The 72,089-nt window shown below is 41.8% G+C and overlaps 2 protein-coding genes across 2 annotated transcripts; one reads left to right on the forward strand and one right to left on the reverse strand.

Annotated features, from left to right (window-relative positions):
* Positions 1 to 5,054: 5,054 nt before the first annotated feature.
* Positions 5,055 to 9,437, forward strand: myl13 (myosin, light chain 13; the record flags this gene model as incomplete). Its single annotated transcript, XM_084458000.1, has 6 exons — positions 5,055 to 5,153; positions 6,859 to 6,886; positions 7,966 to 8,115; positions 8,646 to 8,819; positions 9,004 to 9,081; positions 9,409 to 9,437. 6 exons carry the CDS (start codon positions 5,055 to 5,057, stop codon positions 9,435 to 9,437), a joined length of 558 nt encoding a protein of 185 aa, XP_084314126.1.
* A 5,765-nt stretch (positions 9,438 to 15,202) lies between these two features.
* Positions 15,203 to 46,947, reverse strand: LOC311325116 (corticotropin-releasing factor receptor 2; the record flags this gene model as incomplete). The annotated part of the gene is made up of 12 exons (XM_084457774.1): positions 15,203 to 15,343; positions 16,001 to 16,042; positions 16,821 to 16,956; positions 17,685 to 17,770; positions 17,935 to 18,007; positions 18,183 to 18,243; positions 21,368 to 21,521; positions 21,671 to 21,788; positions 22,301 to 22,407; positions 23,021 to 23,106; positions 46,626 to 46,745; positions 46,830 to 46,947. The coding sequence occupies 12 exons, from the start codon at positions 46,945 to 46,947 to the stop codon at positions 15,203 to 15,205; spliced, it is 1,242 nt and encodes a 413-aa protein (XP_084313900.1).
* Between the last annotated feature and the right edge of the window lie 25,142 nt (positions 46,948 to 72,089).

Here is a 72,089-nt window from a genome sequence, read left to right on the forward strand (position 1 = left end):
TGATTTTGAATAGCAATTACGGTTTCCTCAATTAGAGCCCTCAGGCGGAGGAACCTCAGCGCAGTAAGGATACATCTGATTACTGGGATTTGTCAGGAAGAGGCTGCCATGGATAATTCATTTTAAAAGGTTATCTTTAAGACGCCAGGGTGATTTCACGTTGCGATCCAACAGTGCTGAGCAACAGTGCTGGGTATTGTGTATTTGGTGCTTCAATTCACAATCTGTACCAAATGTATGGTTTTCATTAGGTTAATTGCAGCAGTTATATCCTGAAATTATCACCAATTGATTGTACTGGCTGTCAAATACTGAAATGAGAAAAAACAATTTCTCATATTTATTTCTCATACAGAAAGGATGTATTCTCATCATTATCTTTTTACACTGAGATAGAAGTGATGCTGAGACATAATGTTAAAAGTGAGAAAAATTTTGAATGAACTAGAGGAACATCCAAAATCTGTCCATCATAATGACCCATGACCCAGCAACCACAGCAGGGCGCTGTGGCTCAGTTATTTCTGATTTAGGATACACTGTAAGTGCCATATTAATTTGAAGAAGTTATTATAAAATGCTCTTACATGTATTTCAAACTTAAGGCACAGGGCTGCACTGAAAGCCAGGACAGTTTGTCCTGCATCAACCTGAATGTTCCTCCTGAATGAAACATCTTTTTTCAGGTTTCAAATTGTCACTAAGGAATGGACTCTTTTTGAGGGGGGCCATGAGGGGAGCACAGATACAATCTGATTGGAGTTGAGATCTTATCATTGTTGGGCTGCTATTCATCCCTAAATATTCATGTATGGAGTGAAGATACACTACAGTATATGGACAAAGGTATTGGGACACCTACACAGGAGCCTACACCTACAGGAGCTTTTATAACATCCCAGTCATAAAATGTGTCTGTGTCTGGGGGAATTTAATCCAGAGGAGCATTTGTGAGGTCAGACACTGTTGTCGGACGAGAAGGCCTAGCTCGCAATGTCCGTTCTAGTTCATCCCAAAGGTGTTCGGGTGAGGTGAGGTCAGGGCTCTGTGTGGACCAGTCAAGTTCTTCCACACCAGCCTGACCCAACCAGGCCTTTATGGACCTTGCTTTGTGCACTGGGGCACAGTCCTGCTGGAACAGAAAAGGGCCTTCCCCAATCTGTTCCCACAAAGTTGAAAACATATTTGTCCAAAATGTACATGTTTCAGGTTACCAAGACATTTTGGACAATTCTATGCTTCCAACTTTGTGGAAACAGTTTGGGGAAGGCCCTTTTCTGTTCCAGCATGACTGTGCCCCAGTGCACAAAGCAAGGTCCATAAGGTCCCACAGACACAGTCCAAAATATTGTAGAAAGCCTTCCCAGAGGAATGGAAGCTCATATTAGTACCAATGAATTTAGAATGGGATGTCATAAAAGCTCCTGTAGGTGTAATGTGTAGGTGTCCCAATACCTTTGTCCATATAGTGTATATGCCATATACAGTGAGCATATGTATAAGTAAATGTAGTTTAGGCTACTTGGAGAGAAAAAAGAACTTCAAAAAGTTTTCATAGACAAAGAGCTAGGTTTAGAGTAACTCCTGTTTATGTCCAAGCCTGAGTTGTAATTTCACTTCAACTTCAAACTTGTTATGATATTCTACATATCAGGTGACGTTCAACTTTTGACACTCGGCTGGAGAATTACGCGAGATACAGTAATTCAAATTGTTTATTGGACCATGAGTCAGTTGGTTTTTGTGAACACTTAAACCCCCAGTTGGAAAGGCATTCATCTAAGAAGCAAATGAAAACAAATTACAATAAAAACATATTAACATTATTGTCTAACCCTTAGAGAACGGTGCAGCTGTTGCATTACTGATGCAATTAGTAAAGCCTCATGTCATGCATCTCGCTAGACTAACTACATTGTCATTACAAAATTATGACATGAATTTAAATTAGGCTTATAGGTGCTCTTGGGTGAAATGAGTTCCTTTCACAAGACCTCCTGAACCCCATCTGGTTACCCATCATAGAATCTCACTACAGTAATTGCAGGGCCGCAGGCCAGAGGCCCATGCCTGAGACAGGTAGCACGTAAACTAACTTGTGGTAGTGGCCTATCCAGAGATTATCCCTCTGAAATGAATGGGAGACATTCTGTTTCAATAACTTTTGATTGTAATTGAATCACACCAGTAAGCCCCAATTAAAGATAGTCCTGTCGCTCTACATTTAATGTGAGTCTGGAAGCTGCCCTGTTACAGCTGCACTGAAGGTCACTTGGTGGCACCGATAACAATTGGCATTGTCAAATGGTTGGAGCGCTCCCAAGGTTCATACCAGGCAGACAACAGGCGGGAGACCGAAATAGCAAACTGGACAGGTCCTACATGTTTTACAAGCCTCCTGGGGTGGTCATGACACAGTTTGTTGCTGTAGCCTGCCATTGCCAATGACAAGCACCTGATAGAATCCTGGCTGGGCAAGTTCGCTATTCGCTATGCAGGGCTTGATCCATTTATACTCTGACTGACACCACAGTCTTTCCATCTCTCTCTTAATGTAGGTTTACTGTAGTGGGGACTCTGTGTTTGCAGGGAGTAGCCTAATGCTGGATGATACTGCAATGCGGCATTCTTATTATCATGTAATTAGTAATCTGACCATGTTCATGCAAAAAATATCAGGGTGGACCGCTTGTGTTCCAACCAATAGGTCCCTGACTGCTGAATAGCTTTTGAGTAACTGATTTGGGTGGGTGACTATTCTGCTGGAACTTGATCAAACCCAGGACCCGATCTGGCTCTTTGCAAATAGGATTACATTGCTAATTACTTTTCCAATTGATCGGGCTGGTGGAGATAACACCATTAGCCTATAGACAGAGACAGAAAACTGTCTCAGTCGAGCCTTCACGGCTGAGATGTAGGCTAAACCTTGCTGAACCATTATTTGAGAGGAAAGGAAATCTCTCATCTCATTTAGTATTTATATTCACTTACGTGCTCACTCCTCATTACGAACCGGAAATATCTGGGCTCATGCAGTATTTACCTGCCAAAAGCCAGGACAATTTAAAGACAATCTGGAAGGAGGCATTCGTAAGTCGAGAAATGACTTTTGAGAGAACCTGATTTAGTCCACTACAGATCTGATATTTCATTGCATTTCATGTACGCCAATATACATACAATTATGTGCCACATGTATTTTATTGAAAAGAGGCATTTTTATAAAATTCCATGGCACAACCTTTATTTGCGGTGGCAGATGAACTCTCCTCAGTAAGTCTACCTGTATATTGTTGTCTTGATGCTTTTCACATGACATAGGAGATATGCCCATAGTTTATCAGTAACTGTATACCTTATTTAAAATACAATCACCTAGCAGCTGGCAGGTGCACATCCTTGCACCTACCACAGACAATAGGACAGCACTGTTACACTCTTTGACTAGTGACCCAACAGACAGACGGGATAGGTTCACGGTTCAGATGATGACAATTAACATTTCATATTAAATATAGAGACCTTTATTGGGCACAATTGAGCTAGATAATAACTACAGGACCTTGCATGGTTTTTAATCACCACACGGAAAGTGACACACACAATTACACCTGAATGTAACACTTCACACATCACACATGCAACTTCAGGGGTCAACGGTGGAATTCGTCCTCTGCATTTTTTCCATTCAAGCTGACCTCCTCCAGGAGCAGTGGGCAACCAGGTCAGTAGCATCTGGCGACCAAGTCCAAGTGCTCAGTCCAAGTCCTGTTCAGGGAAAGGACTGAAGAGCATCTGTTCTTCTGAATGTTTTTCGTATTGGGTTCTTGGGAGGAAACCCTTGCGAATACAATCTAGATTACAATTCTGTGTGTTTATTGAATCTCTGGTGAAAATTAACATCATACTTTCTGCTGCTCATCCTAATCAATTTTATGCTGCAGTGAATCCTGCATTATTATTATTTCATTGTCCCCAGTGATGTTTCCTATTTGTTGTTGGTGTAACTCCTAACTGATTGTTCCCTTCCCTGTGGATTGATTGGCAAATTACAGACCTGCTGTGCCTAAAACCACTTTCACCAATTTCTACAGTATTCCCGGCAGTCTATACGCCACTATGAATGATCCAGGCCAAGAGCAATTATGATGTTTTCAGCCACAGTCTGACAGGGATAGAACATTCAAATCCCTCTTCCCTCTGCTTTTTAATATGCTGCAAATCCTTCCACATCTGAACATCTGTCGCATAAATATATGGTATCACAAAGACTCATCACATATCATGTTATCTACGGATATACGCTACATTTGTTTACCTATCTATCTATCTATCTATCTTTCTATCTATCTATCTATCTATCTATCTATCTATCTATCTATCTATCTATCTATCTATCTATCTATCTATCCATCCACTCTCTCTCTCTCTCTCTCTCTCTCTCTCTCTCTCTCTCTCTCTCTCTCTCTCTCTCTCTCTCTCTCTCTCTCTATCTATCTATCTATCTATCTATCTATCTATCTATCTATCTATCTATCTATCTATCTAATGTCCATGAAGACAATGGCTACTAATTAGGCCCATTATTCAATATTCAATTAGAGTGAAGATGAATTGCAGTTTTTTAAATATGCCATATTGTGCCCATTTCAGGATATTCATATCCCGTTCTTTATTGATGATCTCGCTCAATTCCTGTTCTGAATGAACACATTGAATGAAAAAGGCTCCATTATTGTTAAAATGGAAATAGCTGGATTCAAAGGACCTGCAGGCTTGCGTTTTGATAGCCAAACTAGTCGCCATGACACCTTGATGATGTACATTAACACCCCCTCTGTCTTAAATAGAACTACAAAGCATAGCCTTTTATAGTGCTCCTCCTATTGTTGGCAGCGCGATGGTTCGGGGGGGTGGGGGGGTGGAGATGACACCTGGGGGGACAGAGAATAAAGGGCCCCTTCCTCCCCCAGGCTCCTCTACCCAGACTGACCAGATCCATCTCTGCAGTGTCATTACTCCCCTGTGTGTCTCCTGCAAGTACCTCCACAATGGCCCCCAAGAAGAAGGAAGAGCCCAAGCCAGCCCCCCCCAAGGCCCCAGAGCCCGAGCCTGTAAAGATCCCAGAGTTTGACCCCAAAGAAATCCAGGTACTGTACAAAACTCTTGTCTTCATGTTGGTTTTCAGTGGTATAGGATGAATGAGCCCCTTACACATGCCCCTCTCTCTCTGTCTCTCTCTCTGTGGGAAGGGCATCGCGGTCGGGCTTGATCAGCAGGCATCATTGGAAATTATCTAGGCACACTGGTTTGATTTTCAGAGGCAAAAAAACTTTATATCTCAATGTTTTTGTTTACATAGAGTTTGTCCCTTCCAATCATGTCCCTTTCAATCATATATTTCAATCATATATATATAATCAAATTGTCACACTTGAGGGCATCTGGCCATCTGGTCTTTTGCTGTTTGGGTTTTAAGAACATCAGAGACACCGTGTGACGTGAGCTGAGCAGTGCATGCAACTTGCAGTCCTTCTATTCTACTGTGTTTAAATGGGCTATAGTACCAGTAGCATGACAGCTTGCTGTGAATCCATGAGAACTACAGATGCTCGATATTCAGTGATTCACACACACATTCGGTGCATTAAAGGAGTAGTAGATAATCTTTACACATCCAAGACAAACTTGTAAATGTTAAAGTTACTTGAAACTATAGTGTCCGGAGGCACATGCTAACACAAGACATACTGGAAACTCTTACAGTATGCTTTCCTGGCCACTTCTGGATGGGTAAATGTTTGCCTGGTTACAGGAGTAGCCACATTACAATGCAGAGAGGTTAAAACCACACAATATGATTTTCATTATGTCTATGAATAGCAGACCACCCACACAACTATTTCTGCTCTGTGCAGACAAAAAGGGGGAAACCAAGGTTGAGAAAATATGGAGAGAAAAATACATTTGGTTCTTACCAAGGCCATATATCTTTAAACATACTCTAAAAACAATGTTTTGAACATGATTCAGCTTCATGGTAGGGCTGGTTCACTAGATATCCAAAGACCAGACAGTGATTTATGTCGGTTTCTGAAACAAATCCAGCACATACAGTTCTATAGAAAGCCACCAGGAAGCCAAGTGTTTAAGCAGATGGCTTTATTCAGTCATAATTACATTAGCAATGGATGACCACGGATAGAATTTTCTTACAACTTTTCCTTAGATTTGGGTGTTTTTTCTGATGGCCATGAACAAATGTTCTCCAATACAGTAGTTTGTGTTAAACCTTACAGTAAGTCCAGTTCCCATTAATGGGACATTCAACTACTGTCTGAGATATTTTTACCATGTTGATAAAGCAAACATAATTTCTAACACCCCTTGGGGACTTAACGCCAATGCTGCCATCTTGTGTTAAAACAAAATCAACTCTGGTATCATATGTAGACAGAACAACCATTTGGATGATGATATGTGTGAGATGGGGTGGCTGACTGAAGGTCGTCCATAAACAGACTGAGCAGCCTTGGCTGGGATACTTAGCATAGCAGTGTAACTGGAGAACCTGATAGAAGGGCATGACATGTGGAAGGGTGGACACTAACACGGTCGGGGGGCGACCTTAACAGTTGACCTACTGTTTTAAGTCATTAGCACTATTGTTAGTCGCAGTTAGTCATGAACCTGTACTTTCCAATGTCATTAGCACTGTTGTTAGTCGCAGTTAGTCATGAACCGGTATTTTCCAAAGTCATTAGCACTATTGTTACTGTACTGTTATTTTAAAATAATGAATGAACCTCAATCCATGATGGCAAAAAAATAAATAAATAATGTTTTTCTTTCCAGCTTGAGTTTACCGCTGAGCAGATTGAGGGTAAGATTGGAGCTTTTTTTTTCTTTTTAAAATTGTTGGTCTGTCAGTTGTGAGCTGGCTGAGATTGTGTTTTAGCCCAGAAAAATGCTAACATCACAAGACATCCGTTCACATTTGAGATTAGGCTCCACTTGATTCAATCAATCAATCAAAGATTGAGGCAACACAATGTGCTTTACAGAGAACAAGGGAGGTGGGCATACATCCCACCCCCTACATTTTCCAGAGGGAAGCAAAAAAACAGTATCACCCAGGGGCCAGAAAAGTGAGCTGTAAAAATTCTTCCCTGACCTCTCTCAATGCGATCGAGCAAGCTCCTGGAGTATGTTTGTCTAACAGCTAAGAACATTTATAAAGCAATAAATTACATTCAATGACATTTTCAGAGTAAGAGAGGCTAAAAAAATCATAGGGGAGACATGGCAAACACTGATGTATGTCTGTGTGTGCGTGATTGATTGGTTTGCTTGACATCCTTTGAGAACAAATTAACCAACAACAACCAACCAATTAGAAAGAGATGTTGAGTGATACACTGTCATAGTAGGTTTTATCAGTCATGGGGCGGCTGTAGCTCAGTTGGTAGAGATGGTCGTTCAATGATCGAAGGGTCAGTGGTTCAAATCCCAGCTCTGACTGTCCACATATTGCAAATTGCTCCCAATGAGCAGGTTAGCACCTTGCATGGCAGCTACCACCATTAGTGTGTGAATGGGTGAATGAGAGGCCATTGTAAAGTGCTTTGAGTGCCACTAGGTGGAAAAGCGCTATATAAGTGCAGTCCATTCACAATCAATGGATTGTATTGTTACAAGCACATGAAAGAGTGCCATGTTGGAAAGTGGGAAGCATTAGAGAAATGAGCATTCTCTATTGAAACAGCAGGCCAGGCAATCATGGTTTAATTTCCCCCCGCTAAGAAAGCAGTCTCATACTGTTACTCTGCCAGAGATTATGGCATTTTCAGCTTCCCTTCAAAGTGATGAATCCATTCTGTGAGATTGCACGAAGAGCCCCTGCTAGAGTGCACCGTGTAAAAGCAAGATACATAAATTATATCTCAGCAGTTCTCTCCACAGACTTCAAGGATGCCTTCCAGCTGTTCGACAGGACGCCAACCAACGAGATGAAAATCACCTATGCACAGTGCGGGGATCTGATTAGGGCCCTGGGCCAGAACCCCACCAACGCTGAAGTCATGTATGTCCTGGGAAAGCCCAAGCCTGAGGGTAAGTAGCTGTGGGGCAGCTATGTGGCTCAGGAGGTAGAGAAGACTGTCTAATGACCACAGGGTCAGCGGTTCGATTCCTGGCTCCTCCTGTTCGCATGTCAAAGTGTCCTTGAGCATGATACTGAAACACAAACTGCTCCCAATGAGCGGGCGAACGCCTTCCATGGCAGCTGCCGCCATTGGTGTGTGTGTGTGTGTGTGTGTGTGTGTGTGTGTGTGTGTGTGAGAATGAGAGGCCATTGTAATGTGCTTTGTCTGGTAAGGTCGAAAAGCACTATACGTGCAGTCAGTACCATTATTGACTGTACACCTTCCATGGCAGCTGCCGCCATTGGTGTGTGTGTGTGTGTGTGTGTGTGTGTGAGAATGAGAGGCCATTGTAATGTGCTTTGTCTGGTAAGGTCGAAAAGCACTATACGTGCAGTCAGTACCATTATTGACTGTTCGCAACGTACGTATCCACAAATAAATGTGTTTATTGTTAGGCTGTATACTGTAAGTGACATTTGTTGATCTTGTCATACACAGAAATGCAGGTCAAGATGCTGGACTTTGACCAATTCCTGCCAATGCACCAACACATCTGCAAGGCCAAGAACCGCGGGACATTTGAGGACTTTGTTGAGGGTCTGAGAGTGTTTGACAAAGAGGGCAACGGCACAGTCATGGGCGCTGAGCTCAGGCACGTCCTGGCAACACTCGGTAAGACCTACACCTCCCAAAGCTCCCTCTAGAGGCCTTCACAACATACAAAACTGTTGTGCAGAGATTCAAAATTGACACTTGATATTAAGCCTATGGAAATGGGAAATAAGTCAGACACATGGAAATTAATTTATCGGTTAATTAATTGGTTAATTAATTGGTCTCCCATGGTTGGTTACAGGAGAGAAGCTGAAGGAGGCTGAGGTGGAGCAACTTATGCAAAACCAGGAGGACGCTAATGGCTGCATAAACTATGAAGGTGAGCATACAGTACAAATAGTCCACTGCTTAAAGGTGATATAGACTTTTTTTTTTTTTTTTTACTGTAGACAAATCATTAAAACATTTTAATTTTTTTATTCCACACCTTTATAAAAGCTCTGTGGATGTTTTTCTTTTCTTTTGAAATTATGATTCTTCTACATAAAAATGGTATCAATATCACCTTTAATCTATGTAGTTCTGCCAAAACCTGCCAAATTATATCTCTCCATTCAGTTCAACTGTTTATAGTGCCAGCTACATGGCCTATTTAACTTTCATGTTCTCCACAAACATTGTTTCTTTCATTTTCTTTCTTTTGCAGCTTTTGTAAAGTACATCATGGCATCTTAAAGAGGTAGGCTACTGTATAGCACATTACACTGTCAACTCAGTTAACATGTGACCAAATTCACCCTTGAACGTGAATGGAAAGAGTGTGTAAACTAACCAGCGTTCTTTTTTTTTATTTCAATAGAACCCCAAGATACCGGAATGTTGAAGACAGAAAATTGTTCTTGTGTCACACCGTCTCCTCTCCTGCGTCCCAGGTTCCATCAATATAAAAGGATTTGGATCACCTGTTCATTGTTTTTCTACTGTCGCCCTTCTTGTTGACTCACCACATCACCACTGTTCATTTTGTGGATATGGTAATTAAACTGATTCATTTTCGTGATCTTTTGTAAAGCTTCATTTCTACTATTCTACTAACATGAGCGGCTGTGGCTGATGAGGTATAGCGGGTCGTCGGCGGTTCAAATCCCGGCTTCTCCTGTCCAAATGTCAAAGTGTCCTTGGGCAAGACATTGAACCCCAAATTGCTCCCAATGAGCAGGCTAGCAGCACCTTGCATGGCAGCTGCCACCAGTAGTGTGTGTGTGTGTGTGTGTGTGTGTGTGTGTGTGTGTGTGTGTGTGTGTGTGTGTGTGTGTGTGTGTGTGTGTGTGTGTGTGTGTTTGTGTGTGTGTGTGTGTGTGAGCTTTGGATAAAAGTGCTATATAATTGCAGTCCATTTACCATTATGTAGGTTATTCAAGCTATTCTCACCAGGACGTCGCTAAACTTTAGGCAACCAATAGAGGGCGATACAGTATATGGCCTTCAACTATCACAAGGACAAGCCAAGGCAGTAGAACCATTAAAACACCATGATGTTGCCCAGTAGTGGACACAAGATGGCAGGCATGTATTAGACACTGTGGAGATATTATGGACGAATAATTCATTGTTTACAAAATTTCAGATATGGGATTGTTAGTTAATATTTTGCCAACATATCTGATGGAAATATAATCATATTAGCCTACTTTGTAAACATTGACACTGAACCGGCTTTACAGACATTGTTAGATAGAATACTATCCTACCTATTTTATAGATTATGCAGTCTGAAATTGATTGAAATGAAAACCTTCATGCACAGTGCCCTCAACATGGGCCCCACCCTAGACATGATTAGTGGAATCAATCAATGAGTCTTCCAGGGACTTTTGCTAAGTAGCCCAACTATAATTTTGGGTTCAACAAAAGTAATATTTGATCTAATTGCAGTAAGTGAGTTAATAATTATTGAGACATTGAAACGTTTTCCCCAATTGTTTGCCAGTACATTTCATCCGTGTGACTGCAGGCTGCTACCATCCAATGATTTACTAATCTGATTTCTAGGCAAATGGGCAGGACGTCCATTGTACTTAATGTAGAGGAGTGGCGTGTTACTAAGCCCAAATTCCCAAAGGTTAACCCCAGGGGAAACGTCCTGCATGTTTGCCTTTGTTCATGTTGTGCGTAGGCGTACGTAGCCCGACTGGTTTTTATTTTTACATCGCTGCTGATATCAGTCTAGCCTAATAATTTAGTCGCTTTAGTGGACTGAAAAGGACAACTGAAACAGCACAGCTTTAGCCTGGATGATACAGTACACATAATCTAATGCAGAACAGATGTGAAAAGGCAACATTAATCCCATGCTGCTTCAAATAGTCCAGCTATTTAACTGCCTGTGAATGAGCACTGTTGATATTCTGTGACAGTAGTCGGACGCGCCGCGCAGTCCAGCGTCAACTACGTCTCCTATGCCATATGCGGCTGCCTATTTATGTATTTAATTGAATCAGCTTTTATGTATCCAGGTTAGCGAATGGCTTCGTGGCAGCATGTGTTATATGTTAACAAGGAAATTATCCTGATTGAGAAATCCCTATTTTTACATTGTTGTAATGCCGTTGTATAATGCGATAATATACTCACTGACATTTAATACTGCGCGAACTGTGTCACTGTAATGGCCTAATTGAGCTACTTGTATCATTTATCATGGCTGATGAAATTACGTCAGTTAGCTCGAGGGTTAGATCTGGACCTAGCCGAGGATAGGCCTACATATAGGCTACAGAAAATAGCCTACACAGCGGTTCCACAATCTGCCTTTTATTATGACTGTCAAGCATGAAACATTAAACCATTAATTGTCAAAATAAGCCTTGTTCGGAGATTCAGTTAATTGGTAGGGGATGAACAACTCATCCAAAGTGCCGTGGGGTCTGGGCTGCATTTTCTGCTCCACTTCACTCCAACTCATAACTAGGAAACTAAATCCACATGCATATTACATAACTTGGCAGGAGCTCTTCCACTCCGATGACCCCTATCTATGAGTACTGCATCTAAGACTACTGCATGGCACACTGTCCAAGTGAAGACTGTATACTTCAGCACGCAAATAAACATCTGGTTCAATCATTAATGCTATGGCATTTGCGTAGGCAAGAGATAGGGAAGACATTGGATAAGATCCCCATTTACATGATCCATTGCAAATTAATTACATTTGTATAATGCCATTGAGTCAACACTTATTATTCAAGATGTTTGGAAACAACATGCTCTAAGATATAGTTTTCAGTCTTACAAACCACAGAGTACAGTAAAATATTTATTTGAAATCACATGTACAGTAGGCTATATAAATACAATAAATCACAGTCAGTATACATTTACAAAGATATAGTAGCCTTCCTCTGTCCACAACAAACTCCTAAGGCAACATGGGTGTTTGAACACATACAGCCTCCATTAAAATACACTGAAAGTACATCAAGTTTAATTAAGTTATCAAATCCTGACATTGTTGTCACATAGGCCTAATGATGTACATTTCAGAATAAAGAACCTGTACATAGGCCTAATGATGTACATTTCAGAATAAAGAACCTGTACAAAATAAGGAAAACTTATTTTAAGGATTTGGTCAACAAAGTGCAGTGGCAACAGGTAAACTTACACAGGTAAAATGTTTCAGTTCTTTGGTGAATTAGAACAGATCACTCATTAGCTATAGGTATTCACAATTGTCACTAAAGTCAATAGCTACAGTATGTTTACGTTTGCGTAATGTAATACACCATTTAAGCACAGCACATGTGCAGTGCTTAAAATGCACAAGACGTGATTGTGATACAGAGCAAAAACACATTTAAATATTTACCTCCGCCCCAGTAACAGCGCAGGGCGAGATGTCATGTTTTCGGTGGCGTTTGTGCGTGCGTGTGTGTGTTTGTCTGTTATCAGGATTACGTAATAACTACTGGACCGACTAACTTAACTTGGTGTAGCATAGTCCCTGCCATTCATTTTTTGGACTATGTTTACGCAAAAACTACCAAACCGATTTTTATAAAACTCGGTGGAGGGGTGTATCATGGGCCACCATAGAACCCATTAAAGTTTGGAGCAGATTCAAATCATGGGCCAGATCCACAAATGTAGGTGTGCGTTTTCCTATCCTCTCCTGCCAGATCCACAAATGAAAACAAAACTTAGAATGGAGCCAGCTCCCTGTGTTAGGGTGCTAGAGACACAGGGTTTGGACTGGGGTGTGTGGGGGGAGAGCCTGGAGTGCACCGCACTGCCCTCCGCTGGCTGTTTAAAGAGCACAAAGACATCATGTCAGAATAAATAAATACTGTACAAATTAATATTACTGTACAGTTGTACAACATGATATTGCACAGTACATGTTCTAGTATTGTCTTTGAACGATTTGAAAGAGCTTTTTAGTCGTCAACTAAAAGGACCTGAGAAAACATTCTAAGTGGTTGCACCTCCTAAAAGTTACTACTGTATGTAGTTAGGTTTTATTATTACCTCTGCCCCTAAGACAATGCAGGGCGAGAGGTAATGTTTTCTGTGGCGTGTGTTTATTTATTGGTTTGTTTATTTTTTGGTGCATTTGTTAGCAGGATTACCCAAAAACAATTGTCATGAAAATCTGCAGACTTAGAACTCATACAATTTTGGAGCAGATTCGAATCACAGGGCAGATCCAAGAATTAAAACAAAACATTGAGTGAAGCCAGCTCCGTGTGGGTGGCGCTAGACACCCAGCTCCCTGTGTGGGTGGCGCTAGACATATGGGGTTTGGATTGGGGTGTGCGGGGGAGAGACCAGAGTGCATCGAGCCGTCCCCCACTTAAGGGGGGCGCCCATTCACCTCCATTCATCTTTTGGACAAAAATTCCAATTCATTGTCAATGGGGGGATTGACATGGCCATATCTCGACGTGGGAAGGTCACAGTGACACAGGGTTCGGACTGGTGTAAAGCTCTCAACCTAACAAATGCAGCAATATCAAACATGGCCTGCTCGCATGCACATGTGTGTACACAGAACCGCAAAATGCATTCATGGGCAGAGGTATGTGCTCTCCTGGCACAATTTGTAGTTTGTTGTTGTATTTTTTTTTTACAATGTTTCTCAAATGATATCAGAAATGTTTGATTCTCTAGCATGGTCTCCAGATTAAGATATTCACCCACCATTTACATAAAATAGCTGTACAGTCGTTAATAACCAGGTAGAATTTGGCAACAATTTAACTGAATGCACAATTACAATATCTGACTAGAAGCCACTGAGGTGTTATGTGTATTTCACCACAGCAAACAACAGATGTGACGAACCTTCCATAGAGCATTCTCACTTGATTTTGACAGAGCCTCTACATGATTATGCTAATTCAAAGTGGTACAGGAGAAAATGGTTCAAAATCTTATGATTTTGCTTTGCAGGAGTAGCCAAAATATGGGCACATTTCATCCCAACTGTACAGTATGTAAAATGAAACATCTCTTAAAAATGCAAAACATTTGACAAGATCCAATTAGTGGGTAAACACATATTTCTTCCAGCAACACCTATTTAGCATATGCCTACTTATCTCTCAGAGTTGCTTGCTGTTGCCCAAATGGCCCTGTCTGTTGAAATGCCTGGAACCTATCATTACCCTAATGAGGGCAGGGCGGAGGGATACCAGCCAAACAGGCCAGTCATTATCAGAGCTGCCTGTGCTTGGCATGTTGGTCTGGCAAGGGATACGTAGTATGCAGACTTAGGGAGTCTACATGGAAAACAAAGTACACTTAAGAGTATGATAATTAAAAAAAAAAAAAAATTGAATCTAATTGAAAAAAATAACACAGTTGGATAACTCTTAGAGGGACATTTTGGTGGTGCAAAAGGTAGCATCCTTGTCAGACCAAGCTACTGTAGGACAATATCATATAAAATGCAGAGCTAATTTTCAAATTACTTCAGAAAGCAACAGACATGGTGCAGTATGCAGTTGCAAGGAGGGTCTGCACTACATAATACTAGTCGTGCTTAATTACAGTATCCATGTCTTCTCATGGATATTAACATTCAAAGGTTATGCCACAAGAACATAAAAATAATGTTTTTTATAAATCTTTTTTTCACCATGTCAGTGGGGTCATATAAAGTTCAAACATGTTAAACTATTTAAGCTTAACCTTACACAATGATGTGAAAAAAAAACTTTCTGAACGCAGTGTCAGTAATCATTTGAGGCTAGATTTCCCATTTGGAGAAGAGCCCATCTGTTCTTCCAAACAGAAGTGAACAATCCTGACTCTTCAGATCAGAGACAGATGTACTATTCTAATCTGGAACTCATAATGCGCTCTTCCTTGGAGCAATCTGTTTCAGGATGCAGTCAGAGAATAAATAATGTGATGTTTATGGAGGTGTCTCTGTAGTCCTTTCCCTTGACGGTGAATCAGCGACCCTTCTTAAGGTGATGTGACAACTACCATGCTCACACAGCTGTGGTCTGTTTGATACTGTGGAAGCTGATTCTGGTGGGGGAAGTGGGGATGGACATGGCCCGTGCCACTCGCGCTCTAAGGGCATGGTTGTCCTGCCAACGATGCCACCTTTTCCTGGCGGCAGAGCGCACCTTTTTAAAAGACAAGGAGAAATGATCAATTATCCATCCTTGAGACACATAATTAGCCTTATCAAGAGATACGAAAAAGCCTCTAGTTTATCATTAAAGGGGAGGAATGACTTGGATCTACAGTTAGTAAATGACTATCTAAAAAAATTCCTGAAAAAAACGTAACTGTTTATTAGATACTGGTTATCCAGAGTTAGCAATACCATAGGCTTCAATCAAATTGTTTTTCTCTCACAAGAGAGATTGCAATGACAGCATGAGATTGCTTGCTTATACGGTAAGCTTTCACACTAATGGACTGACTTTAAGTGGCATGTATGAATGTCACAGCTTGGATTTTATCATTAAGCACATCAAAATTGCCCATAATCCCATTCAACACTCCATAATTGGACTGTGATGTTTAAACCTCTTTAATTGAATGCTTTTTCTTCTATGACCAGTCAATCTCCATGAAATTGCATTATAAATTCATTCAACCTGTCAAAAAATCATACACCACTTGATAGTAAATTGCCATGAAAAAGGTAATCAAATACTAGTCCAGAAATACATACTTTGCTGGATAACTTGTTTTGGCTACATGCCAAAATTAAATGGCAAAATTAAATGCCAAACAATGTTAATGGAGTAAGCAGCTCATCACTGTGGACTCACCTCGCCATTTAGAAAGCAGTAAAACACAGAAACAAAGAACCCCTGTAAAACAAGTTATAGATGACTGTTACTGTGGCATACAGCACATTCACTCTCATAGGAGTGGTCAGTTGTTTAAAACAGGTACCGCATTGCTTTCAATTCTCTAGGAGAATCAACAAATACCAAATAATACCGCAAGACAAACACAGATGCAACATTTATTCCGGTTTATTCTGGTTGGCCGAAAAAGTGTGAAAATGTCTGTAGCATCTAGTCACACATACTGTATAAGATATGCCTGGATATATAGCCTGGGTGACACCTCACCCAGGCTCGGGGTGGTAAAAGGATAGCCCCTCAGCCCTGAGCCTGGGGGGGTCGTGAAACATCTACACCCAAACGAAGAAGAAGACACATATAAGAAATGGCTGCCAACACAGCAAGAGCTGATTAGATTCAGTTTGGTTCTCGGTTCATTTCCTTTATGTGATACAGAGCCCATATCCTCTGTGCCAATCATCATCCAGAGCATCAGTAAAATGTATTGTGGAATCCCTTATCCACCCACTCAGTCACAGGCTATGGAGGTGCTACAGTATATATATACAGGGCCCACAGTATTGAGCTCATGCCCACACAGGCCTTTACTGTATCTCCTGACAGGGCATCGGACAGTGAAGCAGTGAAGGATAGATTTAATAAGCCTGGTGCTCTGGTACAAATCCTTATCCCCGACACAAGCTACAGAACCTCGAGAGAAAAGCCAGCAAAGGCTCCGAATAAAAACAATGGCACTTTTTTTAACGATGGGCAGTTCTTGGTAAAGAAATGACCTTACCTGAAATGATTGTAGAAAGGAATTAAAATAAATAAAAACAATTTGAGAGATGTCGTCCTCCCCGGGATTCACAAAGAAGAGCATGTAGGTGATTCCCAGCAGAGGTAGTAAGACTAGAGTAGCTTTCACCGCTTTCCTGGGAGAAGGGAAAGAACAGAGCTCACATTTTCACAAAATACTTCCAAGTTTGGTTTTAGTGGCAAGTAAACATGAGATATAGAACAACTATATCAACAACTTTGGTTGGATTTGTGGTTCTAACTATGGAGATATGTATATCCCCATTTTAGCATTCAAGTAATCCACCATGAACTCCTAAATGAAATGACGATGTTGCAGCATTTCCAGGAAGATGTGATGCCATCCTATATGATACGATACACAACCAGAGGTTAACGATACAGTATATGGGGACGCTGCATTCTGAACTAACATGATCACCCTGAAAAAAGAATATCCATGGACTCGTCTTGAAATTACTGTTATGTACAGTAATGTTGCCTACAAGCTGAGTACATCAAGATAATTCCATAATAACTGTCTTGACTGACTCCAATGATCATGTTTGCTGATGCAGGAAATTAAATTAAAGTCAAAACAATGTTTTGAAGTAAGTAAGTTGGTTAACGATAAGTCTACTCCCACCAACTGTTTATGAATGCAACGAGAGAGCAACAATATTATTGGTTCAGATACTGAAATTATGATCATTCAGTTGTAAATGTCCCACATATGTTGATGTGACCAGATATGAAGGGTTTCGTAAGCAAATGTCACTATGACAATTCTTCAATTTTGAACACTGTCTTAAAAGGTCAACCGAGAGGGCAATGGTTAAAGTACCACAGCTCAGGGGCAGCTTACCGGTACTGTATGGTTTCTGATGTGGTAGATGCTCTCAGCTTGGTCATAAGTATTCTTACTATGTTGAAGAGGAAAACGAAGTTTATCTAGCAGAGAACACAGAAAAGAAACCTCAAATTAATGTCTCATTATAATGTGTTGTACATGTTTTGGTGAATATCATGAATTCGGTGAATTTCATAAGGGAAAACAAAGCCTATGGAATGAAGCATTTCTACAGTAAGTGGAGCTGAATAAACTGAAAACTTACTAGGAGCACAAGAATAACTGGCCCTTGATAAATGTAGTCAATATACTTTCCAGGTTCTTTCCCAAACCAGCATCTGTTGACAGACAATACAGGTTACAGGTACTCTATCAGTTAAGTATTTCATGATCATAAATACTTTACAGTCTGTGTGTTTACAGTCTGTGTGTGTATTCAAAATGACATTAGATGATAATAAAGAGGCAAATATGTTGGACTTACGTACATTTAAACTAAGTTCTTAAACTTACTGTTCATTTTCATTGTAGAGCTTCCCAATGGCCCAAGCTATAATTATTGGACATGGAATACCTAAAGAAGACAAAAAGAAGAGGAAATTACATATAGTGATGTCATGGACATGGCTAACGGGACCACCCTGTTGTGAGGGTTTATCTTGCCTAAAGCCTTATCACATTCATAGGCCCCCCAAGTTGGCTTAGTGGATTTGTCTTTCATCACGGGAGACCTGTGTTCAATTATTACTTCAAACAGATGCGACAACCAGGTATGGCCAAAGTTGTTCAGTAGCTGTGACTTGTGTGAGAGAAAAAGTCAGTGAAGGCAATGATGGCTCTCAGTTCCCATTCAGCCTTTATAAGCCATTCCAGAGATACATGTAAATGAAATCCACATCCACTGTGGATTCTAAATCAAATAATTATTCATTCATACACTGCACTGTAACTTGTATTCCTGTATTTCATTTTTTCCTGCAATTTGTTTTAAATGTAATTTTTTTTACATTATTGTTTTATATGACCTTGTATGTGATCTGATTCTACTTTGATCTGGCTGAGTTCTCTTGTGGTCCCGGGTGTTTGACATATTTAAACTGGTCCACTTCCTACTTCTCCTGATGGATGGCAATTAGTGACCTCTAAGGACTAATCTGAGAAAGGGCACTAATTAAATGACTCTCATTATAGGTTGGAGTGGATCTACTTGAGATCCATGTTTTAGCAGATAAGATGTGCATTTTTCTCTCTGTAGGAACCAGTACAGTAGGTCAAAACTATCTACTAATCTAATTTATTTTCCACTCAGAGGCACGGTCACTAATATTCGTTCAGGTGTCCAAATACTAAACACAATAAACAGAAGCAGTCTATTTCAATAGAAGCCATCTATTTCACTAGAAAGCGTGACAAGACTTGATTTGTACAGTAGGCTATATTTCCACTGTTCACCTAACGCATGACAGCGATTCATCATTCTTTAGATTCATTACTGTACCTCCCCCCTAGCGACAGCGCAGGATGAGAGGTAATGCTTTCGGTGGCATGCGTTTGTTCATGTGTTTGTTTGTTTGTTTGTTTAGCAGGATTACGCAAAAAAAAACAACTGCACAGATTTTCACGAAACTCAGTGGAAGGGTGTAGCATGTGTCTACTAACAACCCATTCAATTCTGGAAAGATCCAAATCACCGGGCGAGCCAGAAAAAACACAGCCAGGCTGTCCATTCACCTCCATTCATTTTTTGGACTAGGATAACGCAAAAACTACCAGACCACTTTTCGTAAAACTTGGTGGAGGGGTGTAGCATGAGTCATTTTAGAACCCATTCAACTTTGGTGTGCACAGAGCCATGAAATGCATTCAGGGGCGGAGATCTGTGCTCTCTAAGCAACATTTCTAGTTCGTCATGTTACAGACGTCATACTAAGGTGAATTAACCATGTGTGCCTCAAAAATAAATTTAAATACAGTAACATCACAACCACTGACTCTAACGTACACCTTTGCTGGAGGATATGGGCCATATTGTGCCAGGCTATTCACCTGCTTAGAAAACTGACCTCACAGAACTGCTAAATTCTCTGCTGGATATCTTGTAACTCAAACTTGGAAATGTGCATGGAGTTCTGAGTAGATTTTTTTGTTAATCAAAAACACATGCATAAAAGTAACATTTCAACCATAACCCAAATTAGAAGGAAAGATAGTAGTGTTACAGGAAAAAAAGGGTAAAATAGAATTGTCCCTTACTCATATGGAGTTTTTCCATAACCATGGACCTGTTCGGCTCTACTCAAGATTACTTATTTCAATTCAACTCACTTGGGATTTTTTCTAGTGTTCTACGGCAGCAGCAACTCCCCCCCCCCAACTGAAAATATAATAGCAAAATAGCAACCCCGCGTGACTTCATCTATCATCTATAGAGGTTGCCCTTCCTCTCCACTCGCTATACAAGATAGAGTGAGTAAGCCTCTGACTGAAGTGTCTCTACTGACTGTAACATACTTTCACTGACACTTCCTCAAGGTGAGCATGAGTAATACCGTGGTGATGAGGGCCATTCATTTTGTTCATATAAACCCCCGTAATTGGTTTCCTTTTTCTTTAATGCCTTGAAGGGACTGAAGTGCCACTGTATTATATTGTATAATATGATACTTAAAAGTGAGGAAACCTGTTTCCTTATATTGTAGAACAATTAAGGAACTTATTTGTGAGAAGAATTTTAACAGCAGCACAGATAAATTCATTAATCTAATCTGAGAACAATTTCACCATAAAAGTAGAACTCAGTCAAAAGGGATAATGTCAACCAAGCACCAAAGATTAAGTCAAATTAACGTATGTTTCTACAGTAAGTTAACAGGGCATCATATTTTAGAGTACAGAGCAATATTCGCCACTGTACATTAAGTGCACTCGCCCGTGCATGTACAATAGTAGTGCAGTGCAGCATATAGAGTAGGCTACTGTCACTTTTGTTGTGAGTTGGGGGCAAGTCTAGTAAATTAATTCGTAGTAGAGTTTTTTTTTTTCCTATGCACTGATAATCACTATCACTTTCTCCATACTGCTCTCCATTAAACAAGACATTTCCTGCTGAGGATCAAAAAATTATCACTCAACCATACAACCAGACCAATCTGCCGTGTGTCCAAACGGCCTTGAGTTAATGAGTATGAGAAGTATGAGAAGTGTAGTTATATTATGAATACAAATACATTTTCCATGGTATATTCACATAGCTTTTGTTTAAGAGATAACACCTCCATATGTTGTAAGACATGATGGTGAAGATAAGGAAATTAGCGATTTGATACAACATAATTATTCATTTGCATGATTGTTATGGGATCACATTGCAACTTTGACCTTAAATTTGGCTTATTTTACCCATCAAAACAGTAAGGTAATTTATTAATTTATAAAGAGGCGTGCTGGCAAGTAACAAACCTGACCAAACACATCTGATTGAGGCTTATTTTAGGATGCCATGGCATCATAAGCAACAGAATTAAATGTATGCTCTAAACATTAACACGTACTGTAACTTCATCTATAGTATGTACTTGACCCAGGTGTGTGAACAGTTCAATCTTAATGTGTGGTCTGTGTCAATAGTTTTGCAGTTCAAATATGTTCTTAGGAAACCACTGGTTAGTCATTTATCATTGACAGATGTATTCACTCACACCATCCAATGAAAAGGAAGACCCATTTCCTGAGCTTGTCCGTTGAATAAGTCATGACAATGGCTGTGTGAAGGTAGCATCCTTCAACAAACATCCAGAAGAAATTTGTCACCACAAAGTAGTTATATATTGTTGTGATAAGCCGACACCAAGGCTGAAAAAAGATTCGGGGGAGGGGGGTAGGAATGAAAAAACACGTTAGTTCAAGACAACAGTTTCTAAAGCAAATTTGGAATTTGATTAGATTAGCATGTTAGCATCCATACAGTATGTACATGACACATTATATGTAACTAATTGTACCTCATTGCTCTCATGAATATTGTGGTCAATCAGCTGAAGCAAAAACCACATAACATTCCTTAAAATGAATGTGGTGATCAAGTTCCAGTGGATTATATTCCGAAGGCATCTGATGCTCCTAGAAATTATATGAAGAAAAATATAGATTTTTTAGTATATCATGTCTGCCACATTTTGACACTTATTGGGCTTTATTTTGAACTGATGGATAATGTACGTATGCAGGGGCAGGGATCCTGAGGGGGTCAGGGGGGACATGCCCCCCCCCCCAATATTTGAGATCATTTAAATTGTCCCCCAATATTTAGATTGGGGTAGTGGCATTCAAATGACCATACAGCCGCGTAGGAAGATGTCCCCCCCAAAAAAATACTCTTGCAAAATGTCAATGTACTGTAAATGTCCCCCCCCCCCCAAAGTTGGATACAGATCCCCGCCACTGTACGTATGTATGGCTATTCTATAACTAAAACACATTTGTCATAAGGATATAAAGTAACAGTAATCTCCACTGAAGGAGATCCTTATTTGACATTAAACAGAGTGATAAGATCAACCAAATTGCGTACATTTCACTCAGGTCACATGCACTCGAGATGCATTAAGAACATATAATAACTATGTACTTGCCTTAAGCATAAGAAGAGAATAAAGGCCACAACGAGAGCTCCCACAGAAATACAGTGACCTAGGTAATTGATGATCAGCGCAATCTTATAATGCATTGGATATTTTCTCTGAAAGACATGATCAAAATTAATTATTGAATATATGAATGGATTTTGGAACTGGTATGTGAAAATGACTAGAAAACCTACAACAAAATAAAGACTCAAGGATTTGTACTGTACAAGCTACAGGTACCATGAACAGTACAGTACTATACAATGAAATGCTCAAATAAAGCAGCCATTGTGGTATTGCATATGATAACATGGGATGTTTTATATAACAGTAGCTACACTATGAATAGGGGTTCCAAAAATAAACCTAATCAGTGGAAATGGTGTGTAAGGAAATTAGGCCAAAACCAATTGAATGCAATATGAGAATTGTGCTAATGGAAACATGAATCAAGTGCTTACTTGGAAAAATGCATCAGCATTTTAATCAGTCAAGCAGCAAATGTCAACCAGAATGTCAGACAGTTTCTATGAAAGGATTCATCAAGTTCCATTATGCAGTCAAATACATTAAGCTACACCAACTACAGTCAGTAGCTGCCTGGTAGCTATGGACAAACGGTTTACAATATGAATAATAGTACAGCATTGTTTTCAGAAAGTTAGGCCTACTTGCTACATAACACATGCAAATCATGACATTTTTCTATGTGTAAAAACATACAACCTTCTCCTCCAGAATGGGTTCACAGCTGGAGTAATTGCTCTTCATTGCCCATGTTCCATTATCCATGCATTCTCTGTATGCATTTCCTGCAAAACAAAGACAGTAGGGATTGGTTACAAAGACAGTAGGGATTGGAATAAAACTGTAATGGGCAATAAGTACAGAACTGTAATACAATGATTCATCATTGGTTTCTTCAATAAGCTAGATATCTATGAATGTCTCTTAACATTGGTGTTACTTAAGGGCTTCTCTGTTAGACGGATGTACTTACAATTGGTCTATTGCCCATCAGAGCACAAATTATGATTTTTTTCTTCTACATGCATCTCTTTTTGGTGGTGCCACTTAAAGGTAGGGTAGGCGATTTTACAGAGACCAGGAAGAGTAAGCTAGATTTTGAAAGGCCCCAAAAATGATTGGACGGACTTCAAGATTCCTTTTATTTGTCACGTATAATGTAGTGTACAGTCACAGTGAAATGTTGATGCCGGCTCCAAGATTATGCTCCAGATAAACACACACTCAATTCCAAGTTACAAATGTACAAATTGATTGGACAGACTTATTACACAAATTGATTGGGCAGACTTCTACAGACTTCCACAGATGTTTATTTATTTATTTATTTCAATGTTGGAGCATTTTATTCATCGATAGCAGCTGGGATGAAAACAGAATTACAGTTGCTACGCAGCACTGAGCCAAGGCTGGGCGAAACAGATTTTGTGGAGGAAGAGGAAGAAGGAGGAAGAGGAGGAGACAAATGGCATGAGGTTCTCTGCCTGGAACCTAATTATTTAAAACTTAAATTAAAAATATGTATGTATGTATGTACTGTATGTACTGTATGTATCTATCTGCCCCATGCACGACAAACTGCCTGGGGCTCAATACATTTTTTGGTTCATCTTGCTTTTCGCAGAGTAACTGCGGCTGTGCTCAATCACTGGCCAATCAATCAATTTAGCCTGATGTAGTTGGGCAGGTTTGGCAACAGCGACGTCTCTGATTCATTTAGCTTGCACTCTTGCACTATAGGATTGTGGGTAGTGTTTTTTTCCAAATAAGAGCAATAGTTTGAGGGGGACAGAATGTGGACAGAATTCAAAATACTGTCAAAAATTCAGTTTTAGAGATATAATTCAGAAAAAAATTCACCCTACATCCACCATGTCATGAAAATGTTGTCATTTTCATGAACTTCATGAACAGGAGATTTATTGAGTGAGAATTTGCAGTAGCTGCACACAGTACTATTTACAGTAAAACCTCTTGATGTGCTGTGGACGCATTTGCTACACTGAAGATGCAAATAGGTTTAAGAAGATAGGTTTAATAGGTTCTACAGTTTTTGAGAAAAACTGAGTGATGGACTTCATAATTTCTGCCAGCTCTAAGTATAGGCCTATGAACATTTCTACTCACTTGGGCCCATACGCGCAGTTTGACTTTTTGATCAGGGGGGGCAGTCAGTCCCAGCCCCCCCCCCCCCCCCCCCCATCAAATAGGGATTATAGTGGTAAAAATACGTGCCCTGCACGGACATTGGAATGCGCATATTCTGTTACAGCTGCATGATTGACCCACAACATTTAAAAACATAGTGCTTATTATTTCCAATATCCACGTTTCGTTCAACTGCGCCTCCGCTGCGCCGTCCATTAGCACAAAAATGTTTCAATTTAGCCCAGGCCTACTTCAAACAATATTTTCCAATAAATTCTTCCAAAAACTAAAACGGAATGTATGCTACGCCTTTCATGCTTCAATGTCGGGATGTGTCATTATAAACAGCGTATTAGAATCCAGCAATTGCCTCTTCACATGTAGCCTATCTGCATGTATATCAAAGAATAATCACCAAAAGAATAATAGTGCGTGCATAATCAATTTGACAACTGGACAATGGATACGTTGCACAGATGTGCAGTATCCAACAGTTCGTTCATGGCTAGCAATGGTAGGCCTACAGCTATGGGATTAGCTCATGTTTGGGTTGCTGTCAAAGCTGCCACTCTTATGTTGCTATAGCCGAAATTATCAGAACAATATGAACATTCAGTTGAAAGTTTTCCATCCACCCATAACTGGATGAGGAATCAGCACAATCAATTCTCACGCAAGCAGGAGCCGTTCAGTGCATTTCTCTGATCCGGTCGCAACCCAGTCTCTAGAATACATGTTTTGGACGCGTTGCAGACAGTTTGCGCATCTGGCCACCAGGGGGGGCAGTGCCCCCCCTTGCCCCAGCCAATCTGCGCGCCTGCTTGGGCCTACATTTTGGTGGTGGTTGCAAAGTGATAGCACATACGGCTGATTTGTTATGATTTTTTTTAAGCTTTAAACTTTATACTGGTTGCTGTAGCACCACCATCAGGGCTTTTGGCATAGGACTGGACCGTGCAAAGTTTGGTGATCTTTCATGCATGAGAAGTCAGACTTCCTAGGAAGAAGATTCAGAAACTGAATATTGGCAAATCCAAAAGGGACTGGCAGCTGAGCTGCCCGGTCCCTAATTTCAAAAACGATAACAAAATGTGCTTCTGAGCCATCCTAACTCACCTTTAAAGTTTTTTTTATTTTTTTATTTTTGTATCAGTATAATTTCTGCATCTCATTGTGGCCTTTTCATTAAATGGGAACTTTGCTAAATATAATTTTTTTATGTTTTCCATATATCCACATGCATACATGATGTCAAAATTACTTGGGTGGGTAAGAACTTAATCGCTGTTTCTGAAACCCCAAAATGTGATGTGATTATACATAATCAACATCAACATAAATGAATGAATGAATTGTGTTCTTTGTAATCTATACTGTAGAAACATTTTTGTCTGAATGCAGAGATCACTAGGCATTTGAACGAGCAGAGCACATGTTCCCTTGAGATAAGGCAAAAAAAACAATCACATTTAAAAACACATTGAGCCTCTGTTACCAATCTGCCTGAACATGTTAACTGATCAGCTGCCAGAGGTTTTTCACACAGCACCTCTGAAAAACATCCTCTATGCTATGAGACTATGAGTCATTAGACTTGACAATGTACATTAACTCAGAATAAGTCAGTGTTTTGAGAGAAGACTCTTTCACAGGATTAGTTTCAATGTGCATAACCAGAATAGCTAGTTCAGGCGTCTGCAACCTGCGTCTCCGAGGCCCTCTCTTTAGCCCCTCTCCTGTGGCTCCCTGCTTCTCCAACGCTGTAAAGAAAAATTGGTTGAGGTCACATTCCTGCTCCTGCTCGATTATGGTGATTTATTATCCATGCACGCCTCTGCACAACACCTGCACCGGCTGGACACTGTACCACAGTGCCCTGAGGTTTATCACAGGGTGCAAAGCTCTGACCCACCACTGCACTCTTTACGCCAAAGTCCGGTGGCCCTCACTGGCTCTGTGCAGACTAACTCACTGGTATATTTTCATTTATAAGTCCATTATCGGCCTGTTTCCCCCCTACCTATGCAGGTACATCACACTGCAAACCAGCACTTACTGTACTCCCTACGTTCAAACGACCCACTCCTGTTGTCTGTCCCCAGGGCTCGTACAGAGCTTGGCCAGCAGGCATTCATGTTCTCTGCCCCTACAGCCCGGAACCTCCTGCAGGCAGATCTGAAGCTTAAGGAGCTGATCCCACTCAATGCTTTTAAAAACACAGTGAAGGGCTTGGAGACGGATTCCATTGGAGCCTGTAGCTGCTTCCCTGGCTAGGTTTTTGTCCCCCCTGAAAGCCTTTTCTCCATGTAGGCTATGACTCTAGCTTTATGTGATTGGCCGTTACTACGTGGTATTGTAATCATAGTGCACTTCCAATGTATGATGCTTTTTGCTACAGTGTATATCATGTTGTAATCCTTTGCCTGTGTTTTTATTTTTATTTTTTTTACTTTTACTGTATTGTCTGACTTGATGTTCTTGTTTTTTTTTATTGCGGCCACTCTAGGGCTCCTTCGCAAAAGAGATTTCTATCTGAACAGGATTTCCCCTAGTTAAATAAAGGTTTAAATACATTAAATTAAATACAATGACAAAAATTATATGGAACTAAATGACCATTTATAAAATAAATGGTCATGTTGGCATTCAAGTTAGGTCAATAGCTAGATAGCAGCAGACAGGATAATCCAGCACAAAATGGTGCATAAAAATGCAGGAAATGAAGTATTTGATGCTCAAATATTATTATTTTCCTGAGCCACCGACCCCTCCCTTAATATGTGTATGTATGTGTGTGTGTATGTGTGTGTGTGTGTGTGTGTGTGTGTGTGTGTGTGTCCCGCCCCCCTCTCCCCTGCCCGGGTGCGTACTACCAAGCCTGACAACAAAGGGGAAAGATCATTATAAGGCTCAAATATGTTTTGTGGCTCCAATCAGATGTTGTATTTATTTATTTATTTTTATAGTAAAGGTTGCTGACCCCTGAGCTAGTTCAATGCCAGGACTACAAATTGTCCTGATGCTAAGTAATTCCTTGTGTGATGCCACACGTTTTTTTGCGGAGCAAGTCTTGTCAGTGTAGATGAAGGATGGTGAGCAGGCTGAGGCTTGTGCCTGTGAGCTATAACACTGAGGCGATACTAATTTGAGGCACTGGCGCAGGGAAATGGTTCACATTTCAGAATAACCATCTGTTCACCCATTTTATTTGGATTTCCATTTGAATTTGCACTGGCATGCAGTACTGTATGTCATTGCCATGCTGATGAAGGCTGTTCCAGAGCCAATACTGAGTTTAGGTAGGGGAAAGTGGGCAATTTAATTTTCTTTAATTGAGCAGCAAGATATTCACCTCCAATACCTCAGTGCTGTCAACTCTGCAGTGTCAATATGAAGATCCTTCCTTCATTGACCCCTGGCTCAAACCATTGTTCAAAAAGTTTAGCTGGAGCAGTTGACAAACACAACGTGGCAATTAGAAAAGGACCCAGATATGCAGTCCAGTGACAGGTGGCAAACATGTCCTCCATCTAGATAATCAGGTAGTTAATCGTGTTCTGAATTACTTTTTTCAGGACAATTATTCTGGACTATAATTAGGCCTACCCATCTGTCATTCCAATTATTATACCATGAGGTCAGACTGATTTATTGTCATTAAATAAACCACGAGAGGCCATGGGTTACAGTGATTTTAGAACAGCTAGGAGGCGTTGTTAGAAATGCCGCAAATCGTTATATTCGTTTATGACAAAAAGCCATTGACAAGTGCAGGATCAGAGTGCACTCGGTGCGATGTTCAGAAAGTGTTGAAACACTGTAGCAAAGGGCATCCTAGTATTCCAACACAAAACATTTGCAATGTAGTACTATCAGATGAGTTTGTGAGGCTGCTGCTATATATACTAATAATGCTGCCACATTAGCTACACAAGTATAGAAAGCTAGGTAACAGTAAATGCATTTGAATGAATGTTCAGATGTTCAAAACTAAAAATTACTTGTTATGCGGTCACATGTGTGTGGTTATAGAGTATTTTACAAGGGCTTCCAGCCAATCAGAATCAAGGACCGGAACTACCCGTTGCATAATTGACAGTGACTCTGTTTCAGAGTTCCAAAAAGGGACCAGCCCTGGTACATGGATTCACAGATTTTTGTGGCACAGCAACATTTCACTATAACTGTGCACGCACAGTACGCGTGATAAATAAAGAAATCTTGAATATTGGTGTATATCTGATCAGAAATACAGCTAACCAGTATTCCTAAAAGGTATACTCTGGGAGAAATAAACCATTTTGAAAGAGTTTTTTTCTTTTGAGTTGTGTGGGAAATTGCACTCAGTCTGGGTATTGTTACAGAACACTATGTTTGGGCATGGTTCAGGTCACAGTAGTTTTTAGGCCTTTTCTATCTTGGGTCACTGAGCACAACACTATCAGCATTTGCCCCTTTGGAACAACGCATTTGGTGACTACTGTTGAGTTCATAGACTTCTCTTACATACTTTGACCCACACGTGTCCTTGCCACTGTCACTTCCGTGTGGTTCATATGCCCTGTGAGCTTCCATGTTCGGCTGGCTTACCACTCCTTAGGTCACGGTCTGAGTCAGTGGTCTGATCTGGACAGAGCTGAGCAAGCGCTGTGCCCTGATCCATCACTTCAAGTAGTGACATAAGGTCACCTTGCCTTGGACATACTGTACCCCCTTTTTCACTGGTTAGTCCCAAGCTTATTAGGGCACCTCACAATCTGCACTTGAGGCAGAGAATGAAATAACCTTGACTGTGCTAATCTCTGAGACATGCTAGGAATTATAGACGCTTCAGTGGCTTAAGAACAAACAGTCACAGGCACTGTGCCTGGGATCACTCCCTAAGAGAAATGCTCTGATCAAATGAGCAGAAAATAATCATAGAGGACTGTATGGCTAAATTAAATATGATGATTAGGGATATGAGGATAGAAGTAAGCCTGCATCAGCATGGGAAAAATGCTAAGTGCTCTGTATTAATACTATGGGGCGAATTCACTAAAGCAAATTGCGCCCGCTAATTGCACCATAATATTGCGCGTCAGTTGCGCCCGCTATGTGCTCCGTTTTAAAAACCTATTCACTAAAGACATTGCGCTAATAATATCCCAGCGCAAACACGCCCATTCGGTGTTTGCGGCTGAGTGCAATTTGCTGCTGATATAGGAAATGACTATAAATACAGCGCATGCAGCGCATACAACTCGTATGCATATCATTGGACGATGGCAGACAGAAAAAGAAAGATACGATTTTCAGACAGCGAACTTGAAGGCCTCACGGACGAGGTTCAAAAACATGTCTCACAGCTTTCCGCAAAAAATATCAAGACTGCAGCAAAAAATCATATTTGGGGTTTAATTTCCCAATCAGTCAGTGCCATTTGTGTGTGTAAACGCGGAAGACTGCAAACGGAGGTGGAATGATTTAAAAAGACGAACAAAGGAAAAATTTTCATTTTATGTTATGCAAGTTGCAGCACGATGATCTGGCATACTTTTGGGGGAGTGTATAACATTGCCCCACCGGTACGATCTAGGCATCTAAACGGCTTTTCAGGATTCCAAATGTGCACTCAATCACACTGCGCGTCCTGATGTGAGCCCGGTTGTACGCCGCCTCTCCAACGTTGGAAGGATTACGCACGGGAGTCATCATCCATGGCTGAAGATGATACCTGCCGTCACCTATGATACAAAAGCAAAATATTTTCAAGACCATTCAAATAAAACAAATATTGTGTAGGCTATGTTTTTATTTATTTATTTATACCTATATCGGCCCCCAGCCGTTTAATGAACAGCTATAGGGAATGCGCAGTTTCGCGTATAGACTATTATACGCACAGTTTCGTGCTATGTAGGCTATTATATTCATTGGGGGAGCTTGGACTCGCTGGGGACGGGTGGAGAGACGCATAGTCAACTGAGCCTCCCCAGACGCGACTTCATCCTCCAGGTGGCTGAAGAGCTGCGCGCTCTGGTGTCCAAACAGCTACCGCGGTGGTTCTAGTGTTAAATCAAAAAGTGACCTTCTTCTAAATATTCTCTCACGAACAACATGCTTGGCATTGCGATGCCTTCGCCTCGCAACAATCACTGCTGCCATGATCAGCGGACAGGCTGGCCGCGACACACCCTTTGCGCTTAAATACCACCACGTTTCTGAAAACGGTATTAATTTCACTTTAACTGCGTGAGGCAATTTGCGCCGATGTTTGTGAATTGGGCGGGTTTTGCAATAATGTTCATTTGCATAGAAAGGGGAACATTCTCCGCCCATATTACCTAATTTAAATATGAGCTAATAACACCGGCGCAGAGCAACGCAATGACGAACGCAACGCAGTTAACACCGTATTTCACCCTTTGTGAATAGCAAACATAATTTTTGACTTATTTGCACAGGCTTTGCGTCAGGAAAAGCTGTGCAATCCTTTAGTGAATTCGCCCCTATGTGTCTGCTGCTACTGCATAGACACCAGTGCACATTCCATTTATAATACTTTATATGTTACAACACTGTACAGACAGGAAATATAATTAATTGTGGGTGGTTGAAGGGTGGGGGGGTTATCTACTGTTAATGTCTGTGGTCAACTTGGAATTGACAGATGCATGCAACTCCCATACATGCCTCTGGGCTGCAATGACACTGGAGAATGCAGAGTGACAGAACCGGAGGATGTAGCGCATGCTACTCGTTGTATGGCTAAGGACGGTGATGAATACTTGGACTGCAAGTTCATGACAGATTTTAGTTATTCACGTCTTGGAGTGGTTATGCTAAATTGATTAGCAGGATCATCACAGATTAAATAATCTTGTTTAGTAGGTAGGCCGAACAATATTACCTGCAGAGATGGAACTGTGACACAATCTCAGAATTGGTTACAGTATGTCCCTTTATTTATGTAGGGAATTGAAATTGACAATGAAAACAGGTTATCCACAATGACCACATCGCTTAACCACCAATATCACTCATCTGTGACATCAGATGATTGTCATTTGTGGCAAAGAATGTGAGTTTTTAAAGTTTTCCAAATTAAATGTCAGTTTTAATATACTAGTAAATGCTTTGGAGAGTTAAGCCTGTGTCACAAAAATTTTCAAAGAAGAAAATACTATGCATACAGTATAAAATTGTGACCATTCAAGACATAAATGTACTGTATTTATATTTGTGGAGTTTACAGCACATTACCAAGCGTTTCATAAGCGTCTGAGGAAAGATTAAAAAGGCAAAGTTCTTGAATACATTCACCCTAAAGCTGGGTTATACTGTACAGTACAACAGCTGAGTCCAGGCACTAGTTTTAGAATGCCTGTCTCTTTGTGAGTCTTTCTGTATGATTTGAAAGGTTGAATCTTATGATTTCAACGAGGTAGAATCAAACTGGCAGTCATAAAACAATCAAATTTCCATCTAAAACTGTTTAAAATTGTCTCGCTTTTGTACGTATGTGAACCCATCTCAAAGCATCAAACATCTCTGAGCAGCTATAGTATTTAATGTCCCAACACCAGCAGACAACATCATCAAAATAAACATTTCCTCCAATAAAAAAAGTTGTTCCAACAACTTTCATCAGCACATGTGCAGTTAAGTGTGTTGCTGCTGGTTTTCTGCCCCATAGAATTCTCAGCCTGGAGTGATGGCCATTAAAGCAACCCGACCTACAGCCAGAGACTAAGGACGTTTACTGGGGCTAATGTTTAATTCACAGCTATGCATTTGACGCTTCGCCTCCATGCACTCAACGCAGACTTAGAAAAGCTACTATTTCAGGGCACCTATCCAAATATTATTGTATATGTTTACTTAGCTTCCACCTCCCAGCAGAGCTGAAAACAATTTCGGTAACAATCTTGTAAAACACTATAGGGACCACAATTCAAAGATAAGTTGTACATGCATGTACTCAGGACCACTACAGTAACTGTCAAACTGTAAAACCTTTACACAACTTTTGGACTGTAATTATTCACTATTAAAAGCCTTAAACACGGACGTCAAAATGCAGTTTTCATAATGTAATGCCATTTATCTGTTCTATCTGCCTTTGATAGGATTCCATATTATCTGCAGAACATTCACATCATGAGACATATCTTCTGGCTTTTCCCATTTTCTCTTTTATGCAATGCATTATTTATGTAGACAATCTGTTTTATTTATCTACAGAGGGCAATTTGAATCAGTGCTAGAATTATTTTACTATTTTAACTCTACTCAACATTGAATAAATCATGTCCTCAAAGTAATAAGAGTCCACCCACCACTGTGAGTATTTTCCCACAAATTTATTTTTTAAGGATTAGGCTTCATCTACAACACTGGCTCACAGTATTATGAAGTAGTACAGAGGGGTCAGAGTTCGAAGCAATCAGACCATCAGTTTACTGTTCAAGGTACAGATACAGTGGGTCTATAAAAGACTACTGTATAAAGATATAGACTCACCAGTCAGTCTCGACACACTTTGCACAACTACTGAGGACATTCTCCCAGGTTTCGTTGCTAAAACTTTTCCTTTTTTCAAAGGAAAAAATCTTGCAGAACCAAACCAAAGAGTGGCCCTTCATATTGGGGTGGTGACATGTAGAAGTTAGTGTGCTTGTAAACACTGTTGTAGCCGCAGCATGTGTACAACACATGTCCTATGTTGAAAAATACATTTCAAATGCACACCCCCCCGCCCCCCCCTCCACTCTGGTGAAACTTTCACCAGAATGTATGAAATTAAGTGGACTGACATCTCCTTTAATGTGTCCCCCTTACCACCTGTATCATACAGTTAGACTAATATATAGTACTAAGCAGGTCTATGGTTGTGGTGCTAATTTAAATGCCTCATCTATTGATAACAAGTAAGTCATTTAAAACAAATTTTTTTTGAGGATTTGATCATCAATACACCTACCTGTAGTCCCAGACAAATATACATGCGGGTGGTAGGTAATGTACTGTACTGACAATCGTTGCTGAGCAAGGTAGGCCTACTTAACCCCAATACTAGCTCAAAACGTAGTAAGTTGCTTTGGATGAAAATGTCTAAATGACCAAATTATACTGTACATGCATTGATGCGGGGAGACAAACAAGCTGAACATGCTGGTGAGGAGGGACAGCTCTGTTGTGGGGCAACAACTGGACATCCTGGGGACTGTGGTGGAGAGAAGGATGAGGAACAAACTGAAGTCTATCCTAGGCAACCCCTCCCATCCCCTCTATGACAAGCTGTGGCAGATGGGGAGCACTTTCAGCCACAGGCTCATCTCACCCAGGTGCAATATGGAGTGGTTCCTTTGTGCCAGCGGCCATCAGACTGTATAAGAGTGCCTGAGTGTTCTGAGTGTTCTGAGTGTTCTGAGTGGGTGGCACGTAGCTCAGGAAGTAGAGCGGCCGGCTGGGGATCGCAAGGTTGGTTCGATCCCTGGTTCGATCCCAGCTTCCGGAGTGTGCCAAAGTGTCCTTGAACAAGACACTGAACCCCAATTCGCTCATGTGCGGCATGGTGGCGCAGTACCTCGTACTGTCGCCTCATAACAAGGTCTCCGGGGTTCTCCACCGCGGGGTTTACCCCACAAAAAAGAGCCCAATAGAAAAAAACATGCAGAAGAACAGATCGCTAACGCTGCCCATCCCTGGCGAAGATGGACAGGTGCACTTAGTTGCCCCCCCCACCCCTCCTTGGTTGTTTGTATGTATATAGGTATATTACTAGACATATCTATACAGCCTGTATGTATGTATATATGTGTACTCGTAGACATAATAATGTATAAATATCTATTTATACACACTGAATGTATGTACATTTGTATTTATTTATACTATTCTATACTAAACTATACTATACTATACTATACTATACACATGCTGTACATATGGATGTATATAGTCCCTGTTCTTCCTCTTTATTTTGCTTATTGCTAGTAGGCATACTCTGTATGCTTTTCCAACCTTGCTGTAATTTTTCCACTGCTGAAATGCCAAATTTCCCCCTAGGGGGATCATTACCTCCACCCAGAGACAGCGCAGGGCAAGAATAATGTTTTCGGTGGCGTGTGTGGGTAGGGATGGGAATCGAGAACCGGTTCCCGTTGAGAACCGGTAGTTAAATGTTCAATTCCTTGGAATCGCATGCCTCCGTGACTATCGCTTCTCTTATCGATGCTATTTTTTTCCCGACTGTTGCGCACGGCACGCAATTCAAAACAAATCACGTCACGCCATAGAGAACGCACGTGTAAGCTGGCTACTTCAGTTTGTTTTGGTCCGGAGTCATGGTGGAGAGAAAAAAACGCTTGAAGACTTGGCTACACTTCACTAGAATAGACGATGGAAGCGCAAGTTGTAGCATATGCAAAGCAACCATTTCATCTAAGGGGGGAAATACTAGCAATATGCTGAAACATTTGGAAACGCTGCATTCCCTTAAAGTGAGGGAAACGTGTCATGTTTTTGACACATTACGCGCGAGAAATGCACCCTCTTCCCCAAGAGACGGTGAACGAGTGTCACCGAGCAGTGATTAGATTTGTGGTGAAAGGATTGCACCCTTACACCACTGTAGAAGCCCCAGAATTTCGGTATGTAAATGTATTGTATTTTGCATGACATGGCATGGGGCAAATAAATAAATAAATGACAATCATAAATGTCAAGTTGCATAGGTTAAACTAACCACCTTTGTTCCGTTTCATTCCCACAACAATTTTCTGTAGGGAGATGACAAAGGCTCTCAACGCCAAATATAACCCCCCATCCAGAGAGAGTTTAACCAACCGCCTAATCCCATCATGGTATGAGGTTGAGAAGGCCAATCTGATTTCGGAGCTAAAACATGTGACCAAGGCAGCCATCACTTCAGATGGCTGGACAAGTTTTCGTCAGGACCACTACCTCACCGTAACACTGCATTACATCAGGGAAGGTCAAATAAAAGAGAAGGTCCTCAAAACGAAAGCTGTGTACCAAGCACAGACAGGGACAGCTGTGGCTTAAGAGATTGATGAGATCCTGGAGGAGTTTGGAGTGAAAGAGAAGGTTGTGGCAGCCACCGTCGACAATGCAGCCAACATGGATGTTGCAGTGAGAAGGCTACACTTGGTCAAGTTTGGATGTTTCGCCCACACACTGAACCTGGCAGCACAAAAGCTATACAACTGCAATGCAGTTTCCAACTGGGCAGCCAGGATCCGTGCAGTGGTCGTGTCAATGAAGAGATCCCACATGGCCAAAGTAGTCCTCAAGGAGAAGCAGCAACTCCTTAGTAAGAATACATTTCAATACTTTCTTTAGATTATATACATGATATGACACATGATGGTAAATATTAATGATATAACAAACTAATGGTAATTTAATATTGTTTATTGTTAAGTGTGATGTGCTAATATAGATGTGTTTGTCTTTGCCTTTCAGGCCTGCCCCAGCACATGCCCATCTTCGATGGGAGGACAAGATGGAATTCTCTCTTTTTGATGATTGAGAGATTCTTCAAGCAGTTCCCCGCCATCCAAGCTGTAGCTATGGACCCACGCCTCAGAAAGCAGATGGAGAAGGAAAGGTATTTAAAACTTGGTGGATTAGTAAAGTCATCAGAATGATTATTTTAGTTTGCTTATGCAATATAATTATTTATATTTGTATATTTATTGACAATAAACATTTCTATTAGTGAGACCTTTACTCTGGCTCTGTGGTACTTAAATGGTAAATTTCTTCTCAAGCTGTCAGGGCAAGAGACACAGAGGCAGGGTGGTGAATCTGGTGATGAAGAGGAGGAGGAAGAAGACTATGTAAGTGTAACTCATTGTGTTGATCATAGATTGCATGGATTAAAATATCTTATGACTTAATATAACTTCAAACTAAACGATTTGGTTATGGTCCATTTCATTTCAGACTCCACGCTTAAAACAACACAAGAAGAAGACAGCCTTGGAGGAATTGTTTGCAGAGGAGGACAGCGAGCTGCAGACAACAATGCAACAGAACACCCTGTCCATCCCAGAGAGAGCGGATCAAGAAGTCCAGCTCTACAAAGGCCTGCCTTCCATCCCTTGTCAGCTGAACGCTGCTCAATGGTGGTGGCAAAAGAGAGACACTCTGCCCCTACTCTCAGATCTAGCCCAAACCTATTTGTGTGTTCAGGCTTCTTCCACCCCATCTGAGAGGGTGTATTTCACGGCTGGAGACACCATTAGCACAGAAAGATCCCAAAAGCAGAAAGCAGACACGCTTATTTTTCTGCAGAAGAATTGCTGATTTTATTTGCCAGCTAAGCTTTATCTACCCCGTCTGAGAGGGTGTCCATGGCTGGAGTTAGTGGAGACTTTATTTGACAGTCAGTTCCACTACCTTTTAAAAAGGAGCATTAGTAACATTTATTGCTACTACTAGCAAAAATTATTAGATAGACATGCTTATTTATTTTCTAAAGACAAATTGTTTTATTTTTGGTTCCAGGCAGCTTATACCCTTTTAAAAAAGGAGCACTGTAATTAACATGTTCAAATGTTATTACCTATTTTTAGTTTTGTTCTAAGGTTATTTAAAATGTGTGGTTTACTGTATATATACTGTATTGCTGTGGTCTGTTCAGAGATTAGATTAAGAAATAAAAGTAAGTAATGCTAATAAACCAACCTGTATGTACTATTTTTTTCTACCCAACAATTTATCAGGAATCGATAAGGAAATCGATAAAAAATCGGATCGATAAGCAGAATCGATAATGGCATTGGTATCAATAAAATCTTATCAATTCCCATCCCTATGTGTGGGTGGGTGTGTGCATGCCTGCGTGTGCGTTTGTCTTTTAGCAGAATTACGCAATAACTACTGGATCAATTTTCAGAAAAACTCAGTGGAAGGGTGTAGCATGGCCCAACTAAGAACCCATTAAATTTGGGAGCAGATCCGAAGAACGGGTCGGGTCCACGGGCCGCCCAAACATAGTCGGCCATTCACCTCCATCATTTTTTGAACCAGGATTACGCAAAAACTACAGTTCCTGTCCGATTTTCATGAAACTCAGTGGAGGGGTATAGCATGGGCCAACCCCTTAAATTCTGGAGCGGATCCAAATTACAGGTCAGGTCCACTGGCTGCCTAAACACAGCCGGACTGGCCACTCACCTCCATTCAATTTTTGGACTATGATTATACAAAAACTACCAAAACGATTTTTATGAAACTCAGTGGAGGTGTGTATGGGCCACCTTAGAACCAATTCAATTTTGGAGCAGATCCGAATCACGGGCTGGATCCATTAATGAAAACAAAAATTAGAACAAAGCCAGCTCCCTGTGTGGGGGTTTGGACTGGGGTGTGCGGGAAGAGAGCCCGGAGTTCACCGCATTGCCCCCCGTTGGCTGCTGTGACCTGAGGGGAGTGCCACAGGGCCGGCCAAATATAGTGTAGCCACCCATTCACCTCCAGTCATTTTTGACTAGGATTACACAAAATGAAAACAAAACTTAGAACAAAACTTAGAATGAAGCCAGCAAGAGGTAATGTTATCGGTGGCGTGTGTTTCTGTGTTTGTTTGTCTGTTTTGCAGGATTACGCAAAAACTACCATTTTCATGAAACTCAGTGGAAGGGTGTATATGGTCCAGCTTAGAACCCATTTAAATTAGACAGTGGATCCAAATCATGGGTCGGGTCCATGAGCCGCCCAAACACGGTCGGTCATTCACCTCCATTAATTTTTTAGACCAGGGCCCCGTACTACGACGCTCGTTCAACATATCCAGGATAACTTTTCGCTAGCTCGCTCGAGTAAACCGGACAACCGCACAGATAAACGGTACTACGACGGTGGCTATCAACTCCTTAAGTCTACCTAGCTGGTCTAATCTACGTGTAGTTATGAGCACGTTTACGGTAAAAGGGGAGGTATTTGCTCGAAATGATCAATCGCAGACCTTAGTATGGGTATTCGGACACGGCCATGGACAAGGCAAACAATACGCATAACCAAGTTCCGTCCACCGCATTTTACACAAGAGGAGCAATATTATAGAAATATGAACTATAGGCGCATCACAGTCATTACTGCCAAAGGCAGGAAGGAAAGCTGAATAAATACTGCCTACGTTTTATCATTATCCTCCACAGGAACACGAGTAGGCTATTCTTATGGCGTGCAAAGCAATTGTAGCCTATATCTATATATCTTATTCTTTCAGCTGCAACCCTGTGAGACAGGCAAGGGATGCTTACATAAAGCAAATGTAGGCTATAGTTTTTAATAGTTTCAGGTTGGAGTAGACAATATGATGTCTCTATACAAGAGGAACTATAGATAAAACAGGCTATTAAGATGGAAAAAGTGAAGCTCGAGGTGGAGAAGGCCTACGAGGAAAAGTAGCCTATTTCAGTAGGCCTATAACGTCATTGATTGTCAGGCATTGGTGCTATCACAATTCAATTAAAATGTAGCCTACTTCTCTTTGTTCCTAGGAATGGGAGGCTAGTCTAATAAATCAACATTAAAGACTTGAAAATAGAATTTTTAAAAATGAGTGTTTTTACTTGGTTCTCCGCATCACCCACAGCCTACACGAAACTGCAGGTAGGCTAATAAAACGCAAGCCAGTGCATAGACTACAGTCTAGGGCTGTAAATGCACAAGGCAAAATATGGCTCAAGCAGCTGTCATTCTGCATTTTTTTTATATTATATCGGGGAAAGCCAAAGAGGGTTTTGTCGGTTTGTAAAAAGTCTTCTTAAAAGAACCTCTCACTGTTCGCGCACTGCAGATTATTTTTTAATTCACACACTGAAGTTCCATATAGAATCTTAACGTCCATATGCCATTTTCCAAGTGAATTGATCGGGCAGCGAGCAGTGCTTCATACGTTTTGATCCCTAATCTGGAACTTAACCTGCCCCGGAGCAGGTTAGCTCGGCAGCATAAGTTACCATGGCGATAAAAACAGAACTGTATATAGACCTACATGTTGCCTGTAGGCTGTAGCCTACTGTCACGTTTAATTTCTTTGTTACTCTAAAGCGGGAAATTGTCGAGCACAAAACGCAAATGAGTCGTCCTCACAATGGAGAAGAAACTTGAAATATTAGCCAAATTGGACAAGGGTGCGACTTTAGCTATGCTTTCTAATGAATACAATGTAGGAAAATCTACTGTTTCAGATCTGAAGAGAAACCAGGACAAAAATTCAGAAATGTCTTTATTTTATTATATGCTACTGTAGGCCTATTATAGGCTAGCCTATATGAGTTTAGCTGGCTATTTGATGGATTTTCACAATGAATTAAGGATATTTATCGGTCTATTATGAGTCTTTATGAAACAAGTATGCCACTTATTGAATTTGGTGCATTTTAACATAAGTTTCAGTCATCCAGACATTTCAGAGATACGAACGACCTTCGGTCCCGTTGGGTTCGGATAAGTGGGGTCCTACTGTACAGGGCCCAGGTTTACACTAAAACTACCAGACTGCTTTTCATGAAACTTGGCGGAGAGGTGTAACATTGGCCAATTTAGAACCCATTCAATTTTGTCATGCACAGAGCCATGAAATGCACTCAGGGGCGGAGGTCTGTGCTCTCTGAGCACCATTTCTAGATAACATAATGAGAATATACTGTATGTTGAACAAACAGTATAGGCTATGAAAGTAGCATGCTTTCATTTTGTGAGTGGTAATCACTGTCTCTAACGTTAGAGGTTACAGTAGTAGTGGTCTACAGACTGTAAACAACATTTTCAGCAAGGTCTTCTAGGGGGAAGAATTCCATCAATTAGTCATCCAATGACGACAAGTGTGACACTCTTAAGAACTTATTCATTACTAAAAAAAGCCTGACAAACAGCCCACTCTGTAGAATGTTGTTCATTTCAAATGAAAGAATTAACAATTAAATTCAATAGTCCTTGGTTGGTTATTTTTAGACTGTGAAAGCTTCTCCCTCCAACAGTAATATAGTTTGCAGCTACCTGTGTTTGCTGAGAGTGGAGCTTGGTAAACCCCTATGAGTCCATTGTGAAGCAGACTCATATTTTTAGACTGAGAGCTTCTCCCTCCAACAGTAATATAATTTGGAGCTACCTGTATTTGCTGAAAGCAGAGCTTGGTAATAGGAGTCCATTATGATGAAAACACATGCAGATGCATATTAGACAGTTCCCTAAGGAGCATTGTGCATAATGGTTAGTGAAGTGTTCATAATGCACTCTGATCCAAATGTACTAACTGACAAGATTAACACTCATTTGGAGAGCAGTCATGCTTCACAGTCAAATTATGGAAACTCATTTGCGCAAGTGGCAAACATGTCTGATGCTCATTTTTATATCCCAACCCCCAAAATTTAACGGGTTCTAAGTTGATCAGTGCTACACCCCTCCACTGAGTTTTGTGAAAATCATTGTGGTAGTTTTTAGCATAATCTTGCTAACAAACCAATAAAAAAATAAACCAATAAACCAACACACTCCACCGAAAACTTTACCTTTCACCCTGTGACGCTGTAGCTGGGGCAGAGGTAATAAATCAGTCTGTGACTGAAAGTGGACTAGCTACTTTAAGAATAGACAGACTGACAGACAGACAGATAGATAGATAGATAGAAAGTCTTTAGGGTGTGGGTTTTATCTGGTTTGAACCAACCCAAAGTCTTTAGGGCGTGGATTTGATCAGGTTTGAACCAACCCAAAGTCTTTAGGGCGTTGATTTGTTCAGGTTTGCACCAATCAAAACTATTTAGGGTGTGGGTTTGATCGGGTTTGAACCGATCCACAGTTTTTAGGGTGTGGATTTGTTCAAGTTTGAACCAACCCAAAGTCTTTAGGGCGTCGGTTTGTTCAGGTTTGAACCAATCTTTCGGGCGTAGGTTGGTTCAGGTTTTAAACAATCCAAAGCAGTCCATAGCCTACAGAAGGTTTGTTATCCGCCGCTCTTGCCACCGTTCTAGTAACAGTACCTTGAATATCGAGATCGCCATACGATTGGTAGGCAGAGAACCCCGATTGCCTGGTATTGTGAGACTACCTACCACATTCTGGTCTAATAGAAGTTGCAACTTCTATCTTCTGAAGCCATGCTCCTCCCCCAGACAGTGTTTTGTAAAAATTACCCAGTTCATAAAATCAAAGCTCTGGTTTGTATGATCTTGCAAGATTGGTCATGGGTGGGGAGACTTTAGAAGACTAAAGAAACACCATGTCCCAATTCTTGCATCACTGGGCATGTATAAAGACTGATAGTGGTGAGGTCAAATTATTCAATGTGACATGAGTATCAATCTCTGTTTCGTTTTCACTCAACTGAAGAAGCACATGGGACACAGAGTATTGGCCTCGAGGTGGACAATGCATTGTCCCAAAGGAGTAACAAAACTGTGACACTGAAGTGCAAATACATCTCTCTCTATAGAGATATACAGTATACTCCCCCTGAGGCTTCACAGCTGAATGACATTGCTACAACGGACGGACAATGAATCTTGCTCCAACAACTCTACCCATCAGTAGTGAAGTGCATTTAGATGAACCATGGAATGGGATGAACACACAGTAAAGGACAGAGATTTAAAAATGCATAAACCTCTTAAGGTGGTTTTCATTCGTTCATTTTTTTTGTTAGTGTTTTTTTATTTTTTTGTTAGTTTGTTAGCAGGATTACGCAAAAACTACCAGACCAATAGCACGCTGGGAAGGATTGATTCAGCTGTAGCTACCTACAGTAACTAATTTGCGGGTATTAGAACCAAAATAATTTAATGATGGTAAAGATCAACTGCTCTGATTTAGCTAGCTCGTAACTAGATGACTGCTGTCAGTCCTGTCCTATCTACTGTAAACTGTAGCTCGCTAGCTAGGTAGCTGAGATATACAGTATCAAAGAACAGAACCGAAGAGCGGCCGTTTGGCTGACCCCTGCCATGTCAAACCTAGCTGCTCATAAACTGCAACAGTGATGCACCACTAGGCATAGGCCGGTTTCCAGTTTCACTGTACACCTCTGTGTGAAAAATCACGCTTCCAAAATCCAAAACAATAACATTAGCAATGCGAGCCTAGCCTCAAGACTCTGGTCTAAAAAATAAAACTCATCTGTGTCTCAAATGTTCTTGGCAAGGATTTTTTTTTTTTTAAAGTCACGCAAAAAGTCATTTTTGTGATTTGACTGAACATATTCCTCTCACCTCATCACTCTAAACTGAATCCAGGAAAGGGGAACATGCTCACATTTCTGCATCATAGCCTTTGAAAGTGAGCAATGTGTAGAAAGTGAGCATGTCTGCAAAAAAACAAGCTGATTGAGCTGCATTTATGTTAATTAGCCGCCCAAACACGGCCCGGACAGCCATTCACCTCCATTCTGTTTTGGAAAAGGATAACGCAAAAATTACCAGACTGCTTTTCATGAAACTCGGAAGAGGGGTTTAGCATGGGCCAATTTAGAACCCATTTAATTTTGGCGTGCAGAGCCACGAAATGCATTCAGGGGCAGAGGTCTGTGCTCTCTGAACGCCATTTCTAGTTTTTCCTGTGGTCCTCTCTCTGTGCCAGTTAATTTTGTGCCAGCACTCTTTCAGTGTTTTCTAGTTTTGTGCTCTCCTGGATTACTGACCTCCTCGCCTTTGCTTTCTCCCTTTTTGATTAATGCTCGGATGTTGGACTGCCTCTCTATGTACCGACTCTTTATAGTAAAGACCTTGTTATGAACTGCTGTTGTGTCTCTGAGTGGTGCTATTGAGTCCAAGCCCCTGGTTGTTAGAAACTATACTTACTGTGTTTCAAATCAGATAAGTGGGATGTCTCAATTAAAAACATCAGACATGTATATAGAGGCAATTTATCCAAGCTGAATATAGAGGCAATTTATTCTAATTCAAGTATATTTGAGAAGATGTGCAAATGAGGTGTATTATATTTCAGAAATGTGGAGCAGTATTTGATATCAAGATAGCCTGTACATGACCTCACAGGCTCAGAACAAGCAAATTATGCCCGCTCACTTGTCTCATGCAACCCCAACGCACACTTTGGGAAGCTTTGTATAGTCGTCCCTACATTGTTTAACCTACTGTAAATCTGTCATACACAGTGATCCACACATACAGTGATTTGTGCAAATCTGTCAGTTGATGAGATTAAATGAATAAGATACAGTATACAGTATATAATGTAAGGCAGCCAGCAGAATGTCACATTCACAACAGGTGGAGGAGGAATTCTCATGTTCCTTTATCCGAATAAATTGGCGATTCTATTCCAAGAGCACTTTTGAGGTTAAATTGAGAACTATCAAGTCCCTAAATATTAAAAGAGTATTTGTGTAAATTTAGAATTGTCTTTTGAAGGGGTGTGCTGCAGGAGAACATAAGGTGTTTAGACATGCTGAGGATTTCTGATACCCTCCTGCGATTCTATACATATTCACCACTGTTGGCATCTTAAACAGGTTCACTGTTAATATATATTAAATATATTATTACATTTATTATTATTATTATTATATTTTATATATTAATATAAAAGTATTCCAATGCATTTCTATCATCACCTTAAATATCACCCGTCAGATTCCATAAACAAACAATTCATCTCAAATAATTCCATGGCCGCTTACTGATCTATTATGACTTTCATCAATTACTCTTTATGACACCCGGCAGAATTATTCACTCACTCTTGCAGTAGTGTTATCAATGCAATTCTTCAGCCGTCAACATTAGCCTACCACTGAGAGACTGAGGTGTTTCTCCTTGCAATCCATCATATGGGTTGGTTCTGTCATGAACTACTGTCTGGGGAGGTAGAGCGGCCGGCTGGGGATCAGAAGGTCCCCTGTTCGATCCCAGCTCCCTGCAGTGTGTCGAAGTGTCCTTGAGCAAGACACTGAGGGTGGCACAGTACTTAGCACTGTCACCTCACAGCAAAAATGTCCCCAGGGCCTTTCTGTGTGGAGTTTGCATGTTCTCCCCATACAGAAGAACAGATGCTCTTCAGTCCTTTCCCTGACCAGGACTTGGACTGAGCACTTGGACTTGGTCCCTGCGCGCCACTGACGAGGCTGACCACTGCTCCTGGCTACCCCTGGAGGAGGTCAGCTGGGATGGGAAGAATGCAGGACAAATTCCACCGGCGAAGCCAGAAGAAAGCATGTGTGTGTTGTGTGCTGTGTCGCCCCTCACACATGTACAGTACTGTGTGTCACTGTGTGGTTAATAAAAAGACCCTTGAGGTCCTGTAATTATGTAATTGTACAGTAAATATACTTGCAGTAGTGTGACCTATATATATACAGTATAGGTATATATATAGGTATATATATATATATATACTGTATATATATACTGTATGTGTGTATATATATATATATAATAATTATAATTACAATTATTATTATTAGTATTATTATTATTGAATGTGTGGTTCTTTTCTATTTCTTTCAGGGAGTCTGCTTTAGTTACCTGCCTCATCATAGACTCATTGATTGATATAGTACAAACATGGGATAGTACATGGAATGCAAGCAAGTTCAAATAATTTTCCATGCTCAGAATAGAAATATGTATTCATGTTTGCCATCAATTGTTTGTAAAAAGCTCTACAATTATAGATCTACAATTATATGAAACTAACTAGAAATGGTGCTCAGAGAGCACAGAACTCTGCCCATGAATGCATTTCATGGGTCTGTGTGCACGCACGCTAGAGATGCGCGGATGGAGTTTGAGCGCACCCAAATCCACGTGCACTCATCAATCATCCACCCGCCACCCACCCAACGTAATTATCTTCTAAAATTTAGAGACCCGCACCCAACCCGCCAAACATGAAGTTATTGTATTTACATTTAAATTTTGTCCAGCCGTTCGTACTCATTCGCTTTTCATATAGGCGCATTTTCTTGACTTAAACAATTTAAAGATTATAGGCTCGCTTTCGCAGGATCTCGGTTGACGAAGTGGTCGAGGGTATTTGAGTGAGCTGCTAGCAGGTCTAGCGCTTTCTCACAGTTGTTATAATATAATTTATATAGTTATAGTAGTTATTAAATACAAATATAACTGACAAATCCACCCGCAATCCACCCGAAATGAATCACAATGTTGATTTTTATTGGTCCACCCACCCGCGGATGTCGCGGATATATCCCCAATATTCGCATCTCTAACGCACGCACATGCGAGCAGGACATGTTTGGTATTGCTGCATTCATTAGGTCAAGAGCGGTGCCATTCTAAACCATGTGTCTCTGTGACCTCCCCATGTTGAGATATGTCCGTATGAATTCTCCCTAGTTACAATGAATGGAGGGGGGGGGGGGGGGGGGGGGAATCGCTCCCCTAGTCAAAAAAATGAATGGAGGTGAATGGCCGGCCATGTTTGGGTGGACCCACCCTGATTCGTATCTACTCCAAAATTGAATGGGTTCTACACTGGCCCATGCTACACTCCTCTACCGAGATTCATGAAAAGTGCTGAGGTAGTTTTTGTGTAATTGTTATCCAAAAAATGAATAGAGGTGAATGACTGGCCCAGACCTGGCTCGTGACTCTGATCTGTTCTAGAATTGAATGGGTGACCCATGCTACACCCCCTCCACCAAGTTTTTATTTAAAAAAAATGGTCTGGTAGTTTTTGCATACTCCTACTCCAAAAAATGAATGGAGGTGAATGGACAAACCAGGAAACGGTTCGATGGGCTCGACAATTGAATGGCTTCTGAGGTGGACCATGCTACACCCTGGCCCGAGTTTCGTGAAAATCGTTGTAGTGTTTTTTTTTTTTTTGCATAATCCTGCTAACAAATGAACACACACAACCAAAAGCATTAGCTCGCGCCTTGCGCTGTCAATGGGGCGGAGGTAATTACTATTATATGCCTATTATTCTCAACACTATCTGAGAGTAGCCTACAAGATTGCAAAAATGTCTGAACAGCTTTGGCTGAAATGCAAAGTGTAGGGGATTGGCTCAAATAGTTCGCACTAATGAGTTCCCCGCAATCTAATCAGTGAGTAGGATATATCAAACAATTATCATGAGAAGTAGAAAACGCATTAAAATGTCAAAAACACATAGCAAGAAACTTTATAGAGAAAGGTCATCTCACTTGTGGTGTTGTATTTCACACCATTGATGTACTCGGGGCATGGTCTCTCCACAATCCGCCCGGTGTTGCTCCTTGGCCAACATGTTCCAATCTCATCGGTAATGGCATTGCAAAATGAACCTTTGAATAGAACATATGAGTTATTTTCCGTAAAACATCATATGCTAATTTAGCCTACCAAATCCAAACGAAGGGCATGCATACCGTCAACATCCATAAAGGAGAACGATCCGTTTTCGTAAAAGGTGTCTTGAAAAGCGTCCATTAGACTACAGTTTGAGTCAAACTCCCCGAAGATTATTTGATAAATTGTAGCATCCATATTGCAATTGGAAAGTTTAGTAGTAATGTTCGGGTTCAAACTGAGATTTAAATCCCAGATGCTGTAAATACGATGCGCGCAACTGCATCTGCGATGCGAGGTGTGCAGCTGACTTCTGCGTCAGTTTCTAGTCGAGTTGAAAGGAACTTGTCCAATTACGCTCCGAATTGAACCACTCCACGTGCACGCGCATTCTCACCCACACATTCCCCAGACTACAGACGGAAGTAGACCACTCCGCCGCACAGCATTTCTGTTCTGCTAAAATACTAGCCCCAAAGGTAAATCTAAAACTATTTGACTTTTATAAAGCATCACGTGTCTCAAGAGATGTTTCACATCATAAAATATTCAACATAGCGTACTACGTAGTAAAGCTATTTAGGCTGCTTTTATTCTTTTGAATACTGAATGTTGGTGGCAATAGGCTACTGTACTTATCAAATATGTAGTTTCAACAAGATAGAGAGAGAGAGAGAGAGAGAGAGAGAGAAAGAGAGAGAGAGAGCAGAATGAGAGAGATTATGCAATCTGTCTCAAATAATTTATACAAGAAATATCAATCGAAATATCAACCTGTATGTTAATTTTCATCTAAGCATGCTTGTTCATCACAATACTTATTGCCCCCATTTTATGAGAGATAAGCCTATCCCTTTGAGACTACTTTGTACGTATCTAATGGGGTCCAAAGACGCCCCCTGAGGTATCTAATTGGGTCCAAAGACGCCCCCTGTGGTAAGACTGTACCGGTATTTCCTCGCTTGAACATTAGGTGGTGGAAATTTTTTATCTGAAGACATTTCTGAGATGACGCCAGTCTGTCTATTACATCTAAACATTAATTGTCACATCACAGTTGACAGAGTTACAGTATTCAGTTATTCAGCAAAAACGGTTTTGAAAAAGTTGATATCATTTTCTGATATTGGAAAATATAAGCTTAGGCCCTGTGTGAGGGAGACGAGTCCGCTTACAGGTGTCCACTGTCGACTCCTTCCACTTCCTGGGCACCACCATCTCCAGGGACCTCAAATGGGAACGACACACCTGCCCCATCATGAAGAAGGCACAACAGAGGATGTACTTCCTGAGGCAGCTGAAGAGATTTGGTCTACCAAAGGAAATGATGGTACTCTTCGACACCTCCATCATTGAGTCCATCCTCACCACCTCCATCATCAACTGGTACTCCGCTGCTACAGCCAAGGACAGGGCCAACCCAACCCCCCCACCCCCTTGCTCTATAGACACTTACACATGACCTGAATGTTCTGTATAAGACGCACCGCACACACATATCATGCCACACACACACATGCACACACTTGCACATGACCTGATTGTATGTGTAGGACGCATCGCACTCAGACCACGCCGCACGCACACACACACACACACGCACGCACACACACACACACACACACACACTCACTTAAACATTACACTCTGCATACTCACTGTATATATGTATATATATATATATGTATATATACTAACTGCTCTTTTGTATATTGTATTTCTCTCTAAGCTTATTCCTTTTTGGCACTAGTAATACTCACCCTTTGCACTGTCCTATCTTTGTCCTGTCTCGTCCCTTTTAGTTGCCTAATGCATTAATGTAACCTGGTGGAGCAAGACGCCCCCTTAATGTGGGGAAAAAAGATGTCTTTCATGAAATGGCTTGAAAATGAATGAATAACCATGTCTTTTTGTTATTTTCCACTGTTGTTTGTCATACTGTAGGCCAATTTGTCTGATACAAAATAAATTGCATTGCTTATACCCTATCAGCTGATTTGAATCTGGATGTATACAAATGCATTAATTAATCAATAATTAAATATTAATAATATAATAAATATAATATATATATATATATATATATATTGTATACTGTATATAGAGGTTGAAAGACTATAGAAGATCTAAAAGATTGACTAATTTTACCCTATGATTAATTATTTATGAATAAAATAACAAGTGGGGTGCTACTGCATGCCCAGGATGGCATCTTGTACTCCGAGTGGTGAAAGAAAATAATAATTGTTTTTATATCATCAAAGTGACTTTTTGTTTCAACTTAAATGCCATTAAAGTGTAATGTCTTTAACATGACTAATATGTATACTAAATTCATATACATATTTAATAAGCCCAAAATTGACATTGTCCTTTGGGGGGGGGGGGGGGGCATCTTTGAGTCCCCTAATGACAGTTTCTCGGCTGCATGTCTTTTCTACTTTGTTGAATGCTTCTGGTGCTGCCCTTGGGCATTATGGCTGAGTCTGACGCTATATGCCTGTCTAACCGTTAAGTCTGAGACATGACCTTTATTCAGGAGTGAGGGCGTTCCGGTTCTGCTCACCCATCAAAAACAGCTCCATCTCATTTACTGTTCGACCTCACGCATTTGGAGATCTGAAACACTGTCCTCAATCCAGCACTCGAGCTAATTTCACTGAGTGGTGGTTGTTTTAATATCACATGGTATTAATAGCACACCAAAATGTTAATGCATTCCCCTGGAGCAATGGGCTCCTCTGGGATCAGCCTGTTAAAATTCATGCAATGGAATTAGTGTGGCATATCATCATCATAATTGTAATGGTGATGATTGTGATTCATTTATTTGTTACATATTCAATTACACTGATGGGGAAATTAAGAACCAGATAACCTATGATGCCAAACAGCTTTTTACTGATAACATACGGTAGTAAAATACATTATTTAAGTGCTATTGGGGGGAATACATTACATTACAGTCATTTAGCTGATGGTTTTATCCAAAGTGACTTACAATAATTGCATTTAACATAGGAAGTCAATATACTACTACTCACCAGAACTCACAAGTGAATCTCCTTTCTAAATTGAGTGACAGAGCATAATCAAGTGTGAAGGCAAAGAGCAAGAATAGCAAACAAAAAATACAATAACTGCTTAAACCAGCTGCCCGAGGTAGCAGAACGTAGTGGTCGGGAGGGGGTGTATAGGACTTGACCATGGCCTGGAGGTAGGAAGTAGCTGTTCCTTTCATTGCCCTGTAGGCTAGTACCAGAGTTTTAAACTGGTTGCGAGCTGCTACTGAGAGCCAGTGTAGGGAACGGAGAAGGGAAGTTGTGTAGGAGAATTTGGGGTGGTTGAACACCAGGCAAGCAGCAGATTTCTGGACAAGTTCCAGGGGTTTAATGTCTGACGCTGGGGCCCCAGCAAGGATGGAGTTGCAGTTGCCCAGACAGGAGATGACAAGGGCCTGGATGAGCACCTGCACCGGTTTTGTCAGTGAGGAAAGGGTGAATCCTCCTGATGTTGTAGAGCAAGAATCTGCAAGAGCGTGTAACGGATGTGATATGTGTGCAGAACGACATTGATCATCTGCGGTCACACCCAGATTCCTCTCAGTCCGAGTTGGCGTCAGCACTGTTGTCAATGGTGATGGCCAGGTCGTGGTGTGGGCAGCCTTACCCCAGAAGGAGCAGCAGCTCAGTCTTGCCCAGGTTGAGCTTGAGGTGGTGTGTTGCCACCCACTCCCAGATGTCAGCCAAGCATGCAGCTACATGTATACATGCCTCCACTTGTGTGTCAGAAGGGGGAAATGACAGGACCAGTTGGGTTGCATGGGCATAGCAGCGATAGGTGAAGCCATGCGAGTGAATGACAGAACCCAGAAATGTAGAGCAGAAGGAATAAAGGAGACCATGTGGGGCAGACCTTTGTGGAACCCCCGTAGTCAGACTATATGGTTCCTACATCGACCCTCTCCATGTCACCTGGTAGGAACGGCCCGTCAGGTATGATGCAAACAGGGAGCGTGCAGAGCCAGTGACGCCTTTCTCTTTCTTCTTGAGGGTGGAGAGAAGAATCTGGTGGTGTACCATGTCAAATGCTGCAGACAGGTCTTGGTGTATCATGATGGAGGAGAGAGTTTGCTCTTGCGGTGTGGAGTGACTCCGTCACTGCAAGGAGGGCGGTCTCTGTCGAGTGGCCTTGAACCCAGACTGGTGGGGGTCCAGGAGGTTGTTCTGGTGGATATTTTTGTTGTATTAACATTATAGAATGTTATGGCATACAGCTATTGAATTGTCTATTGGGGTACATCCATATCAGACTATCAGACTAGCAGCTGTGAAATAACTCCCAGTCAGATTCTTCCCAGACATTTGTTTTGATCCAAATCTTTTGATGAGAAAAAGCAATAACAGCACCCAAAAAAAAGTGCCAAAATCCCCTGCAATATTCTTCTGCTGTGGCTGCATATGGATCTTCCCCACGCTACCGAGCTCCCTGATAATATAAAATTAAAGTGTAAAAACGGCCAATATGTGTTGTTTTTTCCTTACTACTGTGGTCGAGTACAATCATCCAATCCACCAAGCAAGAGTGAATATCAACAGAAGAATATTGCAGGAGATTTTGGCACTTTTTTGGGGGTGTTACCCACACGTTTAGCTGTGTTGTTCATTCCATGAATGCACAATCCTTACCTTGTTGAAAAGGTGACTAATCAGGCTTTCCAACAATATAAAATACAATATCAATTGGTATTATTAAGGGGAGAAATAATCGACCGACATTATGTTTCTGAACTTTTTTTGAGGAGTATATACCTATATATACAGTATGCCTAGATATTGGAAACATACATACATACATACATACATACATACATACATACATACATACATACATACATAAATACATACATACATGCATACATACATACATACAGTACATACATACATACATACATGCACACATTCACAGAACGCAGGAACACTAGAAGTAATAGTATGAGTAGTAGTAGTAGTAGTAGTAGTAGTAGTAGTAGTAATAGTAGTGGTAGTAGTAGTAGTAGTAATAGTAGTAGTAGTAGTAGTAGTAGTAGTAGTAGTAGTAGTGGTGGTGGTGGTGGTAGTGTAGTAGTAGTAGTTGTAGTAGTAGTAATAGTAGTAGTAGTAGTAGTAGTAGTAGTAGTAGTAGTAGTAGTAGTAGTAGTAGTAGTAGTATTAATAGTGGTGGTGGTAGTAGTAGTAGTAGTAGTAGTAGTAGTAATAGTAGTGGTGGTAGTAGTAGTAGTAGTAGTAGTAGTAGTAGTAATAGTGGTGGTGGTAGTAGTAGTAGTAGTAGTAGTAGTAGTAGTAGTAATAGTAGTGGTGGTAGTAGTAGTAGTAGTAGTAGTAGTAGTAGTTGTAGTAGCAGCAGTAGTAGTGGTAGTAGTATTAATAGTAGTGGTGGTAGTAGTAGTAGTAGTAGTAGTAGTAGTTGTAGTAGCAGCAGTAGTAGTGGTAGTAGTAGTAGTAGTAGAAGCATTGTATTGATCCCCCGGGGGGAAAATACAACAAAATTTACAGTAGATACAAAATATCAGATACAATTTACAGTACTGTAGATACAAAATATGCCAAAATCCAAATATACAAGAGTGCAAATAGAAAGGTGTATATAACAGTAGGTAATGTATGCTCCTAACATGCCATGACTGTGCAAAACATGTCTAGGATGTACACAAGTTTGTAGAAAGTAAATGTACTGTACATGTTACAGTATGTCCAAGGAGCTTTAGTACCCTACGAGCTGACTCAGGTCTTATATGGCATTTTATAATCTGGTAAATTGATTTCCCTATATGTTTCTAATCTGTATTGAACACATTCATACAGGGATAGTTTATCCTAGCTTGAACCAATCTGACATTCTAAAACTTGACATGGAAATGATATCAAATTTGACCTTTTATGGGGGAAACAAGTATTTGATAGGCTGTGATCTGCAAGCTTGAAACAAAATGACTCTGCATTAAGGCCCAGTCTCCGGTACTTGCATTCTTAATATAGACAGTGAAGGAGTAATAAAATATTATTTTTTTCCTCAACATAATTTTACCTGGTGTCACACTTGCATAGTCCACCTCCAGTAAAAGCTCTAATCTCCACCAGAGAATGGTAAACATATCCTGGGTTTCAAACTGAAGCTGAGATAGGGGACATTCCTTCATGGTCACAGGATTCTCAGGGATCAAAAGCTTGCACAGAGACACGTACTGTGACATCCCTGAGCTGTCTTGAGTCCCTAAAGCTTTGAGCCTGTTTCACATGGCTCTAGCACAGCAGTCAAGGCAGAGGATTTCTCTGTAAGATATTGGCCCCGGAGGTGCTTCTGATAAGAGTTGTGTACAGAATCAATGTTGCTCTCCTTTTGAATAAATCATCGATGGTATATGGAGGGTATACGGATGGTATATGGAGGGTATACGGATGGTATATGGAGGGTATACGGATGGTATATGGAGGGTATATGGAGGGTATATTGAGGGTATACGGATGGTATATGGAGGGTATATGGATGGTATATGGAGGGTATACGGATGGTATATGGAGGGTATACGGAGGGTATATGGAGGGTGTACGGAGGGTATATGGAGGGTATACAGAGGGTATATAGAGGGTATATGGAGGGTATACAGAGGGTATACGGAGGGTATATGGAGGGTATATGGAGGGTATACAGAGGTACACCCACCTTATGCAATATTTCTGCTACAGTATACACACTTCTTTAGTCAGAGTATACTCACTTCTTTAGTCACCACTACATCCCTGACTTTGCTGTTCTTACTCTCATCATCTAGTGCATAATCTATCTGATAGTGGGACATGCCAAAGCACAGTAATAGCATTCTGTACAGTCAGCAATATCCCATTATTCATCTAATTAGTATACAATTGCTGGGCCATCTTTATCTGCATGTGCTGCTCAAACATTATACTGTATGCAAACAAGGGAACAGGGCATTTAAAGCTAATTATGCCAAAGCTCATTCTCTGGTAAGATTAACAACCTTGGATTAAATAAAACTTGTCAGCTAATTTTCTCCTGAGTACCCAAAGTCTTTGGTTGACAGATAGGAACCAGTTGTTGCCAGTTACGGCCATGTAACTGTTCCACTGCTACGGTCAGCTCAGCACGTTTCTTTACCTGTGTAGTAGTGTGGAGTGCAGAGAGAGACTGACAGGATATCTGGAGCACAGCAGGCAGGGGCAGCTCACGCAGCACGCTGGGCTGGAGGTGGAGATGGTTCAGTCACATACAGTAATGAGAAACTAGCCAGCCGAGGACACTTGTACATGAACTAAGAAAATGGCATTATAGAAAGTAAATATCCCTGTGTGGACCATTGTGTGTTGTCGAGGGTATACATGGACACAGAGTATATCCACCACTTGCAGTATGTAAAAGCAAAATAATTTAGCTGCAGCAAATTAGCTACTAATAGTACAGTATACCCACTTCTTCAGTTGCCACTACAACACTGCTGTGGACAGTTCAACAACTCTCAAGGCTTAACTAAATTGACAACCAGAGACTTTCCTTAGAGCCTCACTAGCCGACTTAGCTCCACAGCTGGGTCTATCAAAGTCACTCTCCCGGCCAGCTAATGGTCTCTGGACCTCCCCATGGTATGCACACAATCCCACAGAGGTCAGGTCTGGCTGAGTTGGAGGTTGACCTCAGCTCTTGCATCTCCTCCACCTCCCTCGCCCTCTCTGATTGGAAGCGGTCGATTTAACAATGGCAGGTTCTTGTTTTTGTGTGTGACTTGAAGCCAGCGCACCTAGTATAGCGCTTGTCGGGTTATCACTCCCTCCCTCCCTCTCTTACTCCAACCTTTTTATCCCTTACCTAAATTCCACAAGTAGAGTACTGGTCAGAGCATTGGACTCCCAAGCGTCTACTTACTTCACCACCTAAAGGAAAGTGCATACAGCAAGTAATGACTTTTGTCCAGAAACAGAAGATGAACCAATTGCAACAACATAACATTACAGCCACTGACCGCTACCATTAATGTTGTGGAAGCTTTTGTTAGTTGTTGTGAGCTCATGAGCGACAAGACCTTTTTTAATTTATCAGACATTATTTCATGTCATTTCAATTCTCAGCTATTTCAGCGGCATGACTAGCTTCCGTCCTACCAGTCCTGAACAGAAACAAGCCAGCCACGCACATAAGCCAGGCTGGACCTGGCCTGGTTATTACAGCTGAAAGCCAGCTGCTTAGAAGGACAGGTCTTTCTAGCCAGGACCATGCTTTTGCACAGACAACATGAACAATGGCAGAACCAGACGAAGCCCTGAAAAGACAGGATTGCCCTATTTCTGCTAACCGTAGTCAATACGCTAAACAGAGCCTGCAGAGTCCCCGCGGTGTGTTCCCTCTGTCACAAATGGAGCTGAAATGCCATGCTGACCGACAGCATTATCTCTGCCAGGGACTCCTGGGGTGGTGGAACCGACAGTGAAAGCTGACTGGAATTGTTTGTTGTCGAGGTTGTTTATGTGAGCTGATACTCGGCATGAGCTAGCTCAAAAAAGCTGCATGAGATAGGTAGGACTTTGTTATTGTAGTCTCTTATTTTTTTTATTCTTATAGGCATATATATATATATATATATATATATATATATAAGGTTGGTTGGCCATCGCTTGATGCTTTTCTTGGTTCCCAGAGCTTGCTCTCAACTTGGGAAGACTGCATTCTGCTGCTCCCCAAACATGGAATATCCTCCAAAACACTGTGAAACTGGAAGCTCTTCCCCCCTTTGCTGAGTTTAGCTCTATTATCAATGGCCTTTGTGTTTCTACTTGTAACTGTTTTAAATCCTTTAAATTTCTTTTTTTTTTTCCTCTCACCTTATTTATTGTTATTTCGTTTCTGTTTAATGTGTTCTTCTGTTTTATGTTTTAATATATGTTTTATTAGGGGCCAAGCACAAAGTGCGAAGCCCCTATTGTTATTGATGGTATTATTATTATTATTATTATTATTATTATTGGGGGCCAAGCAGCGAAGCTGCGTAGGCCACCACTAAGTTTCTACCTTTTCTTATTCTTTCTTTCTTTCTTTCTTTATTCCTCTGCCATTGTAGTCTATGGCAGCCCATAGAAGCTTATGGTAGAAAGTTATGAAAATTGGCCCACTCATTCGGGACAGTGCCCTGACCCTCCTCACCAAGTCTCATGTCCACCCCTCACCCTCTCTAGCGCCACCAACGTGTCAAAGTTGGAGGTGCATTTATGCATGCAGCTTTTCTTCAGCAAGTCCAATTTTCAAACTTCAGGTGTCCTTCAATTCCTTGGCTCAAGCCGGATTCAACGCACTCTATGACGTCATTGTGGCCATCTTGGCTTTTCCGCCATTTTGAATGATGTGCAAAACCCTTAAAATGTATCTCCTCCTAGGAACTTTCACCAATTTGCATGAACATCGGTGGATGTCATCTATACACCAATGTCTACAAAGGATGTACAGGGATTTTTGATTATCCATTGCGTTCGCACGTGACAGCCAATCAAAATTGGCAGAAAAGCTGCAAAACAGGAACTGGGGTCATATCTCAGTAATGTTTTAATCTATCAAAACCACATTTGGCACACTCATTCGGGACATACCCATGACATCTGTCACCAAGCCTCAAGTTGACATCTTGTGCACTCTAGCGCCACCAGCGTGTCAAAGTTGGAGTTGCGTTTATGCCAGTAACTTTTGAGCTGTATGTCCAATCTTCAAAATTATGGTAGCAATGGATTCCCTGGCTCATGCTGAGTTCAAAACACCCCATGGTTTCATTATTACTTCATTTGTTTGATTGCAGAATGAAAGGAACACTTTTTGTCTTCTGCACAATTTCACCAGTTTCAGAGTGGTGAAAGGCGCATTTTGGAAAAAGTCACACATTTTCTAAACTGCCATCCCTCTTCCAATTCTCACAGCTCATACACATTTTACATATCAAAACGTTCACACGACTCTTGGGATTAATAAAATCAAAAAAAGCTAAGCTCTTTGATGTATATTTTTCACTCTGTGACAGTTCGAATAATGACTCCCCCCCCTCCATTGAAATCAATGGAGCCACGCTCTAGAAAATCTCTCTTCGCTCTAGAATCTCTAACTGTTTCTAACTCTTCACCTCTCCTACACGTCTGAAGACCGAAGGACATTTTATACATGGAAATGTTCGCGTGATTGTCTGGATTCTGAAGAAGTAAATAGTTGAGCTATGCTATGTATACTTTTCGCTGTGTGCCAATTTAAACAACGACACCCCCCCTCTCACTCTACTGAGAGGAAGCAACCCTACCAGGTGATATTAATTAAGTGCTCAGGACTCAGACACACGGGGTTAGGGAAGGCTCACATGCCTTGTGGACTAGGGTGGTTCATCTTCGCAACAGCCTGCGTAGCACAGTGGTTAGCGTGTCGGCCTTGCAAGCAGCAGGTACAGAGATCGAATCCCGTTCAACCATGTCTGACTTCCGAAAATCTCGGGCCCATCCTTGACCCTTGTCAAACATGTCACCACGTCAGTCTAGCTGATTCCTTGTCTGCTTGCAGTTAAACAGCTTGGCCCCCACATTCCTGCTTGCAGGTATATTTATTATTCTTTTTTCCGCCATGGGAGTCAATGGCAGCCTATAAAACGGAGTGGTAACTTTTTACCAAAATTTGCATGATGGTAGAGGATGATGTGCTGAGTCCATGGAGCACGACCCAGATCGATTAGCCAATAGGGGGCGCTATAGCAGCCGACTGAATTTGCGAACTTTGAACAGGCATATCTCAGGCCCCTTTTGACCTACAGACATGACACTTTGCACACATATGTCTCTCCTCATGATGAACAAATTTGCCTCAAGGACCCATAACTTCCGGTTATATAGATTTTCCGCCATCTTGAATTTTTTGAAAAACACTTCAAATGTATCTCCTCCTAGGAATTTTGACCAATCTGCACGAAACTCGGTAGGCACATTCTCTAGACCAATGTCCACATAGGATGTTCAGGGATTTTCAATTTTCGAAAGGGTTCGCCCGCTACAGCCAATCAAATTTGGTGTCCAAGCCGCCAAACAGGAAGTGTGGTCATATCTCAGAAAATTGTTAATGTATTAAAGCCACATTTGGCACACTCATCGGGGACAGTCCCATGACCTCTGGCAGCAAGTGGCATTGCGACAGCTCAAACCCTCTAGCGCCACCACCATGTCAAAGTTGGAAGTGCGTTAATGCACACAACTTTTGACCTGTGTAACCGATTTTGAAAAATGAGGTACCGTTGGAATCCCTCGCTCATGCCGAGTTCATCGCATCCTATGATGTCATTTTCCACCAATTGGATTTCCCGCCATTTTGTATTTTGTGTAAAACACTTAAAATGTATCTTCTCCTAAGGATTTTCACCAATCTACATGAAACTGGCTGTACACATTCTTTAGACCAATGTCCACAAAGCTCCTAGAGGGATTTTCGATTGTCGAAGGTGTTCGCTCGCTACAGCCAATCGAATTTGGCGTCCAAGCCGCCAAACAGGAAGTGTGGTCAAATCTCAGTAAGGTTTTGATGTATCATAACCACATTAGGCACACTCATCGTGGACGGTCCCGAGACCCCTGTCACCAAGTCTATGTCGACACCTCAAAGTCTCTAGCGCCACCAACCTGTCAAAGTTGGAAGTGCGTATATTCTGAACCGTACGCCCGATTTTCAAAACTGCGGTAGCGATTTGAATAGACTCCTATGACGTGTTTCGCTTGTTGTCTTTGATGCGCTGGTCGCATGTCCTGCTTGGCCCCCACATTGCTGCTTGCAGCTATATTTAGGGGCCAAGCACGCAGTGCGAAGCCCCTATTGTAATTGATGGTATTATTATTATTCTTCTGCCATTGAAGTCAATGGCAGCCTATAGAACGGAGTGGTAACTTTTTACCAAAATTTGCATGATGGTAGAGGATGATGTGCTGAGTCCATGGAGCACGACCCAGATCGATTAGCCAATAGGGGGCGCTATAGCAGCCGACTGAAGTTGCGAACTTTGAACAGGCATATCTCAGGCCTTGTTTGACCTACAGACATGACACTTTGCACACATATGTCTCTCCTCATGATGAACAAATTTGCCTCAAGGACCCATAACTTCCGGTTATATAGATTTTCCGCCATCTTGAATTTTTTGAAAAACACTTCAAATGTATCTCCTCCTAGGAATTTTGACCAATCTGCACGAAACTCGGTAGGCACATTCTCTAGACCAATGTCCACATAGGATGTTCAGGGATTTTCAATTTTCGAAAGGGTTCGCCCGCTACAGCCAATCAAATTTGGTGTCCAAGCCGCCAAACAGGAAGTGTGGTCATATCTCAGAAAATTGTTAATGTATTAAAGCCACATTTGGCACACTCATCGGGGACAGTCCCATGACCTCTGGCAGCAAGTGGCATTGCGACAGCTCAAACCCTCTAGCGCCACCACCATGTCAAAGTTGGAAGTGCGTTAATGCACACAACTTTTGACCTGTGTAACCGATTTTGAAAAATGAGGTACCGTTGGAATCCCTCGCTCATGCCGAGTTCATCGCATCCTATGATGTCATTTTCCACCAATTGGATTTCCCGCCATTTTGTATTTTGTGTAAAACACTTAAAATGTATCTTCTCTTAAGGATTTTCACCAATCTGCATGAAACTGGCTGTACACATTCTTTAGACTAATGTCCACAAAACTCCTAGAGGGATTTTCGATTGTCGAAGGTGTTCGCTCGCTACAGCCAATCGAATTTGGCGTCCAAGCCGCCAAACAGGAAGTGTGGTCAAATCTCAGTAAGGTTTTGATGTATCATAACCACATTAGGCACACTCATCGTGGACGGTCCCGAGACCCCTGTCACCAAGTCTATGTCGACACCTCAAAGTCTCTAGCGCCACCAACCTGTCAAAGTTGGAAGTGCGTATATTCTGAACCGTACGCCCGATTTTCAAAACTGCGGTAGCGATTTGAATAGACTCCTATGACGTGTTTCGCTTGTTGTCTTTGATGCGCTGGTCGCATGTCCTGCTTGGCCCCCACATTGCTGCTTGCAGCTTTATTTATTATTATTATTATTATTATTATTATTATTCTTTTTTCCGCCATGGGAGTCAATGGCAGCCTATAGAACGGAGTGGTAACTTTTTACCAAAATTTGCATGATGGTAGAGGATGATGTGCTGAGTCCATGGAGCACGACCCAGATCGATTAGCCAATAGGGGGCGCTATAGCAGCCGACTGAAGTTGCGAACTTTGAACAGGCATATCTCAGGCCCCGTTTGACCTACAGACATGACACTTTGCACACATATGTCTCTCCTCATGATGAACAAATTTGCCTCAAGGACCCATAACTTCCGGTTATATAGATTTTCCGCCATCTTGAATTTTTTGAAAAACACTTCAAATGTATCTCCTCCTAGGAATTTTGACCAATCTGCACCAAACTCGGTAGGCACATTCTCTAGACCAATGTCCACATAGGATGTTCAGGGATTTTCAATTTTCGAAAGGGTTCGCCCGCTACAGCCAATCAAATTTGGTGTCCAAGCCGCCAAACAGGAAGTGTGGTCATATCTCAGAAAATTGTTAATGTATTAAAGCCACATTTGGCACACTCATCGGGGACAGTCCCATGACCTCTGGCAGCAAGTGGCATTGCGACAGCTCAAACCCTCTAGCGCCACCACCATGTCAAAGTTGGAAGTGCGTTAATGCACACACCTTTTGACCTGTGTAACCGATTTTGAAAAATGAGGTACCGTTGGAATCCCTCGCTCATGCCGAGTTCATCGCATCCTATGATGTCATTTTCCACCAATTGGATTTCCCGCCATTTTGTATTTTGTGTAAAACACTTAAAATGTATCTTCTCCTAAGGATTTTCACCAATCTGCATGAAACTGGCTGTACACATTCTTTAGACTAATGTCCACAAAACTCCTAGAGGGATTTTCGATTGTCGAAGGTGTTCGCTCGCTACAGCCAATCGAATTTGGCGTCCAAGCCGCCAAACAGGAAGTGTGGTCAAATCTCAGTAAGGTTTTGATGTATCATAACCACATTAGGCACACTCATCGTGGACGGTCCCGAGACCCCTGTCACCAAGTCTATGTCGACACCTCAAAGTCTCTAGCGCCACCAACCTGTCAAAGTTGGAAGTGCGTATATTCTGAACCGTACGCCCGATTTTCAAAACTGCGGTAGCGATTTGAATAGACTCCTATGACGTGTTTCGCTTGTTGTCTTTTATGCGCTGGTCGCATGTCCTGCTTGGCCCCCACATTGCTGCTTGCAGCTATATTTGGGGGCCAAGCAGCGAAGCGCTAAGCGCTGGCACCCATTGTTCTTGTACCTTTTCTTATTATTTATTATTATTTATTCTTCTGCCATTGGAGTCTATGGCAGCCCATAGAACCGTATGGTAAAAAGTTGGGAAAATTGGCACACTCATTCATGACAGTCCCCAAAGTCTTCTCACCAAGACCCATGTCCACAGCTTGAACGCTCTAGCGCCACCAACCTGTCAAAGTTGGAGGTGCATTTGTGCATGCAACTTTTGACCTGTAAGCCTGATTTTCAAAAACGAGGCAGCGTTGGATTCCTTCGCTCAAGCCAAGTTCAACGCACCCTATGACATCATTTTCCACCATATTGGATTTCCCGCCATATTGGATTTAGTGTAAAACACTCAAAATGTATCTCCTCCTAGGTTTTTTCACCAATCTGCACCACACGCAGTATGCACAATCTATAGACCGATGTCCACAAAAGTCTTACAGGGATTTTTGATTGTCCATTGCGTTCCCTCGTGACAGCCAATCAAAATTGGCCGAAAAGCTGCAAAACAGGAACTGGGGTCATATCTCTGTAATGTTTTAATCTATCAAAACCACATTTGGCACACTCATCCGGGACACACCCATGACATCTGTCACCAAGCCTTACGTTGACATCTCGTGCACTCTAGCGCCACCAGCGTGTCAAAGTTGGAGTTGCGTTTATGCCAGTAACTTTTGAACTGTATGTCCAATCTTCAAAATGATGGTAGCAATGGATTCCCTGGCTCATGCCGAGTTCAAAACACCCCATGGTTTCATTATTACTTCATTTGTTTGATTGCAGAATGAAAGGAACACTTTTTGTCCTCTGCACAATTTCACCAGTTTCAGAGGTTTTTGGAAAAAGTCACACATTTTCTAAACTGCCATCCCTCTTCTAATTCTCACAGCTCATACACATTTTATATATCAAAACGTTCACACGACTCTTGGGATTCATAAAATCAAAAAAGCTAAGCTCTTCGATGTATATTTTTCACTCTGGGACAGTTCGAATAATGACTCCCCCCCCTCCATTGAAATCAATGGAGCCACGCTCTAGAAAATCTCTCTTCGCTCTAGAATCTCTAACTGTTTCTAACTCTTCACCTCTCCTACACTTCTGAAGACCGAAGGACATTTTATACATGGAAATGTTCGCGTGATTGTCTGGATTCTGAAGAAGTAAATAGTTGAGCTATGCTATGTATACTTTTCGCTGTGTACCAATTTAAACAACGACACCCCCCCCTCTCACTCTACCGAGAGGAAGCAACCCTGCCAGGTGATATTAATTAAGTGCTCAGGACTCAGACTCACGGGGTTAGGGAAGGCTCACATGCCTTGTGGACTAGGGTGGCTCACTTTCGCAACATCCTGCGTAGCACAGTGGTTAGCGTGTCGGCCTTTCAAGCAGCAGGTACAGAGATCGAATCCTGTTCAACCATGTCTGGCTTTTGACATGTTTTGCTTGTTGTCTTTGATGCGCTGGTCGTGCGTCCCGCTTGGCCCCCACATCGCTGCTTGCAGCTATATTTGTGTTTGTAATTGTTGTAACTTTAAGTGTTCAGTTGACATTTTAAGCACTTGCAGTAAAGTATTTGAATACTGATTTAGTTAAGCTAAAGAGAATTTACATAGATGCATTTAATATGCATAACTGCCTAATTTTATTTAATTTGTTTGATTTAATACTGTTATTCATGATCTAGTGAGTTAATGAGCGAAGTGTAACTACATTTCCCATAGTGCATTGCGAGTTGCCCTTTCATGGTGTGTGGTGGTTGTTCCCGCTGTAAAAGATGAGATGCTAGTTTTTCCTCCGAGTAAAGTTTCACAATAACCCCGTTGTCGACCTCCATTTATTTTGCACGGCTAGTTGGATCAACATAACATTGTTTGGTGCCGAAACCCGGGAATTCTAGTCTGCAAAATGACGAAAGAAAATGGAAGAAGAATGACTGGACAGATTGATGAGAAGAAGTGGAGCGGTGCGTGGAGCTACAACGAGACTCCTGCAAACTCTCGACACGGAGCTAACCCAGGACAATGCAGATGTTGGACGTTTGCGTGAGTTATTGGCGAATTTATCTGCTAAGGAAGCAACATTGCTGGATTTAGACCATGGGATTGGAGAGAGAATTGCTACGGGCAATTTGGAAGCAGAAATAACAAACACCGAGGAATACAAGGAACGAGTCATCACAATGAGGACACGAGCACAGCGATTTGTGCAGGCTCGTGACAACGTGAGTAACCCAAGGAGAGGGCCAGGGGAGAGAACCCCAATTCAGAACTCTGTTAAATTACCCAAGCTAACTATTGATAAGTTTAATTTGATGTAAGTTTATGGAGGGACTTCTGGAATCAGTTTGAGACGGCTATTCACAAGAATGAGACTGAGCAAAACGGAAAAGTTTACCTGAAATCGTACCTCTCTGGCGCTGCAGCTAAGACAGTAGCAGGACTGATGTTGACGGACAGCCACTACGATGCACTCGAAATACTACGTGACAGATATGGCAGAAAAGACATTGTAGTGAACGCGCACATGACAAGGTTGTGACACTCGTCACACTGGAGAGTATGTTTGGATGGTCTGTGCCGGGTCCAGTGACAATGTCAAGTGTTACTGAAGCAACATGCATGCACATTCGCATTGAAGAAGAGACACAGATTTCCAGACAGTTGAAGGCTTTCTGGGAAATAGAATCTCTTGGCATCCTGAAAGAAGAACCAAGTGATCCAGATGAAGAAGAGGCACTTCAAAGGTTTGAAAAAACAACACAATACAAGAATGGGCGATATGAAGTGGACTTGCCATGGCGGCATGAGAAACCAGAACTTCCAGACAACCGTAGAATCGCAGAGAGAAGATTTGAAGGACTCAAACAGAGGCTGCAGGCAGACGTAGTCTTCTCCCAGAGATAGAACCAAGTGATGGAGGATTCTCTGCAACAGGGCATTGTCGAAGATGTGATTGAGGGTGAGTGCTCAACATCAAATGTCAAATATTACCTACTTCACCATGCTGTGCTCCGAGAGGATAAACAGACAACTAAGCTGAGAGTGGTGTTTGATGCCTCGTCACATGAAGGGAACTGCCCCTCCCCGAATCTCAATCCTGACCTGCTCGGAATATTGATCAGGTTCAGACTGCATGAAATTGCATTCATGGCAGACATCAAGAAGGCATTTTTGCAGATTTCTCTCACTGAGAAAGACAATGAAGATGCAGTGAGATTTCTGTGGTCCGCTGCCCCACCAAAGGAAGACACAGATGAGAAGCTGCGCATGCTGAGGATGACTAGGGTGGTGTTTGGTGTGGCCTCAAGCCCTTTCCGGTTGGCAGCTACAGTGAGAAAACATCTGCAGCAGTATGGAGAACAGCACACTGCACAGCTCATCAAAGAGTCACTGTATGTGGATAATTTTGTGGCCAGTGTCTGTGATGTCGAAGAGGCCGTTTCTGTGACAACAGGAGCAAAGGACATCATGGCTGCTGCGGGCATGGACCTATGTAAGTGGAAAATGAACTCAGCAACGCTGAAAGAAAGGTGGGAGGAGACATCCATTGGGCCCACCGAAGAGCCGGAGGCCCACGGGACTGTGTTGAAGGTACTAGGCCTAGTGTGGAGAACACAGACTGATGACTTCGTGTTTGACCTTCGACCCCTGCTAGAGAAGCTGACACATAACAGCACAAAGACAAGCATCTTTGACCCCCTCGGCTTTCTGACACCTTTGAAATGCCTGCTGCAAGAGATATGGGAGAGAGGGCTGAGCTGGGATGAGGACCTGCCAGCCGACCTGAATCAACAATGGAACTGCTGGCGCTCCGAACTCCCTCTGATTCACCAGATCTCTATACCGCGCTGGTATGGAAAAAAATAATGAGCAGAGCAGCAAGCCATCAAGACTCCACGTGTTCTGTGACGCCAGCGAGAAGGCGTACAGTGCCGTGGCTTACCTGCATTGGCAAGAAAGGGACAACGGGATGGCTGTTAGGCCTGATTCATAGTCGACGTAAATAACGCAAGCTATGTTGTGAACGCAAGCTCCAACATGACTCGAGAGCTTGCGTTCTGTGTTTTGTTTTGTGGAAACGCAAGGAATTGCACTATTGCTTGCGTCAAGTCACAAATTTCGGCATGACACACACAACAAGACCTTGCGTGGCCTTGCGAAGCTTGCGTTGCTTGCGCTTATGTAGTTTGCGTCGACTATGAATCCGGCCTTAGCCTGGTTGTGTCAAAGTCCAGAGTGGCGCCGCTAAAGAAATTGTCACTGCCACGTCTGGAGCTGATGGGAGCGTTAATAGGAGCAAGGCTAGGAAGAAACCTGATAAATCTGCTGAAAATGGAAACACATCACCTTCACATGTGGACAGACTCGATGATCGTAGTACACTGGATTCGCAGCTCAGCGCACAAGTGGAAGCAGATTGTGGCTAACAGAGTGACAGAAATCCAGAGCCTAACAGACCCAGCCTCCTGGTCTCACGTTAAGGGTAAAGAAAATCCTGCTGATCTACCCACTCGTGGGCAGACTGTGGTGAGCCTGAGTCAGTGTCACCTGTGGTGGAAGGGGCCTGCATTCCTGACCTCGTCTGAACATGAAAAGGAGTCTGACGACCAATCAGCAGAAGTCGACACGGCTGAAGAGGAAATGAAAGTAAGCGAACCTGTAACAGTACAACTCACCACTGAAGAGCATGAAACAGTTGAACAGGTGCTTGACCTACAAAGATACAGTAAGCTGATAACAGTATTGCGAATAACAGCCTGGATAAAGAAATTCACAGACAACACACGCTCAACGACAAAAAGAAGCGGAGAGCTGACAGCGGAGGAGTTGCTTCAAGCAGAGAAGTATTGGATCAAGTTAACGCCAAGAGCCAGAGCTTCAGTCAAGATGTCACTCTCCTGAAATCTGAGAAAACATTGAACAAGGATTCAAAGACCAGAGAGTTGAGGCCTTTCCTGGATTGATGTGTGTTGGAGGCAGGCTACAGCAATCACACTTCAGCTTCCCACAACAGCACCCATGGATTTTGCCTGCAAAGAACAGATACTGTGAGTTGTTAGTACAACATAACCATGGAAACCTGATGCATGCAGGCGTGCGAGACACACTGGTGCAATTAAGAGAAAGATACTGGCTAATGAGAGGAAGACAGCTAGTGAAGAGTGTTCTGTCAGGGTGTCATGTGTGAAGAAGATTCAAGGTGCAGCCTGCCCAGCAGATTACTGCGCCCCTGCCCCGTGACAGAATCACTTAAAGTTACAACAATAATCTCGGCCACATTGTAAATGAGGGAAACCTCCATTGTCTTTTTGAGAATAAATAAAGGTTTGAATGAATAAATATTAATTATTAAGTTATAGGATAAATACTGCAGTTGCATGGCCACATTAGAACCTATAATTCTGAACTTAAATGACAGTGTCTGTATGAATGAGACCAGTGACCTGTTTGCTATGGAAGCATTCATCTTTTTAATAAAGTGAAAATATAAAATAACAAATGTTATTTGATATGATGTGGATATGATCTACGGATATGATGGTCTAATCTACATAATAAAGAAGAGGTCTTTATATCCTGTATCCCTTATCTGCGTATCCCCGTATCTGCTGTGTTCCTCATTCCCCCCAGGAAATATTTATTTATTTGTTTGTTTATTTATTTATTTATCTTTTTATTTATTTATATCCATTCAGATAGCATGTACAAAATACATCCAGACCAGTATCTATCCTATTTTATCTTTATACTGAAATGGTAGTTTGTAATTTGTAAATGTGTAATTTGTAAATTGAGTATTGGAGTTTATCTGTATTAAGCATAATCTTGGGAGTCGGCAGCAACATATCACTGTGACTGTACACTGTACATAACATGTGACAGATAAAGGAATCTTGAATCTTGAAACCCCGCCCAGATACAAATTCTAAGCTACAAAGTACAATAGAACTGTAGCTAGCTTGCTTGCTACTGTTAGCCAAACCAAGCAATCATTCAGACAGTACTTGCCAAATACAATATACTGTACACTATGTTCTACTCAATGCCATTTTTTTTTGCTATGTTCTACTCCATTAACTTATGCTAACAACTTTACCGATCAGAACAGTTTTCAGTCAGTCTTTTGGTCAATCTAGCGGTAAAATTGTAAAAGTAAAATTGACAAATTCCTTTCAGCCTACAGAATCTAGCAATGTGCTTTTGAGCAGTTTGCAGTCAATTACTTTTGTTCCAAGCACAGAGAATAACCATCCGTTGACCACCATTCAGTTGGGACTTAGGATCAGGAGCTATACATTTCCTCATTCTGTATGGCCCCCGGTTCCAATACCTGTATCTCGGATTCTGGGGGATGGGGTTATTTACTTGAAATACATGATTCAAGATTCAAGAAGTTATTTATTTGCGAGCTATAGGCTCGATATAGCTCAATAGGCTATATCAGCCACCATTATACTTTTATTAACAGTTTAAATGTGCATGCTGGTCAGCTAGGTTGGTAGGCTCATCACTGTTTTTTAGTGAAGTTTATCTCCAGGCTCTTGCTTCCCGAAAGGTAGGTAGCTAGCTAGCTACCTTTCATGAAGCAAGAGCCTGGAGATAAACTGGTATAATGGTGGCTGATATATCAGAAAACATAGCTACCTTGGCCATTAACGTTCAGGACAGGGCTGTTGGAGTAGGCTGATCTCTCTCTTTTCTCTGCGAAAAGCTTCTCGAAAATCCTCTCTTGTGATTGGTCAAGCACTGCACTCAATCACTCACTACACCCGCCCACCACCTCTACGCTTTCAACAACGAGCTTACAATTGTACAAGTTCGTTTTGCACCATAAGTACCATAAGGTTAGGAGCAAAAGTCACAGCCGTGCGGAACTTGCGATTTGTGACTTGTAGCGGCAGATTTAAGCGGTTGTAGTTAATGCCTTGTGTTTGCGCAGTATTTGTATTTGTGAGAAAATATTCTACAGGTGTGCAACTTTTCCTCTGTGACTACGAATTTACTGTTGCACGTGTGTCTATTTTCTACAACTACAAATTTAGTGCTACACATGTGTAGCTATTTTCTACAACTACGAATTCACTGTTACACATGTGTGGCTATTTTCTACAAGTACAAATTCACTGTTACAGGTGCTCAGCTATTTTGCACCAAATATACCTTCATAGCCTCCCCTGTGGGGCCCCAAAGAAAGTCAGGGGAGGCGCGGAGGGATGGTTAGAAAAAAAAGAAAAGGAAAAACATGTTATTTATTTTTGAAATGTCTATGGTTTTTATGAATGAAACGTGATTTTAAAGGTCAGAAGATCTAAATAAATAATGGGATAGATGTATAGTAAATTTGTGGATAGTGCACCGAGAGCCTCCCCCCACAGGCAGGAATGTATCGTGCATCACAAAGTCATAACATTAACTAGCAACAGGTGCCACCGAGCTAACTTAGCTGTGTAACATTATGTGCTAACTGACGCTACCTTGCAAAATGCAAAATAAAATGGGGGGTTTGGGGGGGCGCGGGTGTGTCACTGTTTTCAGAGGGGAGGCCCACATTGATGGAGTTTGGGAACCCATGATTTAAACCATAAAGACAGCAGCATTAACAATATCTCAAGGTTTCTTTGGGCGGTGGAAAAAAAGAGAATGCACTGTATTCTTTTACTTAGATTGATGACATCATCTTCCTAAAAGACTGAAATCGAAAAGTGTTCCTCATTATTGAAGAAAAAGAACTGGCCCCAGGCAGCAGTGTTTCCTATCAGGGTGATGAAGTGACTATTTTCTAATAAACATCGTCATTTCCGACATGATGAGCAGAATAGAATGGAAGAACAAAAGGCAACTCTATAGTGAGACTGTTTCCATTCAACTGGTGGGACTGAGAAGTCCTCTCCTATTTCTGCCAGTCCCACTAGACACAGATCAGCTGGCTCCGTTACCCACAGCTAAAGGACCAGCGAGCAATATTTATTTATTTATTTTGCTTTGATCCAAATAAAGCATTAAACATGTGTGTGTGTGTGTGTGTGTGTGTGTGTGTGTGTGTGTGTGTGTGTGTGCGTGCGTGCGTGCGTGCGTGTGTGGGTGTGTGTGTGTGTGTGTGTGTGTGTGTGTGTGTGTGTGTGCGTGCGTGCGTGCGGGTAGGTGTGTGTGTGTGTGTGTGTGTGTGTGTGTGTGTGTGTGTGTGTGCGTGCGTGCGTGGGTGGGTGTGTGTGTGTGTGTGTGTGTGTGTGTGTGTGTGTGTGTGTGTGTGTGTGTGTGTGTGCGTGCGTGCGGGTGGGTGTGTGTGTGTGTGTGTGTGTGTGTGCATTCAAAATGTGTGGACATTTTGCCAGGCATACAACATGAAATTCAGGAGACTCATGGGGACGAGGTACAGTATGCAAATCTGCGCTGTTAGGCAAGCTAGGGAGCCACCGGGAGGCTTTTGCCGTGAAGCATTAACTAACGCTAACGAGTGATGGCTATCTTATTAAGGTCTACTGTAGATTTTAGTCTTCTGCACAACTGTGCACACATGACATTCATACCCCCAAAACATTGCCTTAAAGTGCCCTATGGCTGAATGGCCACATAACTGCACCGTGGGCTTCAACATATTTGTGCTTGTTTTTAATGCATTAAAGAAAACACAAAAAAGTCATCTCACTATATAACATGTCTTTTTAGCTTCAGTTCAGTGAACAGAGGGCTATAAAGTATAAGGAGCAGGCAAGACCCATTTCACTGCCGTAAATCTGATGTGACTGACCTGCTAAGAGAATGTGTTATTTCAGTTTAAGGATACACATCTTAAAATGAACTTTGCAATGCAGATTCCAGGACATACTGTACCTGTACCACTGAAAATGCTAAGCTCATGAAGACAAACAAGCCTATTAGCAAAAAAAAAGCTCACTCGTCCAAGAATATACAAAAATGTATTCATTTCTATTTCAGTACAACCTTTAAGCCAACTTGTCTTTTTGATAATAATTAATTTTATTACTTCACATGACGGAATAAATTAAGCCAATCCTTTGATTAAACCTGTCCATACAAACCCAGGCAATCACTGAGTTTGAATCTAAATATTAAAAAGAAGATTTCCTCCACATAATGGCAACCCAAGCCCCAGGGATGAAAGCCTCAGATCAGGTGTCATTAGTATCATTAGCACACCCCACGGCTGATAAAACTGTTAATTGATTTGCTCATTACCAGTATGGGCTCTTTTGCAAACACTGCACAATTGGTGCTAACTACTGTAGCAGAGCTCTATGGAGTAAAGAGCATATTTCCTTCTCTTAGCCCATTTTAGATCTACCGGTCAGTGACCTTGACACCTTTCCAGAGATCATGAGGCATCAGCGTGCTGGCTTTATTTCCAATGAGCCCTTTTGTTTGCTGACTGGAGGGAAAAAAACAACTTTTGTGCAAGTTATCTGTTAGACACAAAGGATCCACAGTATGCCACTTGGGATACGGAACCATCTCTGTCTTTGATTTTGTACCTCCAGACAAAGCGTTTTTTTTTTTTTTCTTTGCCACTAGGCTTTAATCTTAAGAGGATTTGTTTCACTCACAAATCATCGCTCTAGACTGAGAACCACCAGCCGGGCTGACGTTCGGCTGTCACAGGCAGGGAGGGTAGCTGGCGGAGCTTGCTTTGCCGGCTCCCAACCCAGAATTCTGCAGCTGAACACCGAAGGGCTCACCCCCAGTAAGGCAAATAAGCCTGATGGGGACCCCAAGAGTTACCGCCCCATCTCTCTGCTACGTATGTATCCCCCTCAAGATCCTCAAGCCCCTCATCTACATCCTGATCGAACCAATCATCGACCCGCTGCTCCCACAGGAGTAGGCCGGGTTCCGACGTGGGAGATCGATTATAGATCAAGTCACTGATGACTCAAGACATCAAGGACAGCTTTTCAGCCAAAAAGAAGGCCGGAGCTGTCTTCATAGACCTGACGGCTGCCTACGACACCGTATGCCACCGCAGCCTCACCTGCAAACTGCTCCACCTGCTGCCAGACAGGCGCATGGTCAGCATGATCATGGAGCTTGTCCAAAACCGCAGCTTTACCCTCACCACCGGTAGCGGAGAGCGAAGCAGGTTGCGACACCTTAAGAACGGCATCCCCCAGGGATCTGTCTTGGACCCCCTCCTTTATAACATCTACTGTACACCTACAACCTGCCAAACACAGTCTCCAGGAAGTATGCCGACGCAGACGACCTCGCGCTTGTGTACTCCGCTGGAGACTGACATGCCATGGAGGAGACCCTGAGCCAGGACATGCAGACATAGCGGCATACTGTACCTCCGGAAATGGAGATAGAAGCTCAGCGAGGCAAAGACGGTGTCGGTGGCCTTCTACTTTAAAGGTGGGGTAGGTAGTTTGCTTTTGGCTTTATTTGGTAAAAATGCCATAATATCCTTTCAGCTATCAGTAACAGAAGTGCTCTGAGAATAAACTTGAGAATAAAGGATGCACCGTGCCTCGAATGTATTGACCAATCAGGGTCTCTATCTCGCCACAGCTACCAGTCATGTTTGGAGGGAGGGCCTACATCATGATTGACAGGAGGGAGGGGCAGGTTCTTTTGAAAAAGATGACCAATCGGAGGCCTTGTTGACGTCAAACTACCTACGCCACCTTTAACAACAAGGAAGCCAAACATGAGCTCCGAATACACATCAATGGAACACTCCTGCCATGCTGTGCCGTATCAACCTATCTCGGCATGACATTGGACTGGTCGCTCACGTTCCGCCGACACCTCGAGTCACTGCGCAAGAAGTTAACAGCTCGTGTGGCATTGATAAGGCGAGTGGTCCGATCAGGCAGCGCACGGCAGCCCTAGCCCTGGTCTACTCAAACAGTGAATATAGCACACCTGGTGTGGTGCCACAGCGCTCACACCCGCCTCATCGATCCGCC

Source organism: Borostomias antarcticus (assembly GCF_949987555.1).
Source record: "Borostomias antarcticus genome assembly, chromosome: 24".
NCBI classification, from domain to species: domain Eukaryota; kingdom Metazoa; phylum Chordata; class Actinopteri; order Stomiiformes; family Stomiidae; genus Borostomias; species Borostomias antarcticus.